This window comes from Pollachius pollachius (genome assembly GCF_949987615.1).
Source record: "Pollachius pollachius genome assembly, chromosome: 14".
Lineage (NCBI taxonomy): Eukaryota > Metazoa > Chordata > Actinopteri > Gadiformes > Gadidae > Pollachius > Pollachius pollachius.
Window position 1 is genome coordinate 3,148,290 of NC_136947.1, and position 51,678 is coordinate 3,199,967.

A 51,678-nucleotide genomic window follows, 5' to 3' on the forward strand; every position below is an offset into this window, starting at 1 on the left:
TGTGTGTGTGTGTGTGTGTGTGTGTGTGTGTGTGTGTGTGTGTGTGTGTGTGTGTGTGTGAGGGCAAGAGCACGTGCTGCATATATGAGTGTTGTGAACAGGCATGTTCACACACACATGTCAATGATTGTGTGTACTGATGAACCAGAGACCGGATTGGGGTTGAGATGAGACGGTGGGGGGGCGGGCGGTTCGGGCGGTGGTCATCGTTGCCATAGCAACAGCATCTTCAAATACCGGCCGCTGCTGCCGTGGTGTTCAACGGTGTCAGAGCTGTGGTGTTAATGGGTGGGTCGACGTTCTGATGAGATGGCCACGTTCATAAATACCACCAACTTTGTTGTGTGGCAATTAAGGTTTCCATTCTATTCTATTCATTCTCTCTCGAGGACTTTGGGTCCTGAGGAACCTTTGTGACCCTGATACAATGCATTTTTTTTTAACGAACAAGGAAAAAGATGACGCTAAGTGAGCCCACTGAATATTTGTTTGGACGACTCCAGATCCTCCAAGACTCTACAGATGAAGGTAAAAAGCTCACGATGCTCTCAGCCGGATCGCTCCATCCCCCCTCTTTAACCCTGCGCTTCTTAATTGCTGCACTCTGTTGAACCGATTCGATCATCAGGGACGTTTTACTGCTAGCTCTGAGGCATAAAAAAAATGCATGCGGCCTTTGAAACGAACTCAAACACTATAAGCAAGGCCAACTGCAGGGTTTTATTACTACCACAAGGGGGCGTTATTTCACTTCTGAATACGGCATATGTCTGCCAGTGGAGTCTCAGCTGCGTTCTAACAGGATTTGTAACGTTTCTCAGTTATTCTTCCCCCTCTGTTAATCTATCTACCATTTCTCTGCTCGTGAAATTTGAGAGACGATACATTTCTTAAATATTAAAACGTTTATTTGCAAGTCATAACAAAATAATCATCAGTAGTCATTAAAATATATATATTCCACAAAATTGAACAAAGCTGAATGCTGTCTGTCAGGCAGTTGCTTCGATGGAGAAAATAATTATTTTCTCCCCTCATGTTTAAAAGAAACACCTATCTCATTACTGGCATTTTATGATTACATTTTGAAAAGTGATATCAATATGAGGTCACTAAGTCAAGATTGAGAGAAATATTCGCCATAGCTTGTGTGTTTGTGTTTGCCTCTTTTAACCTTATCATTATCTCCATATATATTATAAGTATATTATATATTATATTACAAGATATTTTTGTTAAGTGCCTGTTAAGAAAAATTCAAACAAGGTAAAAAAAAAAAGACGTTCATTTAGAAAAGGGGACATGAAAAAGAGACACGGAGGGAATTAATCTGGGACACCGGTGAAAGTTATCAGCCCAACGTTGAAAACACAGTCTGAGGCTGAACTACAGAACAGAACTCCTGGAAGACCCTGCGAGGAGACGTCCCTCTGAAAGAACTACACTACAGATGTGTAGCGCGACCTGGGAAAGGACTGTTTCAGGCTAAGGCCTGGGATCTCTGGCTGAGTAGGACCTCCACCACCTTGGGGTCTGCCAGGGTGGAGAGGTCGCCCAGGTCACTCTCGCTGCGTGCGATCTTCCTCAGGATCCTCCGCATTATCTTCCCTATAGAGACAGACTGGGGTCAGCGGTACCACAACGACAAACACTACAACAACTCCATTATTGAGCTTCATCACGCGGCTCCTCTCAATGCTGTGGAGCGCTCCGTTCACTTGCATGGGCCTTCCCGACTTCCGGCGGTGAATTATTTTTTCGATAATTGCGATAACTTATCGACCCCAGCATATTCGGTTGCTAAGCGACGTCAACGTCTTTGGCTGACTATTTCACTGCTGATCAACACTACGAATGGTAATTGTAAAAAGACACACCGTGTGAAGTCATTTTCTTCATTTTAGCAAGTAGCCGTGTAATAAGCGGGATAATGTATAGAGCGACGCCGGTCATTATCGACAATAAGCGCCTTCAGGGCTTCTGCCTGGGCTTATTTTCCCGATAATGACCGGCGTTCTATACATTATCCCTTACGTAGTCAACAGGTAAAAACAAACAATACAGCTCGCACGCCAACACATAGGTGAACGCTGTATAGAACTATGCCAATAGGGGGCCCTCTAGGACTATAGAGATGGTGTACTACGCAATGGAAGCGCTAAAGAGCTTATGTTGTTCATTATGTTTGACAAGAAAAATCCCCATATCATTATAGATATTGTCTGAATCTCACACGCTAATTCTTGTTGTTAAATAAGTCTTCAATGCAAAATACACAAGGGTTTTACACATGTGAAAACCTACCTGAGCGAGTTTTTGGGAGTGCAGGGGCGTTCTGGATGAAGTCCGGTGTGGCGATCGGTCCAATTTTCTCTCTCACTGGAAAAAAAAACAACACACAAAGACGGTAAGTCACTCGAAACCTCCCACCACTCAAACCAGTACAACTCCCAAAGATCTGACCAGTGCGACCCAAAAGGTATCTGTCCTGTCCTCCCCAGCCGGTGCCCTCACCCAGCCTCTTCAGCTCATTCTCCAGGGGGGGGGTGAACTCCAGGTGGTCCTTGAGGCTCACGAAGCAGTACAGGCACTCCCCTTTCACCTTGTGGGGACGGCTGACCACCGCCGCCTCCGCCACCGACAGGTGGCCCATCAGGGCGGCCTCAACTTCCGCCGTGCTCATCAGGTGACCTGGGGGGCGGGGCCACAAGGGGAGGGGAACCGCTTAAAGGGGACATATTATATTACTTTATTTTTTATTATACCACGGTCTGGGGGAATACTCGATTCTGATTGGCTGAAGGGTGTGCATTAACTCCTGATATACGGACACCTGCTAAGCAGTTCCAGTCAAATTGTCTGTTCAGCCTTCAAAACGAGAGCTGGCTAATTGTGAAAAATGCATTAAACTGTAATCAGAAAACGCGGTTATATGCTATAGACCCTATAGTATCTGCGGTATAAAGGCTGGGACGAATTTCAAATTCTAAATATGTACAATGCATAATGTTAGCTCTCTGGCGCATAGCTGAGCGGACTAGAATACCTCCCGCTGCGAAGTCGTAGCTAAGGTCTGTCCTAATTACTGGAGTAGTGAACAACGATCCATTGCATAAGAACCTTACGGGATGGTAACGGTTGTTCCAGGAATTTGTCAACCCTCAGGCGTTACCAGGGAAACAAAGTTATGGCTTGTGAAAAACTTTATATTTGGATTGTAAAACGCATGAAAATATAAATGAATGGTCTTAATTTATTTTCTTTGGCAAGTGACCATGGTATAAGCGGAATAATGCCCTTCGAGGTGTCCATTATCAGGAATTAATGGACTTCCGCGTTGTCCATTAATTCCTGATAATGGACACCTCGTCGGGCATTATCCCTTACTTATATACCACCAGGTGTGAGTGTGATTAGCCGTTACAAGCGGTTTTGAAAACAATGTGCAGCTTCTGACATCCCAGGTGGGCGTGTCCACCCAGATGTATGACAGAGTGATGAGCACTGTTTACTTCATGACGGTGATTGGGCCGACCCAGGCCAGGTCTGCTTGAAATCTGTCTGATCAGAACGGCGGGCTGACACATATTCAGAACACATATAACATTAGCTTGCAGATTTGTCTGGTTCTCAGGTTAGCTGATACCCAATGGAAGAACGAGATTCCAAGTGACAAATCACACAAATGACGTCAATGATTGGACATGGCTTGGGCCAATCCTAACAGTAATCAAAGCAGGTTACTGTAAAACAATAACATTCATGATACAATCTAAGCTAGTGGCACAAATACTTTAGTGGACTATGTCAGTATTACCCGATACGTTCAACATGTCGTCTATTCTGCCTGTGATCCAGTAATAGCCGTCTTTATCTCGCCTGCAACCTGAGAAAGAGAGAGCAAGGGACAAAAATGCTTTTCCATCAATCCTCTTTCCACCAAGTTATCAGCCAATGAAAAACATATTCCATTTAAACTAGTCCGGTTGTTATATTAATACGTTTATTTTGGATCCAAGTGCAAAAACTATATGCATGGTTGTTTGGTCCCCAGATCATGGGAAGGTACCCATTTTGTCAGCATTACGTTAGAGTGTGTAAACATTTGAAGGTAGATTTCCTCACACAACAGATGGAGTAGTATTTAGTATGTGTGTGTTTGACGTACCGTCACCAGTCACATAGAAGCCAGGGAATTTCTTGAAGTAAATGTTCTCAAAGCGCTCGTGGTTCTTGTACACCGTGCGCATCATTCCTGGCCAAGGTCGCTTGAACACCTATAGAGAGAAGACAAAACAAATGTTCCTTCTACCGCATACATCATACATACATACAACATTTAGTCATGTTGTATCTTTGTGGCAGCCAACAGTTTATGACTTTGAGTCTATTGGGATGATGGGGGAAAAAATAAGTTATTGGTAGGAATTATTCCTATGTTTATTGGTCTTTATACGTATATTTTGTGAACTTACCAGATAACCCTCACCCTCTCCTTCCAGTTCCTCTCCGTGTTCGTTCAGGATGGCCGGCTCCACCCCGAAGAAAGGTAATGTCTGAAATGTGGCAACGGAATTATTACTATGACATCCCGTCAAGAATCCATTTTAACCTCCACAATGCAACGCTGGATGTCTCCTGACAATAACCCGCAGCTGAGTGCCGAGTCCTTATGTTCTGATACAGAACGAAATGAGAAGACCCCATCAAAACCATTTCAACTCCATGACCCACTAAAGAAAAACTACAAACATGGCGGCTAGTATAGTGGATGAAGCTAAGACTGGACTAAGTGGCCGTTGGTGTCACTCACAGCCGATCCAGGTTTCAGAGGCGTGGCAGCGGGCAGCGGGGTCAGAACGTGACCTCCCTGGAAAGACAGGGGAGTTAAATGACTGACAAGCAGCGACAAAGAGCTTTTCATGCTCATGACCAACACTGTATATTGTATACGTACTAAATGCAAATACATGTAGGAAGCCGTAATAACGCATGATTTATGATGGCCCTGGGTTTAGTAACTAATGAATATGTAATCCATAGATACAGGCCACAGATAAAGTGGTGAAACATGGGTCACTGCGATCGCTGCTGGTAATAGGCCGCCATTGGTGGCACCAAACATCCTGCACTTAAGGGCTGATTATCGTTCCACGTTCACGCTACGCAATGACCACGCAGACACTTTGACGCAGTCTTGAACCTTTACGGTTCTGCGCCGGATTTTAGCAAGCGGACCAATCACAGCCCTTGCAGCTGCGTCGCCTCGACGGAAGGTTACAATTTTCGGGAGGCGCACGTCAGGCCCTTGCGGTGGATGCGAAGAGGGTCCGCAAGGACGTAAGGGGGCCGTAACCCCCTTGCGTTGCATGAACGTGGGACCATAATCAGCCCTTCACGCCTCGCGCCCACTGCACCGTCCGTCAACGGACGTCGGAAGGCGTGGCTGACGGACGGGGGAGCTTTCCAGGGTCGTCAGAGCCCGAGTAGTGTCACAGTGCTTACATTCGCATAAGCGATCTGATTAGATGACGGATCCATCGCCGCCGAAAAAAGTAGAACATTTTTAAACTTTTCGACGGCGCCGACAGATCCAACGGAGCGGACGGATCCACGACGCATTGCGCGTCCGTCCCCCGTTCAAAGTCAACGGGGATCCGCCAATGGACGGTGCCGCGGGCGCGAGGCCTTACCGTCTCCGTCTGCCAGAAGGTGTCGACCACGGGGCAGCGGCTCCGCCCGACCACCTCGTAGTACCAGTGCCACGCCTCTGGGTTGATGGGCTCTCCCACAGTGCCCAGGATCCTCAGGCTGGAGAGGTCGTACCTGAAGGAAACAACTGGAATCACCTCACGCCTCCAGCCGCCCCAGTCTTGGAGTTTAAAGATGCCAGTTTAAATGAGAAATGGAAGCGTGGTTAAGGGGCTTAACCTGATCCAAACCTAACTCAGATTATTGGGCTGCTCAAATGGGGCACCGCTCCCGTTAGGAAGGAGAATGAATCCAAGTGGGCCCCTCCCCTTCGTGTGTGTGTGTGTTCGTGTGTGTCTGTGTGTTTTCGTGTGTGAGTGTGTATGTTTGTGTGTGTGTGTGTGTGTGTTTTTGTGTGCGAGTGTGTATGTTTGTTTGTGTGTGTGTGTTTTTGTGTGTGTGTGTTTTCGTGTGTGTGTGTGTGTTCGTGTTTGTGTGTGTGTTTGTTTGTTTGTGTGTTCGTGTGTGTCTGTGTGTGTGTTTTCCTGTGTGTGTGTATGTTTATGTGTGTGTGTGTGTGTGTGTGTGTGTGTGTGTGCGCGCGCGCGCGCGCGTGTGTGCGCGCGTGTGTGTGCGTGCACGCCTTACTTCTCCACAGGCTCGTGTCCGTACTTCATCAGCAGGCGGAGGGCGGTGGGTGCCGTGTAGAACTTGGTCACTTTGTATTTCTCAATGACCTCCCAGTAACGCCCTACGTGTGGGTGGACGGGGACGCCCCCAAACTACACACACACACACACGAAAACACACACACACACACGAAAATACACGCACACACACATGAAAACACACACACACAAAAACACACACACGCACACACACGAAAACACACACACGAAAACACACACACGCAACGACACAATGACACACCACAATCCACAAGCATGTGCATAATTCAACAAGAACCCCACAGCACACATACACCGCATGACCTATAAAAGGGCGCGGCGCCCCACGATCATCGCGGGGGGGGGGGGGGGGCTCCTCTCACCAGGACACTGGTGGCGCCGTTGGCCAGCGGGCCGTAGGTGATGTAGGAGTGGCCTGTGATCCAGCCAATGTCGGCGGTGCACCAGTACACGTCGTCATGGCGATGATCAAAGACACACCTGAAGGTCAGCGATGTGTAGAGCAGGTAGCCGGCCACCGTGTGGAGAACACCCTGTGTACGGTACACACACACGCACACACGTCACGCACACACGTCACGCACACACAAAATCACACGCACAGATGCAAAGAGGCACATACCCGTTCAAGGAAATGAATTGGCCGACTGACACAAAGAGCCCAGTGTGCAGCATTATGACTCACTCCTCAGAATGTGAATGCCTGCTCGTATAAAACAATATAGCTCTATTTCAATTTGACTGTGGACAGCAGTCACAGCTAACCAAAACTGTGACACCAAATTTTAACAAAGTTGTCACTGAAGACATGATGGCTTAAAATGTTTCAACACGGTATGTTCAGAATATTGATATGGTCAACTTAAATTGTCAGAGAATATCCATTCCGACTTCTGGCCATATGTAAGCCTGTCACCCTTAATATGAAACATGACACGAACCACAACACGCCCACTGTGGAAGTAAAAAGTCATGGAAAGGACATGCCCCCTGCTGGCAAAAACGACTCAGAGTTAGGCCCTGTCCACACGGAACCGATTTTTTGGTGAAACCGCATAAGCCTTGTGTGTTTCGGCCGACCGTCCGGTGCCCAAAACCGCACATTTCTGAAACCATGTCCGAGGGCGGTTTCAAATCTATCCGGACCTTATGCAGTTTCGTGTTAGGATTCGTGTGTGAAACTCAAACGATGACGTCATTAGCCCCCCACCAGCTGGGCGACGTCAGACGTCATTTTATTTTTCATTTGTATTCTTTTTGTAGCTTTAAATACAGCCCCTTGATAAATGTTGTCACTAACTGTACATTAAAAAGTATTTCTGCTCAATTTAAAAGGTTGAATCTCCTCGTGACTGAACGTTTGCGGACAGCGCGCAGGCTGTATGCACGCAGGCTTGATGCGCTCCACTTTCCTCTGGAGAACCAGCGCCTTGAGTATTTACTACAGCGTGTCTACAGCTCGATGCCGTTCCGCAATGAATCTGTTCTTTACGGAGATATTCCTGAACCGCATGAAACGAAACCGGATCGTTTTTTACGCCCACTTCGGCTCCGTGCGGACGGGGCCTAAATAGCTGGTGGAATCGATGGCACAATTCAACATGAAAAACCGGAAACCCCCACCATGGTTGGGTTGTTCGTGTTGCCATGGCACCGGGTCAGGACCCAACCCGGGTGGTCATAATCTCCACCCGTCCATTGAGGCCCCACCAGGGGGTGTTGGTGTAGCTACCTTGGGCTTTCCGGTGGAGCCGCTGGTGTAGAGGATGAAGAGGGGGTCCTCAGCGTCCATCCACTCGGGATCACACTCCTCCGACGCGCCCCGCATGGCCTCGTCCCACCACACGTCACACCCACTGTCCCAGGACGTCTGAGCAGCACACACACAGAGACCCAGCTATGCACCCCCAGAAATGCAGGCCTCTTTGTGTATGTGCGTGCGTGTGTGTTTGTGTGTGTGTGCGCGTGTGAAAATCACTTCATGTCATCACCGTATCCAACCATTCCAGCCTTGAATTTAAAGATGCCAATTAAATGAGAAAGGGAGTGCGATAGAGGGGCTTAACCTGTGTGTGTGTGCGTGTGTGTGTGTGTGTGTGTGTGTGTGTCTGTGTGTGTCTGTGTGTGTGTGTGTGTGGGGCGTATTATCTTTTGCAAAAAATATCGTAAACATTACCAAATGCTACACATCTGACACTGACCACCGGTACTTCCTCAGTGCTTTGTTCTCCAATTCCCCATCTGGGATCAATAAAAGTATGATCTTATCATATCCTAAATGCAGTGAAGCTCCTCCCCACAGACTCCTTCCTGGCTGTGACCTGGCCACTGGAGCCCAGGTGTGGACCGTTACAAGATCACCACTCACCTGCAGTCCGTGGCAGGCCCCCCCGTTTGGGGTCCTGAGCCCGTGGTGTTTGACCACCAGACATTTTGTGACACAGGGCGATGACCTGCAACAAGATGAATGTGTTTTGGTTCAACTCAAATGCGTCCAGACACCTATGCAGGCATCTATCTGTGCCAGCTAACTGTGCCAGGTAAGGGACCTGTACCATGTCATGGTATGGATCAAGAAATATCAAGGCCTCACTGTTCACAGCCATCCGTTTCTGGCAGGATAAAAGTGGTTGGGCAAGCAGGCGTCTTAGGAGAGCTGATGATGTTCACTGATGAGGTCAACAGCTCCACATGTGTGCGTGTGTTTGCGTGTGTGTGCTCATGCATGTGTGGGTTGTGTTTGTGCGCGCATTGAAACTGTGCACACAGTGTGACTCATCGCGCCCGGGTCAGGTCCGGTTGTTGCTGGCGGAAGTAAGCAAACAGAGAGCTCCTTGTGGACACTGACCTCTCCAGGCACTTCTCTAGAGCCTCGTCTGCTATCTGTTTCAGGTTGACCAGTTTCTCTCCTCGGTATACACCGTCTGAGACGCATCCCCGCAGCATCCATAGGAGAGAGAGGCAGCGGTGACCGGAAATGGAAATGTTTACATAGCAAATATGTAAGTTAAGCGATAATATCTGCATAACATCTCCATGTTTTGTAAATCATACAGTCAGCAAGCAATGCATCTTCGATTGTTTTTACACTTTTAAGCAACGCTGACAAAATGGGGTCAAGGGAACGAATTGTCCTATGAACAGTTCCTATGAACGACCCTTTGTACACAATGATCCAATATAATAAATACATACTGTTTACCCAACACCATCACAAACCTAACCCTCTAAAAGATTCTATCCGCTATCAAATTCCATTGACCGCAATTATTCGAACTGTGCCCACCCTATATGGCCGATGTTACCAAAACCCCTATGACCACAGCTAACCGCTTTGATCCTATTCAGTAGTTTTCTCCCTCCTCCTGCTTCACTGCAGGCCCAAAAACACCCCTTTGAGCAATGTGCCTGTGAAAAGGGCTTGTGTGATAGTCCCAAGGCTTTTGTGTGAGGTGAGGAATTGGGATTGTAAAGTGTACCTGCTGTCACCAGCACACAGCTTTGGGTGTCAACGATCCTCTCACACAAACTCTCAGAGGAGAAGCCTGCAAACTATGCACACACACACACACACACACACACACACACACACACACACACACACACACACACACACACACACACACACACACCAGAGAGGGAAGAAGAGAAGGGGAAGATATGACACAGAAGCAGAGTTACTTTGAGGAGTTTCTGAGGCGCTTGCCTAGTAGGCATGTGCGTTCTGCTTCAGGTTTATATATTAATATTAATACTAAGACTATAATGTATCAAAATGGAGAACAGCGTTAGGATTCGAGACTCAATGCCGGGAGTGGCACAGCCTGCAGAGCATTAGCTATTAATATATATACATAGATCTATGTTATACTTTATATAAGTCCAACTACATTTTCAGTTGGTGGAGTAATTCTATTCTAGGAGTTGATACACTTCAAAGAGAGTTAGCATCTGCATATTAACAAGTCCTTGGATTTGCATAATGACGCCCTTTAACAAATGATGCTTCTCACTATGGAAACTAACACTAGGACACACACACACACACACACACACACACACACACACACACACACACACACCAGCCCCCGCATTAGTGAATTTACGAGCACAATGATCAAGGACAACCGGGGGATGCTAACATTTTAGCCTGTGGAAAAATAGCCCAGCATGCATGATAAAAATAAACCATTCCAGAGTAGCCAGCACATGGTTTAAGTGTAATGCTAAGCTGTACTTGGCTGTGGGTGGTTGAATAGCTATAATACTTTTAGTTTGCTAGCAAGATTCTTTCTGAAGATTGGATAGAAATGGCAAGCGTCTGACCCATATAGCTAGCTTATATTAGGACACCAGTGAAAGCATGCAGGGTTCTGCGTAAATGGTCCTAAATGACCATCAAGCGGTGATTACGCTCTAGGTTATTATCACATTATCACAGTTGATAGCCTATTTCCAATGGGAAATCTGGGTCAGTGAAACAAACACCGCTAACCTACTTCTGTCTCTCCTTGCCGAAAGAAAGGGGACCTCCCAACTCATTTGGGATTAGACACAGAAGACACTGAATTTCCTGATCCCATTTGAGGGTGAACAATGAGATAAAAATATATAGGAATGTATGAGTGAATTCTTGCTTTCATTTGTATCATGATTTGATACAAATCATCTGATTTGGCAGGCATACATTTTAGGCCATTTGTTACCTAATTGTGCTATCCTAATAACAGGTGAAGGGCTGATTATGGTTCCACGTTCACGCAATGTAATGACCACGCAGACACTTGGACACAGTCGTGAACCTTTATGGTTCTGCGTCGGGATTTAGTGAGCGGACCAATCACAGCCCTCGCTGCTGCGTCGCCTCGACGCAAGGTTAACATTTTTGGGAGGCGCACGTCAGGCCCTTGCGGTGGACGCAAGGAGGGTCCGCAAGTCCGTAACCCCCTTGCGTTGCATGAACGTGGGACCATAATCAGCCCTCAAGGGTGCAGCAGGGCTGTTTGTTGGAAGAACTCACCACGATTGAGTGGACGGCTCCTATCCGGGCGCAGGCCAGCATGGTGTACACCAGCTCTGGGATCATAGGAAGGTAGATAGCCACTCGATCCCCCTTTTTTACACCTGGATCAAGGCAACAAAGACACATAAACACAACACTACATGTTGACTGAAAACCACTGGCGGAAATTGCCATTGAAATGAAATGGTTCTGTTGCGGTTTGCAAAATGATTGGGCTCCTGTGAATCTAACTTGAAGCAATCAGTGTATAAATAAGAACGCATCAGCTGCAATCAGTGGAACAATAGACAATAGAAATATGAAAAACAATAAACTGCATGTGCAAGGCAGAGAAAAGGGTAACTTACAAATCAGTAGTATTAAATTATCCTTGAAATGAACAGTCTAATATTGAAGAACGGGGAGTGTAGTCCATTCTCCTTACCCAACTTCTTCAGGACATTGGCACACCTGCACACCTGACCCAACAACTGGCCATAGGTGATGACCAAGGTCTGGTCGGGAGAGTTCCCCTCCCTGGGAGGACAAAGCCACAGAAATACAACCATAAACCAATAATAGTAGGACATGAAGTGACGTATTGTGTCTGTGTTACCTTATGTAAAGCAAGGTTCCCATTCATCCTTGCATTACATGCCACTGACCATGTCGACAGCAAATTGGTAATAACATAGCAAATATAAAAAGGCCTTTTGCTTCATCAATTGACATAGAAAGAGATATTGTGTTCCAACCAGCGGCTCTATGCCTATATTAGGTTTGGATACTTGACAGGAGTGTTTCTGCATCCACCCAGGCCTGTAGTCAACCTGGCAACCTGCCTGCTGCTAAACTTGACTCTGACATGTGTAACCCCGTTTGGCAACCATCTACAAGCTGGTACAACGAGCTGATAACAGCTGGGATATGATTTACTGCTAAATCCTCAATGCAGTGCCATAAGGAAGCACTACTACTGTAAAAAAAAAAAAGACACACACAGACAGCTTTATTCTATACATTTAAAAAGATGCTTCTTATTCAAAGCCCCCCTTTAATGCCCTTATCTTCATACCATCAATGCCAACAGATAGGATATGAATAACCTCTCTGACAAGGCTAAAACGTGAACAAATATTTTAGTACCAGCAATAGACACTACCACACATTCTCAAGTTAATGATTAATCCCCTAAAGTTTCTTGGAAGCAGTTGAAAGGGAACACATTTTATAGCCAGAATAGCTCAGTTCATTTGACACTTTAAGATGTTCAGAAACTTCCTAAGGTTAGAATACAGTGGACTTTATCCAACCAAAGGAACTCATCAGAGCCGCCTTTGTCTCCAGTTTCTACAGAGTAGATGTGGTTTGATGTTGAGGTCATTACATACAATTTCCCACCATGTTATTTTTTGAGGAGGGTGTAATCCTCGAAAAGTATTCTTGTACGGTCGCTCCACTATGTGCAGACAGTATACTGAAGCCCAATAAAAACCGATATCCTGTAAACATTAGGGCAACACTATAGGGTCATTTGTGTTAGAAATGGCAGACATTTTTCATGCAAAGGTGCTGGTTCAAAGGGTTTTATTAAAATGCTCATTCATTCTCAACACCATAATTGCATTGTCAAATTTGAAGGACTTATGCAAGTGAAGCAAGAACGACCAATGAAAGAATCAATAGGACTCAGTGGCGACACAGAAGAGTGACATAAGGGCTGCTATGGAGTGCAGCCAGTTACTACATAAGTCATGTGGGTTTATGTTGTCCGAGTTCCCCATTTAATCATCAGTCATTAACGTCATTGTGGCGGAACCATTTATTGATGCCTCGGATGTTAAATATTTACCCTTTTAAATAAAATTATGAACGTACTAAAAGAAGAGCCTATGATAACACAGGGTGTGTGGTCTTGGGTTGTTATACAGCAACCTTTGTTGAAGGGCAATCTAATATTTGTGGATGCAATGCAAGACCAGATATGAATCTATTTCAATGACAATTCAATCATTCAATTGTAATCATTAAAATGGGCTTCTTTATTGCTGGAAAATCCTGAGCAACATGTTTGTAAAAAGAGATGTCATGGAGGTTAACTGGGATGAATAGATTCATGCCACAGTGATGTGAGTCAGCGTACACTTAGGCCCATGTATTTCATGTATAGCATCAAATGCCTTTCGACAGCAATGATGACAGACAGTGGTTTCATCTTTCCCCCACCCATGATGCTTACCAGTAGTAGGCCACCTTTTCACCCAGGTTCTTGTCTTTCACGTTCCTGTCCAGGACGTTGTAGCAGATGTTGGTTTTTGCTCCCTCCATGAATTTGATGAAAATGTTGCCTTTAGTCACATCAAAGTTGTACTGCATTATTGGTCCTGTTGCTGGCTTCTTCCAAAAAAACTCATCCGCGATCCCTTTCCAGAAGGCTAGTGAGGAAAGACATTTTAAAGTAATAGTGGTGCTGGTGATCCTGGTTCCAAATAGTTCACTTTAATGCAAGTTAGAGATCCAAACAGACTTACACATGTTGACAGACAAAAACACACGAAAACATGCCCGAAAAAGACAGAGATGTATGCACACACATGTTGATGCACAAACAGATAGCCGGACAGCAGTGTTGATCCCAGAAACACATCCACACACCCACACCCACACACACACGCACACACGCACACACACACACACACACACACACTCACACACACACACACACACACACACACACACAGGCAACACCACTAATGTATGAGACATACCGTCTGGATTCTCCACAGACTTTCTGTAAAGTTCCAGATAAGAGTTGAAATCAGGCACATGAGCATCTTTCTGCAAGTCAAGCGGAGGATGATACATCTTTTCCTCGATATAGTGAGACCCAGGAATAACCATGTTGAGGAGACAAGACTGCTGGCTAATCTACAGATCATCTAATGATGCGCAGCAAGAGGGGTAAATCCAATGTCACTGTGGATTGGACCGTCCTCCTGGGCCAATGTAAGAACACTTCAGGGGCCCGCGTACTGAAAGTCAACTGTTCACTGTGGACACACCTTGAACCCGTCGGCCGAGCCTCTTCCAGTCTGCTCAGCTCCAATAGAACCAATGACTCTCGCAGCGTTCGGCACTCCTACTTTTTCATTGGTTGAACAGTCCCTGGTCTGTTTATCACATTATGTTTTCTATTCGGAGGAAGGATGTTTGTAGGCAGATGAATGGCTGGGATTCAAAGTGTTGAAACTCTGGGAATGGTCGTCCGAGTCAAATAAAAGATTAACGAAACAGAGCGCTGTAAGACAACTTCCTGACTAGGCTTCTGTTATTAACTCCCACTAAACATAGATACCATCTGTCAATACCAGACATACCCTGTTATAAATAAAAAGATCGCTGCAGCTTTTGTAATCTTGTAAAATAGATTTAGATTTTACATTGTCAATGTTGAACGATGAGGGTCACGTTCACATTAAAAGATGAATAATTCATTATAAGTATTATCTATCAACAAAGTAGACATGTATACACATACTTCTTGAATTTTGGTTATAATACTAGTTGTATCAGTAATGTTTTTATCTCAGTTTTTCTATCAGCGATCCATTGGTTGTGCCAGTGACGTTGCACACATTACCAGACCTGAATAATCGAGACCGATCGCAGTTTGTATGTTGTGGTCGGCCATCGAAGTCCCGTGTCAGCGTTAGCACGTCGGGACAAAAACTTATCAACATGTTTTTGTCTTCTGTTATTCGATCTGCGGTTTCGCAAACGGTACGGAATCTTTGCTCTACCTATATTACGATAATCACGTTAGATATTAAGACTTTAAACCTCGTCCTGTAAGATGTATAGGCTAGGACATGTCACAAGGGCAAGTTGTGCAGGCCGCTATCGTTAGCCAATGTTAGCAAGGAAGCTAGGTTACCTTGCAAGCTGACACACTATGGCAGAATAAAATATGGTCATACTTGGAAGCACTTTTGATAATTGTAATGACAATAACATGTTTAAAGTATTGCCATTTTGAGATTTCGATATCTTGTAAAGGTGCATATTTCATAGGAGGACAAACATTGTGATTGAATGCAGATTGATAAAAATAGCCTAACTATAATCAATGTTGATTATCTCTTCATTTTTGGCTTACGACTATACAAAATCAGGCAATGTGTGAGTCACCTATGTCAGATATTGTCTATGACTTGCACAGCACAGCCTTATGTGACCAAACACTACGTAATATACCATTCTACTGGTCACGTAACCATCACATTGAAAACATTGAAGTGTCACAACCTTCGAAGGATATACACGGTGCATCTAAACAAATTCATTCATATCCAAATTTCAAGTTACCATTACACATATGCATGACATCAATATTATACAGTATAATTTGGTACAATAATAACCAAAGGCATCGATCTAAAGGCATTCAGTGTTTCTCATTGTCACTGATGGAGACATTCAATTCAATGTAGCCAATGGTTAGTGTACCATGTTTTAGCCAAATAAGGTTGCCTAAATTGTAAAAAAAAATAAAATAAAATAATTAATTTTCTATAAATAAGTGTTAGCAAATTTCTCATCTGGTTATGTGTAAAGTGGATATAATTATCTGTTGGATACTGCCACCTGTACAGCAAGTTCCCCGCGATGTGATTAAACAAGACCTATTTTCCATGTTAACAGGCGAGGCAGGTAAGAAGTCTGCATCGGTCTGCTGCACGTGCAGGAGCAGGAGGCATCTTTGTGGTAAGTCACTGCCTCCCTGCTGAAATGGGCAGATTTATATATTTGTATTTAAATTGTCCTTCCATCTCTGTGAAATGTGGTCAAGTTCATTGGATGGTTGTACTGTTTACACTGAAAGGGGTTGCCTCTGATTTTTGTTGTACTAAAAATAGAATAGTCTATATATATTTCTGCAGTATTTTCTTAATATTTATTTATCCATTGATCTTGGAATGACATTGTACTGAAGAATAGTGTGCCTCTAAGCTTTCTATTGGTAAATTAATTTTAATGTATTTATTTTGGTCAGCTTCAAAGGTACTGCTTTCTTAAAGGTACACCAAGTAGCTCTACAGAGCTGCAACATTATGTCATGGAAAATTGCCATGAGAACAGTCCCTCGATGACCATCGTGTCAGGGACTGACACGATGTGTTTGAACCTGCCCAAAAGGAGACATGCCGATTGTTTTGTCTTTTCCTTCACATTTTTGAACGTGAGAGAAATCATGTTCACAAACGTGTTGGTGTTGAACTTCCTATCAAAGAAATGAAATGGGAATTGAGGTCGATAGGACTGTTCATCGATGAAAATGAGCTTTTCCCATTTACTCACAAGGGGGCAGTGTGCAGAGACAGGAATACTTAAAATACATACTGTACATTGCCTGTCATCTGTGGTGAGGGTTTTGTTCATGGTTGGAAACAGCACCTGGCCTGCTCAAGCCACACATATGACCCTACATATATTTAATAAAAGAACTCCAAACCCAACTGTCTACACCCAGCAATATCAAATTCAAAAGAAAAAATGGTTCATTCACTATTTACAACTAGAAATGTGTGTAACTAACAATTCTTAACCATTTCATTCCAGCACAGGGACACCGCAGACAACAACCCTGATACCCCTTTTGAATTCACTGCGGAGAACCTAAAGGTATGTTGGATGTAAAAAAAAAAGGGCTCTTTACTCAAGGGTCTTTAATCCAGTTAATTGTAACGGAAAAGATTGCCGTATAGTTAAAATTAATAAAGAAACAGTTCTCCTGATTATGTAATTCCACATTATTTATAATTCTTTCCAATGTATTTCTCCCCTAGAGAATTGATGCGATCATCTCTATGTACCCAGTGGGTCACAAGCAGGCAGCCACTATTCCAGTTCTGGATTTAGCCCAGAGGCAACATGGATGGCTACCCATCTCCGCCATGAACAAGGTACGGCTGTTCCTAATCAAGTTTCTTGGCTGTCCTGTACATGCTGTTCTTTGGTTCCCAGAATCCCATCCAATGTTCATTTCCGATTCAATGATGCTCTTATAATGTAGACAATCGCACAGAAAGATATGTGAACTAGCTGTCACCACAACAATGTGTTTTCTTAGGTGAGATTAAAACAGGAATAATTTGATTGGGCCTCAACGTGTTCAATAATACCATGGCAATAATCAAATCTCTGTTCAAAATGACTTTATTGAAAATGGTGGATTAAATATTCATAGTTTCTTTAGGATAGATGGACAAATGGAACTACCAATAGCAATTTCCTGGCCTGGGACGACCAAACAATTCCGACAAATGACATTTCTGCAATTGAACTGTTTGTCTGAAGCGAGACCCCTAGGTGCCCTCGTTCTTTTCAGAGCAGTAAAGTAATGATTTGAGTGCATGTTTTGGTGCAGGTTGCAGAGGTGCTGGAAGTCGCTCCGATGAGAGTGTATGAGGTGGCGACGTTCTACACCATGTTCCTGCGTCAGCCTGTGGGGAAGTACTTCATCCAGATCTGCACCACGACCCCCTGCATGCTCTGCAACTCCGACAGCATCCTGGAGGCCCTCAAAACCAAACTGGGTGAGAGCAGCAGCAGCGGTTCACGTTATCACGATAAGGACCCCGATAGAAAAGACCAACATACTTTCTTATAGGTTCTTTGAGATTGAGGACAGATGTGTACATTTACAGCTGCATCATCGTTCTACTTTTTGGAGCACTTGACGGTTGTTTTTAAGTAAAAAGGTATTACACGCCTGGTCTGAATCCAGAAACTAGCAATTATTGTTTCAGTGGTTAACAATGGAAGCTCATGTCAAATCCTATTAAGAGTAAAAAACAACCTACACATACAGATACTGTGGTGCTTTGTAATTTATTTCCCCGTGCCCCAGGTAATTGAATTCACTCAACAAAGGATGAAGTGGACTAGCTTTGCTGATGTGACATATTGTTATTCAGCCACAGTGGATGGTCTACTTCGGTTTCAAAACACTACAATGGATTTGCATAAAATGATGGAAGGGCTTTCATTGTGAAAACGGGGAGCTGATTCAGGGACCATAAGTGGAATGAGAGGGCCCTAAACATGGCCACAATAACAACGCTTAAAAAAGTACAAGTGACAAACCCTGCAAACATATCTCCGCACTCAGAATTTAATGTACCCTGTTCAGCTAGAATTAACTTTAAATCTGATACCTTGGTCCATTCCTCGGTCCTCATCCCACAACCCCCCCCTGTATTGCCACATGTATCCAATAACTATGGCATAAATGTACATCCTATGTCTTTAGGAATTCAATATACACATCCTATTGAATTTGGTATGTTTTTAGATCATTAGCACGATTGGCTTAATGGTAGTCCCTCATTTGCAGTGTGATTGGGGACTAAACACGGGGCCTGTGTTTTCAATGTCTTCTTCAGGTATCAAGGTGGGGGAGACTACACCCGACAAGATGTTCACCCTCATTGAGGTTGAATGTCTGGGTGCTTGTGTGAACGCTCCCATGGTTCAAATCAATGACAACTACTATGTGAGTATTCCCTGCCTGTACCACTCTGTGCACCGAGTCGAGGACAAATGAACCAAATAAGGTTCTGCTGAGAAAGGGTCGCCATTTAGATTAATTTAAACAGTTTTGGTTGCTATCATTTTGCCAAGCAAGTAATGGCTAGAAGCATGTCATATAAAATGGTTCCTATATCATGTTTGATATTTTTAGAAGATCCAACGGGTAGCAACAACCATTCATTGTATCTGGGTTATGTAGGCGCCCTTTTGTCCGATTGAAGGATTATGGTCTGGCTTTCTCTATATGCTAAAAGCGATCCAATATAACTAATGGGAAGTCTCAATGAGATCCCCATGTTCAGATTAACAAAGCTCAGGAGCAATGAAAAAAAGGCAAACCGCTAGTAAAAACAGTCTGATGTGTTTCCTTTTCGAGGATTTGATTACACTATGGTGTAGTACCTTAAGTACTCCTGTATCCTGTATGTGTTCACCATCTACCCTTGGATGCCATCTCTATTTAACGGTAGTGGACGGCTGGGCGATAAGTGGCAAACTTTATGGTTAACTAACCTCCTTACCACTGTGTGTTAGACAATGTCTTGTGGTCCCAATACCCCCTTGATAAAACCCTGGGGAGGGCATAAACGGTGCCCCGTGGCCTCTTTAATTCCCCATTGGACGGAAAATATCCCGTATCCCGTCTAGGGGGGACATTTTGAGGCAATAACAAATCTACCCGCATCTATATTTAAACACTCAGAAGAGAGCGCGCACATTAGCCCTAACTTGTTGTGTGTTGCCTTGATTGCAATGTTTTCCTTGCGGCGGTGTATTTGCCCCCTTTGCCCCGTTGTTCGTATCATCAACGATCTATCTTTTCTCTTTGCATCCAGGAGGACCTCACTGCTGAGGACATGGATCACATTATTGACGAACTTAAGGCTGGGAGGGTGCCGCCACCTGGGCCAAGGTAATTCCCAACATCAATTTTATGTTCCAATCAAATAATGTCTTGCTACAGCACGAGTTCTCAGAGGAAAAGCTTTTTATTTTTTTTTCTTATTCACATTTATATTTTTGGCTTTGCCTCTTAGGAATGGTCGTTTCTCCTGTGAGCCAGCCGGGGGTCTAACTTCTCTGACTGAACCCCCACCCGGGCCGGGGATCGGTGTGAGAGCAGACCTCTAAACGCGGATGGCCGCGTCAACCAATCCCTAGACTGATATGTTTTATGATTGCATATGTAAATAAAATATTAATGTATCTGTACTTGTCTCTCTGTGTCACTCAATGATTCAGCATATTGCAATAACATAAAGAGGTCTGCGCTTTAAATGTTCGAAACGCTACTTGTGATGCAGTATTGCATTACAATGCAATGCACATGTATTTAGTATTTGCATTCTCAACGCCAGGCCGAAGCAGCCAGCTTATTTTCATCCCACCACTGAGGTGTATGCGTGTCTAGTCGATGCCCCTCCCCCACCCCGATTTCCTCTTGTGATTTCAAGCTTGTTCTGCAACAAAATATAATGCAGCGCATGCGCAAACTAACCGCCGCTGGTGAAAATGTCACTGCGCCACCAACACAGAAATACCCGGCTGAATGTAGGCTACGTTTCAGGCTGCGTTTCAGAGGTCGGCACTGTATTGAAGATACTAGCCGTGTTTAATAATGGCTTCAGGTGCCAAAAACATATTTTATATTGCTTACACGGGTGATAACGTTGCTACTGGCCGGAGCAGAGGAAAAAATGACGTCAAGCGCTCATTTACAACCACGTTACAACGAGGTATTTAACCAACAGCTACTCGGAAGCTACATTCTACAAGTTATGGTTAAACAAAAAGCACAAACGATGTCACCTTAACAGTTTGACATGTAACAACCACAATTGGAGTTAAATTGTGAGACATACCCATCTACATCCCGCAGACGAGGTCCTTATAAGCTAGATGAGGCTCAAACTACCACGTGACTCCTGTCGACCAATCAGAGCGTCGGTTGCATGTTTTGCTAGGCTTTTCTTGGAGACGACGGTCGACGAACGACTGGGATGTTTTCAAACCAGCAATGAACGTCATACAGCCGTAGGGTACGGTTAACGTCCAGTATTTAGAACATATCAGTTTGTATTGCGTACTATACGTTTACAATCGAATCCGAATGAGTTGGCGGAAGCGCATGAATCATTTTAAAGGTAAGAATGAAATCAAGACTTGTTACTCGCGGGGCTAGGATCATAGGAGGAATCCCAGTTAGCCATCTGGCTAGTTTTACGGCGAGCGGGCTAACGCTAGCGAGCTAACTTTGACGTAAACTGCGTGCAAAAATGCAATGTTGTGTGTTTGCGTGGGTTCGGTTTAGTTTTGGTGCCACGTGCGTTATACACATCGGGTGATCTTCCCTTCAATGCGACCCATCGGTCTTAACTCATGGACGTCTACCCGCTGGGTTTAAAAACGCGAGGGTGTAGGGACACTTTGAAACGTGCGCCGCCAAATGTCGACAGCGGAGTGCCCTCGGTAGCCTCAGTCAGCGGGCTGTGTAGGCTTGAAAACACTACATGAGAACCCGCTAGCTAGCTGCGTTAGCCGCTGGGGAGGGGGGTCCTTTGCGAGGGGCTGCGGTGGGCTTTTGTTTCGGGCTGTTTTGTTCTCTTGTGAAACATGCCAAATGAACGTTTCACATGATGTGGACCGTTGGGTCATTGAACGCCGCCCGCCGATCCACGGAGAAATGCGCGTTGAACGTTATTCCACGACGCAACGTTAACGCAGGCGCCTTGTGTTTGCGTATGCAAGCGATAGCTCACGTTTACAGAGCATTTTAGCGCTCAGTAATTCACACCGCTGGTTGTAGACATGACAAGCTGGCACGGAGGAAATCCAGTCCTAGTTATCGTTGATCGTTTTATTTGTGATGGACGTAGAAAGCATAACACGATGAACTGCGGATCAAGGAATGCTATGGTTAACTTTGGGTTTTGGCTTTCATGTAGGAGAGTAATGCTTTAGCGCGACCTTCTTGGGGGTGTGTTACTGATACAAAAGCTGTCTGTTTTACATGGCCGTCTGTTCGGTAACCACTCCGAACGTAACCTGACCGGTTTAACGTGGGATATAACGATTATGCAGGCGTTTATTTTCAAAGGGGAATAATTCAACCAAACCATATAAAATATAGTGAACCCATATCAAATCTATGATGAAAGCAGCAATCCTTAATTATAAATCGACATTTAACGTCATTCATGAAACAAGTGGAATATTTATGGCCAGGACCAACTGAACATGTGAACTGAATTGCATCATTTAACAATTTACTAACATTAACGTTGATAATATATTGGTGTTACATAAAAGCGCAGCACGCTCGACTCAATTCAAATGAAAAGTAGAGGTAACGTTGTCGGAGAAGGGAATTGTATTGTCAGTAGGATTGGCCAAATACCAAAAAACATCTGCATAACAACTTTCAAGTGGAAGCATGACCGTTCCCTATTCGGTTTATATTCTAGGCTGAATTTATATCAAGTATTTGAATGAGGCATACATTGGGTTCATTATTTTGGAGCTCGTCATATATCAACGTTTCTTTTGTTTGAGCTATGATGTTTACGTTTTTGCATTTGATATCTCATTGAAGAGATGCTTATTTCCCCTTGAATTTGTGGCAAGGGAGGGACAATTTACTTCTGACGTGTTTGTTTACATATCACATTTGCTAGCATCAATTAGTACTTTGATGGTGAAAGCCCTCTTCTTAGAGATCAGTGGCATTCCCCCCCCCCCCATCACATAATATTGACATAGTCCATAAGGAAATTAATATCGAGGTCTAACTGGCTTATGTCCATCTTTTTTTGGTATCTGTAGGATTTATTCGCTGGGATTGCACCATTTCTATCAGTGTGTTGTCCAGAATAATCAATGAGAAACCAGACTAGTATAATCTGTCTATTAAGGGAGAAATGGACATATGGTCATTTATATATGTGGTAAATGAAAGTGGTTATTATTATGCTTTCTTTTGTATTGGGTGCAGTGGATATCCGTAGTCAAAATATTGCAACCAAATAAACCTTGTTACTTATACCAACAGTCTATTCATCTTTCTACAGCTTGGTTTGGCAATAGCAAATCCGGGGTTGTAAACATGCCCTGCTTACCCTGGTAGTCTCCCAAACTGAAATCTGCCTCGCAACGGCTTAACACGGATGATCTGGAAAATATATTTTTGATGACCAAAGCAACCGGACGACTCTAACCTGCTTTGCTCTCTCTTTGGACCACTATTGAAGTCTGCCACACAGAAATTGTTGATTTAGTGCTTTATATTTTATAATTTGCGATGATGCAAGCATAAAAGGATATGCCTAAAATAGTGGCTAGTATGACTAGTTATACTCTAAACTAGCACAAATCACGTTGGATCTTTCTTTCTGAAAACGACGACGCTATTAACAGGTTTATTGAATTGTTAAATCAGAGACCAAGCTCAACGCTAAAATCCTTTCCTCCATGACTGTGCATCCCTTCTTATGCAGAACAATACGATGGCCATGGTGTTCCTCCGTACAGCATCTTTTGTACTTGACAAGAGGAGCAGCCTTTAATGTGTTCTGTGCAGGCATGTTACCCATCTCAGGCCGTGTTTGTATTTGACAGAGAGGGACCATGTTTTGCGGGTCTAAATAAAATGAGCAGCAACACTACATCTCACACACCCTGAATTCTGATTGCTGCTAATGAGGTTCTACTACAGTTTACCAGACTGCATCATGCTGCATGTTCCTCTTTTTCACGCTCCCAAGACGCATGACCACATTAGATATTTTTATGTTCCGGGGAAACCCCTCCAAACCGTTACCGTTAGGTATTCTTCACACAGCCTTATTGACATGCTCTACCAGTACCTAATTGTGTGGGTGATGACACCTCACCCACATTGTGAGTACATTGTTTTGGCATTGAAGCCATACAGTAGTCCATCCAATTTAAGTCTGTTATTTGTCTACATCAATTTATTGGTAGGAAAGCTTTTATTTAATTGAGTAGCACCAATGGTAATTTGATTATATTTGAGCTTGCAGCACATTATGATTTAAAAAAAAAAAAAAAATTCTAACCATCTAAAGGTTTGCACATTAGTAGTAACCAATACCACACTCTACACGCCTCAAAACCAGCAGTAAGAACGTAATATCCTCTATCAGGGAATTGTAAATACAGTTTGTTGCTACTTGAGATAAGTGTTCATTCTAAAAATTATGAGTCGGTTACGATAAATTGTACTGTCAAATATTCCCTCTTAATAAACAATTCCCCTTCAGAGCTGCTAAACCAATCCGTAAACCATTTAATTCAATTTGTAATGCCTGGCAATATGAATAGAAGCATCCTTTATTTATTTTTTAATGGTTTAAAAAAATTGTAATGGCTTTAATGTTACCGGTTAAGAAGCCATGCTGTTTGAGAGGAAATCTATATTGTTTACTTTGTACGTGTAAATATGTAATATATATTTAATTCTTCATCATTATTGTGAGTTCAAAGTAAAAATGCATAGAGCATGACTTAATATGTAAAGCATCCTTGTATGTGTAAATGTTACTAACAATCAAAAAGATTTTGCAATTATTTTTCATATGGCCTGGACAAAGGCATCATGCATTTTCTAACTGCTCCCGTTTGTATGCATGATGACCTTCCATCTGCATGGTATTATTTTGACTGGCAGTTGTCTGACCCCCCCCCCCCCTTATTGCTGAAGGTTAAAACGAGCAGCGCAAGAGGGTTCAAGCCCCGTGCTAGGGGAGTGATAATTAATGAGGACTTTAAGTCACCTTTTGTGAATGAACAGCTTGGAGAAATGCGGGTTACTTGATGAAAAAGGAAAAATTTGTGAACAATGGGCTTCACTACTGCAATCTTTTTCGCCCCAAGTTTACTGATGGCAAAGACAAGCCATTTCCTGTTTAGTTTGGATTTGTTTCTTCTTGAATGAGCATACTCGACAACCTCCTCCAACACAACTTGAGGGGTTTACAGCAGTAGTGTTCATAGGTCCCGAGTCCTTTTTGCAAGTGTTGCTTTGTGTGATTTACTCTTGACCTCGATAGGCTCCAATCATAGGGTTGCATTTATCTTTTGTTGTTGTTTGCATTTTCCATCGTGGTGCCACTCGATGTGTGCTTGACGCTGAGCGTTGCAGCAGCAGCAGCATCATCGCAGGGCCCTCTGGCTCAGCACGCAGTGCCCCACGCGGTGTGTATGTGTATCTGATACTATCTCCATGTCACCACCCTCGATAAGCTGTGACAGGTGTAGAGGGAGCAAGTCGAATGCCACAACCCGGGTCCACAAAAACAGTCTCCAGTTATACGCATGAACGTCACATTCGACTGCAGACGGTTGGTCGTACAGACACCCAATATGTTTGGGGACACCCTGTAGTAGTAATAACACTCTGGTAGTAAACAGAACAACAACCTTGTGCCGGTACTCATCTTGATTGCTTGACTCCCTTTGTCCTGGGTTTTTATTTTAGTTGGGTGACCTTGTGCTTTTAAGTTTGGCAAGGAGTATAAATGTAGCTCAGTAATTATTTTAAGTTTGTTTGCTCCCTGTTTCACATGTACCAAGCAGGCTGTTGTTCTTTGGGGTGCTCTCGCTACACCATCCGTTTGCGGCCGTCTGCTGTTTGAAGGGGACAGCGTTTTGCCAGTCATGCTGTTCACATGAGGGCTGGGGTTGTAATCTGAGGCCCGTCGTGTGCAGAAGAAGACCAACGCCTAGGTCCCAACCTTTGCCCCAATCCCCACCCCCTCCCCCGGTCTCCCACTCCCTCCCCGCCTTTTGTAGCCCATAATCGCAAGTAAAGGCTTCATTGTTCTAGTCCGGTGCTTGGGTATCTGATCGTTAACCTACATTTAAAGCGTTTGCGGTACACTTCTTAAGGTTCACACAGCCTCTCTCTCGTCTTATGGGCTGGCTCAACGGTTGCTGCAGTGTCACAGCCTGGACAGCGCCAGAGCCAGAGGATTGGGCTGCTGTTGTAGTTAACCCTATCTGCGGCTCCTTGCACGAATACTAAGGGCTTTGATGTTTGTGTGGGGCCCCTGGCCAAAGGACTAGGGCTTGTAGTTTTTATTTATTTTTTACAGGGTATTTCAGTTTTATGGGAAGCTTTTAAGTGATTGCTGAGACTGGGCCAGCACTCTCTTATGTAAGGATACACATTTAGGCCACATTAAAGTGCATTATGTCTGACTCTTAAAAGGGCTTAATGCTTGGGATTATTATAAATAATACTGGAGAATGTGGTGTGTTTGGATCGACTTAACTTTCAGCCATTAATAAATAAGCTGTCCGGTTAAAAACAAGTTTAGCATTTTTAGTTTTTTTACAAACGTTTTTAACCTATATTTTTCTCATTGACACTTGGCTCATTAAGAGGGTACCTCTTCCTGTCTGGAATGACGCTTGCATGTGAAAATGCTTTGTGGGGGCAACCAGCATGTCCTGCTGACTGCTGTCTGGCCCTGAAGGGGGGTGGGGGGGGGGCAGTCGAGCCGCTTGTGTGTCTGGGGACTAATGTAGGAGCCTGGGTTCGGAGAAGTGGTGCTTATGACCGCCATGTATACCACTCTAGCCAAAATGGCGTGGTTTGTTTATGCATCCTGGCGACCGACTGCCACACTGGCCAGACAAGCTGGTGGACGGGGCTGTGCTCCGGTCCGTCTGGAGGTCACTCTGGCAAGAGGGGAACAGATGCCTCCGGGACAATGCTGTCACTCTGTTATGTTTTTGGCGTCTGCGAATTAAGGCTCTATTGCATCATGGCCTGACATTTGTACGACGGGCAGGGAGACGGCGAGGAGGAGTGTGTTTTGGTCTGTGTTACGGAGGGCAGATGGTGATTAAACCGGACAAGGCGGACAGTCATTTTATGTTTCTCCCCTGCTGCATTGTCTCGCTAAATAATGGATTCTTTTTTATGACTATTTTGATCTTTAAAATCGGCATTAAACAGACTTGTAGCGCCATCTTGTTGATTTGCATTTCACGACCCTTCATTGCCATTATATTATTTTTTTCTAATGCGTCTGTTAAGTAGTGGGGCCAGAGGAAGTAAACAAAGGCCTGTGCATGCACCCTGCCTTCGTTACACACACATTAGCCACACTGTCGCTTTACACGGATGGCTAAACAAATGAATATGATCTCCGAGTTGCGTTTCTTTCTTCACACCCCTTCACCTGCAAAGGCTCTGCGTTGTTCAGATGTGCTTTTTGACGACCATCAAAGTCCACTGCATAAAAGGTGATTGTTTATCTGCCGCTTGCTAGACAGCCTTGCTTGTAAGCATTTGAAAGCATTTCCTTTTGGGAGTACACTTTGAAATGTGGCAAGAAGTCCTCGTTTTTAATTCTCCATAATGCCACAAAGGACCGCTAGCCCAGCTGTGTTCTCCTTTGCTATTACCGGCACCTAGTCCACACTAATACTTAAGGGATATTGTCCACATGCTCAAGCATACGACCCCCCTCCCCACCATTTGCCCACCGGAAAATAACCGGAGCAGACAGTCCCTGGCACACTACATGAACGTGACATGCATGCTCTTGCAGCCGTGTGTGGGAGAATGCAGAGAGATCCAGAGATGGCTCGGCTTCTCCGCTGGGTATTATTGTCTGTGTGCCCCCGTCTCATGCTGTCTCAGGAATCAGGCCCTGGCTCCTGGCTTTGTCCTGCTCCTCATTACGGGGGTTGTGCTGGAGGCGTGGTGATGTCTGAGGAGGAGGAGGAGGAGACAGAGGCTGGGAGTGAGAGCGCAGCTGAAAGCAACCCCCCCCTCCACCCGTCTCTCGCCTCCCTTCCCCTCCCCGTCATTTAGCCTGACAGGGCGCAGGGCTGTGCACACGTGATCTGCTGTTTAGTGTCGCAGCCAGTGCAGCCACTCTCTGTGAGCGCATTACACGATCTGCTCGCCTTCCCCCTTTGTAAAGTGCGGCGAGGCTCTCTGGACGAACCCTGCCGGTTCACACCAATGATTCTCAGTGATGACAGTTTTAAGTTCATGTCTACCATTTTAAGATCGCATGGGATGCATCTCATGACATAAGAGTAGCAATGTTTAAGATTTCCTTCGGTCCACTCTATCTGACTGTGCAGCGGCGTGATGCAAAAATAGCGTAGCGTAGCATGGCTGAGCTTGGGTGACGTGAGTGGGAGGTGATTTGGGAGTGTCTATAGTAAGAATCTTGTAAACAAAGAGGTACGTGCTGGCCAGCGTTTGTGTTTGTAGATTTTATGTTGTATGTGATTTTATTTATAACATTGAAATCACTGTGGATTAGCGTTTACTGCCGATATTTCCAGGTTGTTTTAAGCCTAAAGCTAGGTAAAATGTTAATGATTTAACTTTAATAAACCTGTTGCATAATTGTAATTAAGTGATTTATTACATTATAGCCCTGGGGATGTGTGTGTTTTGGGATAGTATCCGTATGAGCCACAGTCTGTGGTTTTGTGTGTTGTAGTAGGTTTCCAAATTTCCTGTAGCCCAATACCTTCTGATACTTGGACAGGATTCATTGCATCCTGTGACATTCTCTGCTAGTCTAGTTCTCAGCTCTTCTTTTCAGATGCCTTGTGGCCCTTAATGTCTTTAGAGTATGTTTTGCTAAGACCCCTGTTTTAACTGTTTATATTTCAATATATAAATCGGACCTCATATCTGTTAAACTCAACCCCATCTTGTGGTCAGTGGGCAGGCCGTTGAAATCCATTCTATTCCAAACGGGTGTTTACTAGCTCCCATTGCCTTCTTTGTTTTGTCCAACACGAGTAAGCACATCCGAAACGACCTGGCTATGTAGGTTCTCCAAGAACGTGACCACAGAGTGAGAATAGGCACCTTGACACAAGTCATAGTGCTATCCATTGCCGTTATATCAAACACAGAACCAGACCTAACCTCCGACGGGTTTTGTCCTCTGTCCTGCGCTTCGCGGAACTATGTGGCTCTTGAGGTCAGTTGAAGCTCTGACATAACAAGTCCAAGAGATGGTTTGACACCTACTGACTTCCGCAAGAAACCACTTGTGTGTTATTAAGGGTGCCAGGTAGAATAACTGTGGCTAAGTTCATATAACGGGCGGTTTTAGTTTTACCCCATATTGACAAATCGATTGGTCGAGGGCAGGGGAAATTTGAAGCCCTACAGAAAGAAGAGGAATATATATACTGTCATCGCCCAACCTGGGGATTCCTTTTAATCTGTGGTATAAAGATACTATACATTTCTTGGCACAATTTTTACGCTTGAAATGCAATAGTTGTGGTGTCTTGAAGGATCCTCCATTGGTTCTATTCAAGTTTAAGCTGCAGGTAACGGGTAAGATTGCCCTAAACTGCAATGTCATGAGACAATGAAACGTGCTGTAGCTTGCTAGCGGTCTGCGCACATTACAAGATGACTCAAACAAAAAAGCCTTCCAACCTGTACACTAATGCTCATTTTGGCACTATAACATTGGGACTAGGTGTATTTGTCCCATTTTAATTTGCAGTATTTTTTTTAGAGCCATTAAGGTCAAAGTATTACAATCATTTGGCTTGCATCTGATTTCAATGTGAACAAAAAGTAAACGCATCACACATAAGACAGTATTTAATAAGGCCTATGGTTAAAGTTGTAATCAATCAATTTAACTTTGAGGCTATGGCCAAACAATGAAAGCCCTTGCATCTACAGGATTGTGTATGTTGCCAACTAAGTGGCTGTGGGGACAATGTATGGATCTTTGGGAAAAATACTTCTAATCACAAAAGGCGTTACCAAAGGTAAATAAGATAACAAAAAAGATTGGGACTTTATAATTCTATTTAATGTAAGGGCATCTATTGTGCCTTGAGCCATGGCGGTCTACAGTTCCTGGACTGTCTTCTGGGATGTGTGTCAGGCTGGCTGCTATTCTTAGCACCTCTTCCTCCTCGTCCTGCACTCTCTGGCTCAGCTTACCGGCCTGTTTATGTGCCTATATTTTGTGTATGTGTGCGTGGCTGCTTGCATGCTTCCATCCACTAAAGTGTACACACCCCCTTACATAAGCCACGCCACCACCATAACCGGTTCCTGGCCCCAGCGGCCACATGTGGTACATTGCGCTCTTCTCAGTGGCTATGTTCCAGCACTGATGACTGGGGCTGGCACTGTATGTAAGTGCGGACGCCCTACTAAAGGCGGAGTATCGAAACACATTTGTTGTGTAGTCATCCCCTTAATTTTGACACAGCCATGACTTGGCTGTGTGAGACAAAATAAAAGGGAGATGGATGCAATTGACTTTACTTGACTTGTGGTCATCCTCAATAGCATTATGCCTTCTTCGTGGGGTAGGTTCAGCCGTGAACTTTAATTCAAACTCAAGTCATGCTGTTTGTCAACCATTGTCTCCTCCACAGCCTCTTCTAAAGGTATTTTTCAAACTACAGAGGGGGACATCCAAGCAAAGGGTTCCCTCCTGTGACCTGGGAGATAGAGAAGAGTCGCACCCCCCCCCCCCCAATTGAATTATTTACACTGTTGTGGATGTGCAGACGGAGACGCCATTGTTAATCTGGCCGTTCTGATGTTTCTGTGTGTCCTGTCAAATCTCCTGCTGCTCGACATTCCTAAATCTCCCCGCTACTGCCAGTTCACATCATTTGGCTGGAGATTCCTTTGCCGTTCCTTGTGGCTGTGTTTTTGGAGGTGTCTAAACTCCTTTTCATAGCAGAGCCCATAACTTTTAAGTTGCTTCTGGAATTGGGAATCGTACTGTGATGTTGCAATGATGGAGTCTATATAATATAAATATGAAAATTATCATGTCATCGGAATAAATATCTGCACAATGCATTGCTGAATGTATAAGCATGTGTGGCAACTGGCCGATCCCCTCATTGTCAATTGTGCGGCAAATTCTGGGAGAAGATGGCTTGATGTGGACAAGGTTAGCTGTAGTGCAGAGGCACCGCCCTAGTGGCCGAAACCCAAATACTTCTGTAATTACAGTCTCCCTGTTTTCCACACTGATTTGGAGTTGCATCAGCATATTCTTCTTTTCAGTTCAATACACCACCCTTCACTGCACTTTTGCTTATTGTTAACGTGGACACCAAAGGCTACCCATAGCCCTGCCTAATGCTTGCCGAGGATTAAGGCCAGCTGCTTATTTAAATTGTTAACGGAAATACCGCGGACATATTTGCCCCACGTTTACACTTTGATTGAAATGGTGACTCGCTCTCTCTGATCCCTGGCTTTACTGCTGACTGGCGTCTCACTGTGGCCTTCACCCTGAAGCATTGAGGGCTTCTCCTGTCACTTTTCCTGGGCAGATTAACTGTGAACACTACTCCACAGCCGGCATACAAGCTGGCTAGTGAGCAGGAAATGTTATATTTCTGAAGTTCTGTGAAGAAGTATTAAAGACTACTGTTAGATAGCCTATAGATTGTTTAAAATTCAGCATGCATTTACTGCAATGTGACTCGACGTCCCAATGTTGTCCTTTACCCATCTTCCATTGGATGCGTGGTGTAGGTAGTCAATGATTAATTGGCTGCACACTGTTGTAGTGGACATTCTATAATGTTGTATCGCAGCTCTGTAGAAAGTTTGTTTCTGTGACTGATGGAAGTCATAGCTAAGAGGAAGGCATGTTGCTTTAAAGGACCCTCGGGGGCTCTGGTTACTGCCGTTTACATGAACAGCCCTTTACTCTCATGATCCCCAACTGCCAAATAGCGTGGGTCTACATTGTGCACAGCAACAATACCCCCCCCCCCCCCCCCCCCCCCCCATTGACGGCATTGTGTTAACCATTACCTTAATTTAACTGCGTCGCCCGCATCACAGAGGCGCTGTGTCACACCGACGGCAAGCTGTTCCAGGAGGGGGGGGGTGGGGGGAGTCCTTTACTCTGTGGTTGACTCAGTGCTGTCTCTTTGACATTTTTGCTTCCATTCTGATGTGTCGTCATACTCCTATGGATGGGGGGGGGGGGGGAATTACAACAATTGCATTACACAAAATCAACAAAAAAAGTACCTTTGTGACGATGTGAGGGGAACTGATGTACTTTGCTAGTTCAGCCTTGCGGTAGCCCAGCACTTGACGGGTACGGATGTCTATGCTTAGCTTTTGGTTTCCACTCCGCAGGTGCAGTACTGTCTAACGCTCCGAAGGGCTTCTGATTTCAAAACCGAGAGGGGAAGGAGTCTGTGCTCCGGTAGTGTGACTCAGCAGTCTTGTGTGTGTGCGTGCGTGCGTGTGCGTGCGTGTGCGTGCGTGCGTGTGTGTGTGTGTGTGTGTGTCTAGGTGCACGATGAGCCCGCTGTGCTGTAGCCCTCACAGCTAGTCAGCAGCTGCACCATGGCCAAACCTGGCAGCGACCGAGATGGCGCCATGGTGGACAAGCAGGCGGGAAAGAAGGTACAGCCGAGCATGCATACATTCACACGCCTCGCCGACACACACGCCCTCGCTGCTGGCTCCCTGGCTGGCTGGCTACTGGCTGGCTGGCTGGCTGGACAGTAGATGGTTACGGAAGTGAGAAGTAACAAGGCAGGATGATTCGTTTTTAAATGGCAGCCGGCCTTTGCATTACGTAAATGTGTTTACATTGACGTGCAGCAAAGCGTGTGGTGGGGAAACAAAAATTCCCTTAAGAATGCATCACACATGCACACACACTTTCCATTCTTTTGATTCATTAAACCACACACGGCGTTGGCTGGGCGCAGCCCACTGGCGTGTGATGTTCCCATTCCCATTCGCCCGATCTGCCAGTTATATTTATCTGCCATTATAAAGAAATTGAGTGTCGAAACGATTTTGCCATGCAGTCTGCTGGCAGCACGGAGATGACCTCCTCGACATGGCGAGCAGGTCAACAGAAGTGCCAAATCAAGATGTGGTTGAGGGGTCAAGGGGATTCTTTGTTCTATTCTCCTACATTTAGTAGTCATTTATGCAATTTCCACTGACATTTTATATTCTCTAAATGCTGTCTGAGCAGCCTTTTTTTTTTTTTTTTTTTTTTTTGTTCTTTTTGGATAAAGAACAAAAACACATCTTGGTGATGGACTTCTACTGTTGCTCAAAGACAATTAAAAGGTCCACTTAGACCACCAAGTGGTCTTTTTTGTGTTGTCATTGGGCAAATGACGAAGCCGGTCACTTTTATTAATAGTCAATTTAGTCCATTTCCCTTTACTTCTGAGTCACTGGCTGGATAATGGAAGATGCATTGTCCGACCGTGTTCTTGTTTGTCATGTTTTAGCACGCCCATACCTCGACATGGGTACCCCAGTGTCAAACCCAAGCCTGCTGCTGTCAGTCAGTCAGTCAGGCCGGCCTATACAGTCCAAATGGGGCCCATCTTCAAGAGCATCTTTCCGTGTGGCCGCCTTTGTTTCTTTTGTGCTTACAAAACGCTTACACACTGCTTCTTGGAATTGACTGCCGTTTTTTATCATTCTGCATCCTACCCTTGTTTTGGCAGAGCAAGGACAAGCTGTCCTCGTTCACCAAAACGCCAAAGCTGGACCGGAGTGAACTCCTGGGAAAGGAGGCGAAGGCCAAGTCTTCCATGAAGCGCAAGCTGTCCTTCACCGCCAGCCCGGCCCGCACGGACGAGCGTGACTCGGACACAGGTACGACTGGAGCTGCTGCTGCTACATGCTGATAAATACCCTATGCTCCTCTCCACACCTAGTCTGAAATTTCCTGGCTCCCTGCCATGTCTCTATACTACCCCCCTGTGGCCCATTGTAGACCTATTCCGCAGGTCTGGTGGAAAATGTCTGAAGTGGAGCGTCTTTCTTCTTTGCTTCTTCTACTAGAATATGACTCCATTGGGATAAGCACTGACGTATCAACCGGAATGCTCTTGACCAAACCAGCCCGTTCTATTGGTCAGACGATCCACGTCTGTTGCTTAGTTTTCCTGTTTACAAATGGCTGTGAAATTGCATATAGTTTGTTCAGATACGGTCTCCATTATGTGCTTTTTTTTAGCGGTGCCTTGTCTTGAGAACAAACAAGACTAACTCTGTTCATTGCTGTTGCCTACACTGTCATACAGTGTCTCTCTCCTGGTAGATTATGTGCTGGTATTGTTTCAAGCAGAGCTTGGGGTTATCAAATAATAATTTTCAATCTTTTGTCCAACCTAACAGTACGTTTATATCTTCGGCTCTGTTGGACATTTAAATGTGTGGGTGTGGTTTTCTTCACCACTGGGCCTCGCTCAAGCCTAGAAACCAGTTGGCTGCTCCGGATTTTCTCCAGAACCTCCTTTGCTGAGCAAACGGGATTACTGTATCATTCATATTGTCACATCGCTCTGTGGTTCACCCTGCCTGCTGCACTGAAACCCAAAACCTGTACTGACCAGATCAGTCATTATGAGCCAAATCCTATAGACTTGAAATGGGTATCTACAAGTGAAATAAGGAGAGCCTTGAACTGTCTGTGGAGCCTGCTCAGGGTGTTGCCCGTCTCCGCTAGGAGCTGATGTGTATCTCTGAACAGCTCCAGGAAGAACAGACGCACTGCTGCAACCATCACCCCACTTCTCTCATACCCTGTATGCCGCCGTTGCCATGACACCATCAGAAAGTGTGTGTGTGTTTGTGTGTGTTGCACTCTGTGTGTGTGTGTGTGTGTTGTGTGTCACTGTGTGTGCGTGTGACGTGTGTGCGTTGGTGACCACTGGAAGAAGGGAGAGAGGGCTTGCGTTAACGCATTGCTTTCCCACCTCTCCCTCCACCCCTCATGTTTGTGCACTGTAGATGACTCAGACCCAGGGCAGTCGAGTGAGGCCTGGGCAGAGAGATTAGTGCCTCCCTGCAGGATATACGCAGGTAACCCCCCCCCCCCCCCCCCCTGCCTGTTTGGAGCCTGACACTTGACCCCACCTTCCTGAACACCACCTTTTTAAGCACCAGCTCCTCTTCCTTCACACCCGACCCATTCTCCCTGGCGCCCGTCATGTTTTGCACTGCAACACGCACACACCTGCACGCGTGTGTGATTTCTTCCTTTTTGTTTTATGTTGTCCTGCATGCGCCCCTGTAGGCGCACATGCATGTGTAGTTGGTGAACACAGACTGACGCAGAGAGGTGGGATGGGGTGGGTGGGGGGTCTTTCCACGGTCCTAGTACCTCCTAATGCACCGAGCTGCATTCGTTTCCATTTCTCCTTTATTTCCCTTTTTATGTTCCGGTTCCTTCCTCTCCTACCTCATGCTTGTCATCTGTCTCTCTAACGCAGATACAAGGAGAGGCTCAATAGATGGTTTCGCTGTGATTAACCCCTACCCCCCCCCTCCTCTCTTTACAACACCTCCCTCACACGCTCTAACCCCCGTGTCTCCGGCTGTGTCCCGCAGATAAAGATGGCGGCCCCGACAAGAAGAAGGTTAAGAAGGAGGCCGGGGGCAAGAAGTCCCAGTCGTCCACTCTGCTGTTCGGGTACCCTCTCTCCGAACGGAAGCAGATGGCTCTCCTCATGCAGATGACTGCCAACAGCCCAGGTCTGGACCGCTGCCTGGGCACCGCCCCACCCCACGCCACTTTCACCGCAACCTCTCAAGATGGCTGTGGCTAAATTTACCTTTCTGTTGAGTCACCGTGATTGAGACGTCAGTCGGGGGAATAAGGCCCAGGATAGGTCAAGGTTGATCTGAGGACGGGCACTTTTTGTTTTGGGTCCTAATATTAGCTGATGGCTGTGTACAACAGAATGCATCATGGGATACTTTTTTTTTTGCGATACTGATTTGATTGAGAGGACTCAAGAGAGTTGCAGCACTGTAGTTTTAAACCAAAGTAAATGGGCCACAACTTAGGCTAGGGGAAACTTTGTTATCTTGCATGATGAACACTGAGGCACGTTCGAATACAACAGTGTGTTCCCATAATGAAATATCTTTCATGATTAATGACTTGATGACGATGACAGAAAACCATTTCTACCAACCCAAATAACATGCCTATGCGCCTATGCTCCCAAAGGATGTCAGTCATTGCGATGCACGAGCCAAGTACAGCGACGCATACGTTGAACTTGAAAAATATTAAAGCGTCAGCTAGGGCTGGGCTATTAATCAGATTTTGATTTTAGCATCCAACGATCACAAAACTAATAATTTATTTTTATTTTTTTAATTTTAAATGTTTTTATAGAAAGTGTAGAAGAACAGCTCGATACATATCTGTACATTATTTTACATTTGAAAATGTCCTTTTTGACCATTTTGTGTATTTCTTTAAGGCGAAATTTCAAAGACAGACATGCTGAATAAATACATCATGTTTTCAAACTCAAAAATAATCGTAATTTCAATATTGACCCAAATAATCGTGACTATGATTATTTATTTTAATAATCGAGCAGCCCTAGCATCAGCAGACGCGGCAAACAGCGTTGGGGTAAAACAAGACTTTGCCATGTTGCTCCACTCCAGCGCCGCTGACTCTCATGACCTCCCTGCCCCTCCAGACTCCACCCCGAGCCACCCGTCGCAGGTCACCCCCGTGCCAAAGAGGGTGGCCAGCAGCAGCGCGTCCAAGCAGAAGGACAAGGTCAACAAGAGGAACGAGCGCGGGGAGACAACGCTGCACCTCGCCGCCATCCGCGGGGACTCCAAGCTGGTCAAGGAGCTCATCAGCCTTGGCGCCGACGTCAACGTCAAGGACTTTGCCGGTACGCTTTTATTTTGACATCGGGGTGGTTTGTCGTGCTCCGTGTTAGGAGTGGGGTTGATACCAGCTGTTGAACGTAGCGGCACCGTTATGCTGTTGTTTGTGCGGGGGCTCTTGTTGCTATGAACATATCAACGGTAACGACAGCGATGTATATTGTCGTCGTTTCTCTTTCTTCTGACTATTGTGGCGGTTGTAAGTCGCTTTGGATCAAGGCATCTGCTGTATGCGATTGTTTGTCATTCAATCGAATGTTATTCGTTCTGTAGTGCTTGAAACGAGGCATATTTCCCCTCAGAATTAATTCATGAGTGGGTTACTCATTAGGAGGAAAAAAGCAAATGTTAACCCGTGCTCATGGCGTCCCAAGGCTGGACGCCTCTTCACGAGGCCTGTAACCTGGGTTACTACGACGTGGCCAAGGTTCTGATCGCCGCCGGGGCCGAGGTCAACACCCAGGGGCTAGACGATGACACTCCCCTCCACGACGCCTCCAGCAGCGGACACAAAGACGTAAGGACCCGCCCTTTGATTTATCATTCACTAGTGATCGGCCGATATTTGAGTTATCTTACGTATATCGGCATCCACAGGTTTTTTTTATTATTATTTTTTTTAGCTTTTATTTATTTTTTATATATATTGATTCCCGGCATGATTTAGGAGGACTTTATTAATCATCTGTCATCTGGTTGATGACAGATGATCTGTCATGATTTAGGCAGTTCAAGAAATTTAATTTTTTTTTTTTTAATTGAGACTTTTGTCATTTGTTATCATCATTGTGTAATTTTTATGATGTAAATCGAGGGAGCAAAAGCAGCATCGGCTCCAAATATCGGCTCAAAAATCAGCGGAGGAGCTGGACCAGTTGGAAGTACACAGATGTTTTGGGAAGGAAATGTGTTATGACAACACGTGTGTGTGTGTGTGTGTGTGTGTGTGTGTGTGAAGGGTGTTGAAGAGCAGATAGTGTCTGACATGAGTCATTTTGACTGGAAATTAAACATGACCCGAGGAAGGATTGTGGGGCTGTGGATGATTCAAAAAGATTTGATTAATAAAGTCCTCCTTGTTAGGAGGACTTTATTAATCATCTGGTTCCTGATTTTCCAACAGCAGTGTTTCTCCTCCCTGTCACTGGACCGTAAAAGCCACCACATTTCTCCTAAACGCGTGCGTGTGTGTGTGTGTGTGTGTGTGTCTCCTGCCGCAGATTGTGAAGCTACTCCTACGCCACGGCGGTAATGCTTTCCAGGCCAACAAGCGCGGGGAGCGGCCCGTCGACGTGGCAGACTCCCAGGAGCTGGAGCAGCTGCTGAAGAGAGAGCTGCCCCTGTCCGACCCAGACGACAGCTCCTCAGGTACAGCCCGCGCCTCTCCAGTCCCTCTCCAATGCTGGACCCATAGGACTGTTGGTTTATCAGGAGTACCTGGGACCTAACCACAAAGCTCATCAATGGCACCGGTGTAACAATATATCAAATTAGTATTAGTTCTGGATTCATCTTTTCCTTTACACATCGATGGGTAGGATGGAGAAAGGTTGTTTTCGTGGCTAGACAATCAATTAATTGCTGTGTATCACTGGTATGTCTTTGCTGGTCCCGTTGTAGTATGTTCAGCTTTTGCAGATGGTTGGTTGTATATATGGTTAAATCATATCGGATGATAATATTAATAATAATAATTGATCCGTTTTTTATAGCGCTTTTCTAAATAGTCAAAGACGCTTTACAAAGAAGAAAGGAATACGTACAGACACTCAAACAAAAGGTAAAAATATAAACAACAATAGGCTACACATTAAGAGACTGGAAGATGGCGGAGGATGATTTGTCAAATGTTGTAGGTGGTCCTGAGGGAGAGTAGACTTTTGAATGAACAGAGTGTGTCATGAGTTTGGGATGGCCAGAGGGAGGGAGTTCAAGAGGGTAGGGGCGGCAATGGCGAAGGCTCTGGTGGAGTGTGCTACAAATGTCAAAACAAGTTTACATTAGAATATGCAACCTGATCACGGATATGCTAACTGAAACTGGCAACACGCACGAGTGTTGACCAGCAGTTGGAGCCGCTCCTGGGAGACGCGCTAACGCCGTTCTCCTGTCATCTGATCCCGCAGACTCTGAGGACCCGCCGTCCGTCAACCCGTCCAGCGTGGACGACGACCAGATGGAGGAGTCGGACGGGGAGAAGGACTCCGAGGGCAAGCCGTCCGCCCTGAAGGCCTCGCCCTCCGTCTCCGGCCTGGACGAGTACGAGTTTAAGGACGAAGAGGAGGAGGAGGAGGAGGAGGAGGAAGAGGACGAGGACGAGGAGGAGGAAGAGGAGGAGCCGGCGGCGCTGAACGACCGACACCACTACAGGAGAGATCTGCGTCAGCGGGAGAAGGAGGAGCGGAACCACGTGACGGCCAAGCCCAGCGCCAAGGCGGATCCCCCGCCCTCCTCCTCCTCCTCAAAGTCCAAGAAGCCGAAGGCGACGGTGCGAGTCCTGCCCTGCAGCACGGACTCCTCCAGCGACGAGCTGGAGGGTCTCGCCCCCCTGGAGAGGAGGGGCTCCCCCTCGTGCTCCCAGAGCACCGCCGACGCATTCAAGGCGGAGCCGGGGCGCGTCAAGAAGGACGGCGAGCAGAAGGACAAGGGCAAGGTGAAGAGGAAGAGCAAAGGGCAGAGCAAGAACAAGGAGAACCAGGAGGACGGCGGCGGCGGCGGCAAGGGGCCGGTGTTCTCGGCGGCAGCGGCGGCAGCGGCGGAGAGCGCCGAGAAGGGGCGCGGCGACGAAGACTCCTTCAAGATGTCCTTCAGCCCCAAGGACGACCTGTCGGTGCACCTCTTCCACCTGTCCTCGGTCAAGTCGCCCAAGCTCAACCACGGCCTGCTGTCGGACAAGGCGCCCACGCCGCTGAAGCAGGAGAACGCTAAGACCAGCGCGCCGGCGGCCGACGGCCCCGCCGACGCGGTCAAGTACATCCACTACACGGACGCCGTGGACTACTGCACGACGGAGGGCTCCAGCGCCAAGGGCTGCAAGCACAAGGAGAAGAGCAAGCACCAGCAGAGAGAGCCCCCCCCCCCGGCTGCAGCGGCGGACGGCGACGAAGGCAGCCGCAGCCCCTCCAAGGACGGCAGCCTGGGGACCGGCGCCGAGGGTCCCGACGCGGCGGCGGCGGCGAGGAAGACGGACGCCGACGGCAAGGTGGTGAAGAAGCACAAGCTGAAACACAAGGAGAAGGAGAAGCACCGGCGGGACTACGAGGTGGACCGGAGCCGCCACCGGCAGAAGGAGGCCCGGAAGGACGGCCACAGGAATCTGGAGTTCGACCGCGAGTTCTGGAAAGAGAACTTTTTCAAGAGCGACGAGGCGGACGAGCCGCCGGTGGCTCCGGGGAAGCGTGAGGGCGAGGGCGGCGACGGCTGCCCGCCGCCGAAAGCCCGAGATGGCTCCCCCGCCAAGGAGGAGCGCCCGGCGAAGGACAAGCACACCGGCCGGCAGGAGAAGCGCTCCCGGGACGAGAGGGAAAAGGAGAAGTCGGTGAAGAAGGAGCGCAAGGAGGACAAGGGGAAGGAGGGGAAGTGGAGCGAGCGCGAGGAGCGGGCCGACGGCCACGGCTCGGGGCGCTTCCCGGCCGAGCCCCCTCAGCAGAGCTCCGCCGCCGCCACCGCCAAGGAGGAGGCGGAGGAGCGCGCAGTGAGCCTCACTCCGGCGGAGCTGGAGCCGCCGCAGGAGCAGCCCGCCGAGAAAGGCGCCAGGGACCGGGGCGACAAGAGGCCGCCGGCGAAGGAGCGCGAGGCGGAGCGGACGGAGAAAAGGCACCCGGAGAAGAAGGTCAAGGCGGAGCCGGCGGACCGGCCCGAGCCACAGGCCTCGATGGAGCGCTGGAAGGAAAAGGAGAAGGCCAGCGCCTCCTCCCACTGCCCCGGGGATAAAAGCCACAAGGAGAGGGAAAACGAGAAGCTGAGGTCGGCGTCGACGTCCGCCACCAAGAAGCACCAAGAGGAGAGCAGGAAAAACAAGGAGAGGAACTCGGAGAAGCGCAGCGACCGGGAAAGGCCGGAGAGGGACTACAATGGCGGGGAGCACCGGGAGAAGGACCGGCCCGGCACGGAGAAGAAGAGCAAGCCGACGGAAAAGCCCTCGGAAAACAGTAAACCCGACCGCTCCAAGGAGAAGGACGGCGACAGGAAAAAGAAAGACAAGATGAAGGACGGCGCCCCCGGCTCGGGCTCCAACCTCAAGTCCCTCCTGGAGGAGAAGAGGAACTACAGCTCCGAGAGCTCCAAGTCCGCCTCCCTCAAACCCAAGGAGGAGGTGGCGAGGACGCCGGAGAAGGAGAGGGACCGCCGCGAGCGCGACCCGGACAGACACCGGGACAAGGACCGGCACCGCGAGCGCTCCCAGTCGACCAAGCTCAGCCGGGCCAAGCCCGGCGAGGGAGACGCCGAGCGGGTCAAGTCCAAGGCCAGCGACGCCGCCGCCATCGACGCCGAGCGGACCAAGTCCAAGGCCTCGCCGGCGTCCCGCGACGCCCGGCCCAAGGAGAAGAGGCTGGTGAACGACGACCTGATGCAGACCAGCTTCGAGCGCATGCTCAGCCTCAAGGACCAGGAGATCGAGCAGTGGCACCGCAAGCACCTGGAGAAGATCAAGCAGAAGGAGCGCGAGAGGCTGAGGCAGCGGCCGTCAGGGGACCCCTCCAAGCCCAAGAGCAAGGACAAGGCCGCCAAGACGGCGGACACCTGCCTGAGCAAGGAGCTGCTGCGCTCCAAGAGCTCCGAGGCCGGGGACAGCCAGAGCCGGGACCGGGCCCCCAAGGACGGCGGCGGCCCACGGACGCTGTCCCTCGACGGGAAGAGCCTGTGCTCCCTCAGCGCGAAGGCCACGGCGAGCATGGACGGCGGGCCGAGCCGGTCCCCGCGGCCCGACGGCGAGCGCTCCGGCGTCATGTCCCGCTCCGTCTCCCTGGCCTCTGTGGCGAGCTCGGAGGACTCCTGCCAGGCCGCCGTGCTGACGCCCAGGCCCGCCGAGTACGACTCGGACGCCAACCCCGAGGCGTCCGACTCCCAGCCCCCCCTGCCGCAGTCGTCCCTGGCGTCGCTGCGGGCGGCCCAGTCGCCGTCGGCCCACGACAAGGACTGCGGCGGTCTGCCGGAGGTGCCCCACAGCAGCTGGTCACCGCCGTCCAACAGACACGACACCCCTTATCTGAGGGCCATCCTCGACGAGGACGCCGGCGCGGCGGCGGACGGGAAGGACGGCGCCGACGCGCCGGAGGACAACCCTGCCCCTCCGCCCGTTCAGCCCGGAGCGCCGGAGCCCCCGGCGGACCCAGAGGAGGGCTCGGTCGATGGCCGCGCCCCGCTGCAGCACACCGGGGAGAAGGCGGAGGGCGACGCCCACACGCAGCGGGAGGAGCCCCGACCCGAGTATCTCCCGGTGTCGCCGGCCTCCTACAGGGACGCCTCGTACAGAGACGCCCCGGACAAGGAGCCGCTCAACTCCGGGTCCAACGTCTCATCGGCTTGCGGCACCCCACCGAGGGCCACGGAGCCGAGGGTCTCGTCCGCCTCCGAGGCGCCGGCCCCGAGAGAGCTGTACTGGCCCCTGCTGAACACGCGCGCCGAGGAGGAGGGCGCCGCCGGGGACAGCGGCGTGCCGCTCGACCCGACGGCGCCGTCATTCCCCTCCGCGCCCTCTGCGGACACGTCGGGGCCAACCAACGCCCTGGAGCAGCCCCCCTGGCCCTGCCCTCAGAGGGACCCCTTCACCGCCGCGGAGAGCTCACAGCCCCGGTCCGAGCCCCTCGAGGCCATGGACGTCGACCGCGAAGAGAAAGCGTCTGAAACCTCCACGGACGCCGCCGCCGCTGAAAGAGCCGGACGGGACGGCGAGGGGAGCGGGTGGGACGGCTGTGAACGGGAGCGGTCGGCCAGCCCCCCCGCCTTCACACACGTTCCAACCTTCGAGGCGGAAGAGCCGGCGGCGGCCCCCCCCAGCACGGCCAACACGGAGGCCGGGCGGGCTCCGGAGGAGTCCGACGCGCGCGAGCAGCTCTGCAAGAAGTCCAAACCGTCCACCGACGCCGGCCCGTCGGACGCGGCGCCGCCGGAGAAGGCGGAGCACAGCGCGGCCGGGCCCTCGTCCCCCGGGTTCTACTGCAGGACCCCCGAACACAAGGCCGAGGAGACCGCCCCCACCACCACCAACGACGACGTCAACAACAACAACAACGGCGGCGCGGAGGCCGGGCATGCGTACGTGGAGGGCCCCTCCCCCGACGAAGGCCCCGCCCCGGATGCGGCCCCCGAGCCGAGCGCGGAGCCGGGCCCCGAGCCGACGGAGGCCCCCCCGCCCGAGGAGACGCAGGAGTCCTCCTCCACCTCCTCTTCCTCGTCGTCGTCGTCGTCGTCGTCGTCGTCCGCCGCAGGAGAGCCGGGCGCCTTCCGGCCCCCCCCCCCGGCGGACCACAGCGGCAGCACCTCGGGGTGCTCCTCCCCTCAGTCGGGCGACTCGGACAGCTCCGGAGCCAAGTCCAAGGCGCGCTGCCGGGACCCCGACGACCCCGACGCCCCGCCCGTGGCCCACCCCCGCAAGAGGAAGATGCCCCGGGCGTCGCCCGCGCAGAGCGGGGCCCCGCCCCCGGCCCGGGAGAGCGGCCAGCAGCAGCAGTCGCTGGCGGCCATCGTGGACTCGGTGAAGCTGGAGGTGATTGAGCCCTACCAGACGGAGCGGGCCAACCCCTACTACGAGTACCTGCACATCCGCCGCAAGATCGAGGAGAAGCGCAAGGTGCTGTGCAGCGTCACGCCGCAGCCGCCGCAGTACTACGACGAGTACGTCACCTTCAACGGCTCCTACCTGCTGGACGGGAACCCGCTCAGCAAGCTGTGCATCCCCATGGTGAGTGCGGGGCCCCGACGGGGCCCCAGAAGGGACCCGCGCGGCTTCAGAAGGCCCCGTGAAGGAAATCTAAAACCGCGCGTTCGCTTGGATAAAGACGGTGGCGGTAATGGCCGGCGTTTCTGTCTCTCCTTTCTGCAGATCACTCCCCCGCCGTCGTTACCCGAGCCGCTGAAGGAGATGTTTAAACAGCAGGAAGTAATGCGGATGAAGCTCCGCCTGCAGCACAGCATCGAGAGGGTAAGGTTCCACTCCTGGGCGCATGCCACCGGCTTCTTCTGCAGGCAGTCTGCTGCTTACGTGGTAATCTTCCAGTGGGTTCCAGTTTCACAGCGCTCTGGAGCTTGACTCCTCCTTTTCTTTTCATGGTGGTTCATTTTTTTTCCCAAAATTTGTGTACTGGAATGTTCATCGGAAAATGACACAACCCAAGTATTGAACCAATTTACCCTTTTATAGATATTGACCAAACTTCTGCCTCTTCCATGTTGTCCCACAGGAAAAACTCATAGTTTCCAACGAACAGGAAGTTTTAAGGGTCCATTACCGGGCCGCAAGAACACTAGCCAACCAGACGCTCCCGTTCAGTGCCTGCACCGTCCTACTGGATGCAGAAGTGTACAATATGCCTCAAGACGTCCAGGCAAGTAACAGCGCGTCACCACCAACCTCAAGGGCTGGTTATGGCTCCACGTTCACGCAACGCAACGACCACGCAGACGCTTCGACGCGGTCCTGAACCTTTATGGTTCTGCGTCGGGTTTTAGTGAGCGGACCAGTCACAGCCCTCGCTGACCTTCCGTCGCCTCGACGGAAGGTTACAATTTTTGGGAGGCGTACGTCAGGCCCTTGCGGTGGACGCAAGGAGGGTCCGCAAGGACGTAAGGGGTCCGTAACCCCCGTGCGTTTTGTGAACGTGGGACCATAATCAGCCCTTCAGCAGCTGTAGATGAAGGATTTCCTGAGTTGTTCTATGGAACGGGGCAGATTATTATTATCAAGCACAATGCATGCGTCAGAAGACCCAGCCCTCGATTCACACCACCCACCAACCCAGATGATGTGCTGCTGTAAAGAGAGCAGCATGTTAACCATTAGAAACACCACCTCCTTCAAAAGCCCTACATAAATACATCTTCATCGCTACGTCTGGACACGCCATCACAGCTTTTGATGTTGGATCAAAGCCGTTATTTCTAATCAAGTCTTTTGGTACTTGTTTATATAACATCGGCTCATATAAACTGTGTTTCATGTCTTCTCTGATGTCTGTGTTTTTAGACTGACGACGGCAAAACCTCGGTGAGAGATCGATTCAACGCCCGTCAGTTCATGTCCTGGCTGCAAGATGTGGACGATAAGTTCGACAAACTGAAGGTGAGGCGGTCACTGTTCTGTGTTGCCACCTCGGGCTCCGGCTGTTCATTTTTCCTTACCCATGTGGACTTTTGACCCTATAATTGTGATGAAGGGACCCACACACTCCCTCCATTGTGTATGGACGTTTGCAGGGACTATAAACGCATAAAACTTAAAAGATAAGGAAGTGGGAGTCGTTTGTGTCAGCAGTTGGGTCACAAAGGACAGTTTTCGGGTGCACAGTTAAAACGTTCAAGCAGCACCGTAAACAACCCATAATTAGCACATTCAGGGCACGATAAAATACAGTGGTCCTTAAAATAAAAAAGAAACATGAAGTACAGCTACCCAACGGGTCCTCTAAAATAATAACATGGACTTCAGCCACTGACATCCCAATCAAGTGAAGGAAAGCAGTCCTGGCTTTGATTTTCAAAAACGATCACGACCACCTCCAGGCCGACAGAGGAACTGCATGTTAGTCAAACCGGCATGGCTGCTGCTTCTCCTAGCAGACGACCCCGACGCATATCCTCCACGTCGTGGTGCTAGCGTACGCCCTGACTCACGTCCTCCACGTCGCGGTGCTAGCGTACGCCCTGACTCACGTCCTCCCTGTCGTGGTGCTAGCGTACGCCCTGACTCACGTCCTCCGCGACGTGGTGCTAGCGTACGCCCTGACTCACGTCCTCCACGCCGTGGTGCTAGCGTACGCCCTGACTCACGTCCTCCACGCCGTGGTGCTAGCGTACGCCCTGACTCACGTCCTCCACGCCGTGGTGCTAGCGTACGCCCTGACTCACGTCCTCCACGCCGTGGTGCTAGCGTACGCCCTGACTCACGTACTCCACGTCGCGGTGCTAGCGTACGCCCTGACTCACGTCCTCCACGCCGCGGTGCTAGCGTACGCCCTGACTCACGTCCTCCACGTCGTGGTGCTAGCGTACGCCCTGACTCACGTCCTCCACGTCGCGGTGCTAGCGTACGCCCTGACTCACGTCCTCCCTGTTGTGGTGCTAGCGTACGCCCTGACTCACGTCCTCCCTGTCGTGGTGCTAGTGTACGCCCTGACTCACGTCCTCCACGTCGTGGTGCTAGCGTACGCCCTGACTCACGCCCTCCCTGTTGTGGTTCCCCCCCCCAGACGTGCCTGCTGATGCGGCAGCAGCACGAGGCGGCGGCGCTGAACGCGGTGCAGCGGCTGGAGTGGCAGCTGAAGCTGCAGGAGCTCGACCTCGCCACCTACAAGTCCACCAGCATCTTCGAGATCCCCGAGTTCTACATCCCCCTGGTGGAGGTCAACGACGACTTCGACCTCACGCCCATATGAGAGTGGGAAGGGGGGGGGCTCTCTCTCTCTCTCTCTCTCTCTCTCTCTCTCTAACGGCAGACGCAGTGTTGTTTTCCGTCTCCTGTTCCCCCACCATTCCCCCCCCCCCCCCCCACCCATCACAGGAAGGTCAACGCTGACGTATCCAGAGGACGGGGTCACATGGGGAGAACGTGGACCCCATGGGGGAGGCTGGGATCACATGGGTGAGGACGGATGGGATCCAATGGGGGGCGGACCGGTCAGACTGGGGACGGATGGGATCCGGTGGGTGAGGACGGATGGGATGTGTCTAGCGGGGGCGGGGCAGGGGGCGGGCAGAAGAGCAACCTGGACGAGCCGAGCACTTAACGGCCACGGGTATGGACGCCAGAGAGCACTTAAACGATTTGCATCCATTGAAAAAAAAAGAAAAAAAAAGGAGATAATAACAAGCATGCTCTGTCAGAGTGTGGGGGGGCGGGGGGGGTCTATTTGTACAGGATGCAGGACTGACTAACCTGAGAAGCCCTCCCCCTACCGACCAGGCCTTCGATGGAAGTCCATGCCTCTAAATGTAGCCCACTACGGTCCAAAGGCTGGCCCATGACGCTAGCTTTGCTCCGCCAGGCCGAGCCGGCCGAGCGACGCCGGATCGTGCCATGCTATGCTACGCTATGCTTGGTTTGGCCACGCTATGCTAGGCTGGCCTGGGCCGGGCCGGGCCATGCTATATTATGATAGGTGTCTGCTTTTCTCGACACAGAAGCGTGGTGTACACCGATGTCCCCGCCCGCTACCGCTCTCCGCCGCGCTGGCTCTCACGCGACTTAAAGATTTCCAATCTTCTTTTGGTTCGGCTTCGCCTCATTTCACAAACTCTGTGTTCATACATTTGTGTACAGACTGTGTGCTCTTATTGTTTTTTTTAACTTATTTTATACATACAGATTGTGCATTTTGTAAATAGCCATGTAATTATCGTTTTAAACGTGTTTTAAAAAAAGAAACGCGCAAAAAACAAAAAAGGTAATGGATATTTTGATTGTAAAACTTTGTTCCGTCTCATGTTTCAATGGACCAAAGTTGGCTTTTTCTATGGAGTGTCCTTGTTGCTGTTGTCTGAACCCATTACGCATGTGTTGTCGGGTTTTCTGTTTTCCGCCGCTTCCTTTATCCCTGGAGTTCTGGACCACCGAGACCCTTGGGTTATTTTATTTTGTTGACCTCTGCTTATTACAGTGCTGTGCATGCGTTACGTTGTTAAATCTCTTCCTGAAGAGCTGTACTGTAGACTAAATAGTGAGGTTATACTGAAGTGTTGCAGCTTCCCTTTTGTGCTGTTGTGTTTTATGTCACTCTCTGCAGCCTCGATTCCTTGTGTGTTGTCCCTTGTGTCTTGCGCACATTAAAAAAAAAGAACGAAAAGAAAGTTTGTTGTGGCTTCCGCGGAATAGAAACATACTTTTACAGTTTCAATGTGAGATCACAACAAATCCTATTTTTTCAACATAATGCCTTTTTGAACGATAGTTCTAAAAATGTCTATTTTAATATTTACTTGTTACAAGACATGTACATATTTGTAATATATAATTGAATAAATTTTATTGGTTGTGAAATCAAAGTTTGACTCTTTTATTTTATTTAATAAGGCGCACCGAGTGGATATAGTTATTTATTTTACCTTAAAGTAGTACTGATTTCAGCCAGAAGATGTCGCCGTGCAGTCGGAACATAAGAGTCGAATTCTTGCACCCGATGGAAGCTGATGAAATGAATGAACTTGCGTGGTACGCTTGATTTGATGTCAACCGCCCTAGGTAGAACCAAGGGACCATTTAAATAAGAGGCCTTTAATTAAATAAACCCTGTTTGCATTATCGATGATTTGAGGGATAATGCCTGCATAATCATCCATAATTTAAGGTCTAGCCTTTACAAATATAGCAATTGTAATTCTTAAACTTTGAAGTGAATGAAGATTCGACCTTTGCCTATTTAAAAATGTGTCATTTGTTTTTGGCGTCGAATAAGTTTCGGATGGGGGAAGGCAGTAATGAGGGTTAAATAGCCATACATCAACACTTGAGCGCGCCTCTCAGCAGGGAACTGTGTTCATCTTCACAGCTTCCGAGTCCGCCTTTCACACCTAATAGGGTGCTACCGCCCCCCATTCATGGGACCCTTTATACGACCGGCGTCAAGGGGCTGCTAATTGGAGGTTTACATTTCCAAAAGAAGGAATTTGCGTGTAAAAAGCGAATCATCGTAGCCAGTTGTTTTTTGTTTAAACCATTGGTCAATCCCCCTTCCAAAAAAAAAGTCTACCTACATTGGGCGATTGACTAGAAGCGAGAAGCAGGGTAACATTTATGCGGAGACGTTTACTCGGTGGAAGCGACAGCCTCTCAGTGTGTGCTGGAATTTATGGTGTCAGAGTGGAAATCTTTCATCTTCCGCTATCGCTACTCACTAGTTACCTCGAAGCGAGACGCGTCTGTGTCGGTGTTGGAAGGAGCGCCAGTGTCCGTCTCGTGCATAGTTGTTGGAAGTGAAAATGGACCGTTCGCCTTTAAGGCGCCCGACTGCCTGTTGCTTTGTGCTGCGGAGAGACTGACGCCCTCTGGACAGCGGACACTGCAGCGGCATCACTCCATACTGGAAAGTGGAGAAGTTCACAGGGGGGGTAAAGGAGAGATCGTTTCCCGAGGATTTTTTTTTCCCAAGCCCATCATCGCTTTGTTGTGGTAAGTGTTTTATGTACGTTGTGTTTTTTTTTTTTTGCATATCTGCTCGCGAGACTGTCGTGCGTGCGAGAGAAGTCCGATAAGAGCCCAGTTTGGAAGAAGTAGTCCTGAGAGGGGACTGAGTCCAACAACTGCGTCTCCTGGTCGGGGAGCTAATGTTGCTCACATGGTTTCTCTCCGTGATGTTTAGCAATGTGCAACAAGTGGGCGAGCGTGATGGGTACAGATCGCTCTCTGTTAACCAAGATGCCAGGTTTTTATGATCAGCGTTAGATAGGCTATATCTGTCAAATACAACGTCTTTAGTCCATGTGCGAACAAAAACAAATAGGTAAAGGTGAATATACCGTGCGGTGAAAGCAAGACGACCACACTTAAAAAGGTTGCCTTATAAAAATAATAATTGGTTCGTAATTAAATTAAACCACTCCTATAAAGTAGTACTCCAATAAAAAACAACAATCAAAATACGGGAAAGGCAATTATATATAGCAAGACGAGAACGCAACGTAAATCGCATGACAAGCTCTGCCTCGAGAAGATGCTGCAGATAACTTCAGGAAGAATGCAACTTCCTACAGCTAGGACGGGACTGGGAAACGCATGACTGCATGAGAGCTCGTCGGCTATTTACAACATTTCCATCAACTCGGATGATGTTAGCCTATGTGTCATGCCCCCCCCCCCCCCCCCCCCCCCCCCATGTGTGCAAGTTTTAACCTCTCCACGTCAGACAATATATCATTCAGCGAAGATTTACTCAACAAACCCGTGTCTGGAATTCCACTGATGACGGATTTTGTTTATTTAAATCCAAACGACGAAACAGCCCTCTGACCTTCACACCACACACCACCGCCACCGCCTCAACCACCACCACCTCCCCCCACCACCACCACCACCACCTACGCCACCCTTTACTCACCCAATACCGCAATCTTTGCTTCGTCTCTCTCCCTCTCCCTTTAGGTGTAAGAAGCCCCTGTGCTGTGTCCCAGTAGCCTTGGAGATGAGGCCCAGCACGCAGCTCCTGCTCCCGGCCTCGCTGGCAGTGCTCCTGTGCCTGCTGGCCTCCATGCCCGCCCCGGCCAGCGGCTGCAACAAGGCTCTGTGTGCCAGCGACGTCAGCAAGTGCTTGATCCAGGTGAGGGTCTTGAGTGTGTGTGTGTTGGTGGGTGGTACACCACAGCGGTCTTATTTTTATATGTTGTTGCGGTTGTGTATGGGTTAGGGTCTAGTATAATGTAGTGTTACTGGCTTTGTGTTAGCAATCGTTGGATTGTGTTGAGTGCCGGATTAGCACAACACACAAACGCACGCACATGCTCATGCACACGCACGCATATAGCCTACACATGCACAAGAGTGAGGTTTAAAAGTACAATTTTTGTTCAGAACATTGGTTTCCATTCATGGAGTAAATTCCGTCTACAGAACCGAGTACAGCTGCCCATAAATGTTAAATGTTGGTGCACTTTCATTGTCAGGTTATGTGTCAATTCCTTGACAAGCAACACATTAACAAATTATAATGTATAACTTCAATTTATAATGACGAGTAAACCAATCAAAACGGATACCGCTGTTATTTCTTTGGTATACCGACCAGGGCTTGCCTTGACTCGTCAGTTTTGATCGACCTTTTCATGCAAATGGGTAGTGATGCAATTTCACAGCAGTAGTATTTAAAGCTATACTTAGCACTACTCAATCCCTCCTTTCCATTGACATGAGAGGCAAGGGTGGGATTTTTTGAACAGCATTTCCTTCATTACATCACTGAGCATTACTGTGTGTTGAAGAGAGCGGGGGTCACTTTCTCTTTCAGCTCTCAGTTTTCTACTCTCATAGTATTTAACTTGGCCAAGCCGGCACTCTCCGTTATCATACTTCCTTCCTCCTGCCAGCGTTATTTGTAGGTCTTGGGACACTCAGTCAATCGTCTGATGCTCATGGTTTCATCTCTCAGAGTAGTATATCTTTAATTTCTCCAGGGTTTGGATTGCAATAGACAGTATTACATTTTCTAAATCAGCCAATAAGATGATTTAGATGACAAGATAATTTTGACATTAGGATGATTTAAACGTCAAAACGATTCCGACTTAAACACTCTGGAGCTGGACCCTGAGAATGAGTCCTGTTCCTGTCAGAACCACCACGCCTGGTCTCTGTGTACAAATCAGGAACCAAACACTTTGTGGTACCCCTGGCACATTAATCTGTGGGTCGTATTCTTATCTGTAAAATCCTGACCTTCTCCAGGAACGTCGTCTATAATCTACTAATCCAACACGTCTAGGCTCCTGTGTTTTCCTCTACTGTGTTGTTTTCCGCGTGAGGGACACGATCAAAGGGAATCGGCAGCTCAGCAGTAGTTGGTAGGGGGGGGGGAGCCAGGGAGCAATGAGGCCAGAGACCAAGTTTGAGGCGATCTAGACATGGGAACGTTTAATTCCCAATTATTGTTATTTTTGGTTGAAGAATGCAGATGCTTTCTTTTGATGAGAAGGAAAGTGTGTGTGTGTGTGTGTGTGTGTGTGTGTGTGTGAGTGTGTGTGTGTGTGTGTGTGTATAAAAGCTCATGCCTACTGAAAGATTTTTTTCTTTTTCAAGAGAGCTGCAGTGCGGTAAATTCTTAAATCAACGTAAATATACCATAACCTAGGCTAAT

The 51,678-nt window shown here is 47.9% G+C and overlaps 4 protein-coding genes and 1 long non-coding RNA gene across 6 annotated transcripts in view; 3 read left to right on the forward strand and 2 right to left on the reverse strand.

Annotated features, from left to right (window-relative positions):
• Positions 1-896: 896 nt before the first annotated feature.
• Positions 897-14,448, reverse strand: acss2l (acyl-CoA synthetase short chain family member 2 like). The gene is made up of 18 exons (XM_079750234.1): positions 14,151-14,448; positions 13,622-13,817; positions 11,828-11,919; positions 11,401-11,504; positions 9,860-9,932; positions 9,229-9,304; positions 8,749-8,833; positions 8,113-8,250; positions 6,743-6,913; positions 6,340-6,473; positions 5,694-5,826; positions 4,814-4,870; positions 4,476-4,556; positions 4,169-4,277; positions 3,818-3,886; positions 2,515-2,691; positions 2,305-2,379; positions 897-1,608 (listed from the first exon to the last, which is right to left on the reverse strand). Exons 1-18 carry the CDS (start codon positions 14,281-14,283, stop codon positions 1,481-1,483), a joined length of 2,031 nt encoding a protein of 676 aa, XP_079606360.1. The 5' UTR covers positions 14,284-14,448; the 3' UTR covers positions 897-1,480.
• Positions 14,449-15,035: 587 nt separating this feature from the next.
• Positions 15,036-20,187, forward strand: ndufv2 (NADH:ubiquinone oxidoreductase core subunit V2). The gene is made up of 8 exons (XM_079750346.1): positions 15,036-15,162; positions 16,084-16,146; positions 17,002-17,064; positions 17,229-17,345; positions 17,810-17,978; positions 18,828-18,937; positions 19,812-19,888; positions 20,013-20,187. The coding sequence occupies exons 1-8, from the start codon at positions 15,121-15,123 to the stop codon at positions 20,104-20,106; spliced, it is 735 nt and encodes a 244-aa protein (XP_079606472.1). The 5' UTR covers positions 15,036-15,120; the 3' UTR covers positions 20,107-20,187.
• Positions 17,581-20,887, reverse strand: LOC307085529. The gene is made up of 2 exons (XR_013812376.1): positions 20,838-20,887; positions 17,581-17,974 (listed from the first exon to the last, which is right to left on the reverse strand). It is a non-coding gene; the product is annotated as an uncharacterized lncRNA (long non-coding RNA).
• A 96-nt stretch (positions 20,888-20,983) lies between these two features.
• ankrd12 (ankyrin repeat domain 12) lies at positions 20,984-46,555 on the forward strand. 2 transcript variants are annotated; one of them, XM_079751329.1, is made up of 13 exons: positions 20,984-21,119; positions 32,294-32,407; positions 33,481-33,631; positions 34,772-34,843; positions 35,372-35,515; positions 36,484-36,687; positions 37,057-37,199; positions 37,903-38,050; positions 38,809-43,586; positions 43,728-43,826; positions 44,086-44,229; positions 44,868-44,963; positions 46,090-46,555. In XM_079751329.1, exons 2-13 carry the CDS (start codon positions 32,348-32,350, stop codon positions 46,273-46,275), a joined length of 6,225 nt encoding a protein of 2,074 aa, XP_079607455.1. In that variant the 5' UTR covers positions 20,984-21,119; positions 32,294-32,347; the 3' UTR covers positions 46,276-46,555. The 2 variants fall into 2 exon arrangements, with proteins under 2 accessions (XP_079607455.1, XP_079607456.1); XM_079751330.1 differs by lacking the exon at positions 34,772-34,843.
• A 2,120-nt stretch (positions 46,556-48,675) lies between these two features.
• The window catches only part of twsg1a (twisted gastrulation BMP signaling modulator 1a), an 11,188-nt gene continuing 8,185 nt past the window's right edge, over positions 48,676-51,678 (forward strand). Inside the window, exons 1-2 of the mRNA XM_079751116.1 lie at positions 48,676-49,004; positions 49,974-50,148. Of these exons, the coding sequence (XP_079607242.1) occupies positions 48,685-49,004; positions 49,974-50,148 (495 nt within the window). The 5' untranslated portion in view covers positions 48,676-48,684. The remainder of the gene's footprint in view (positions 49,005-49,973; positions 50,149-51,678) is intronic.

Excerpts from the sequence above, each read along its gene's own strand:
- acss2l (XM_079750234.1), bottom strand. The coding sequence starts at position 14,283 with ATGGTTATTCCTGGGTCTCACTATATCGAGGAAAAGATGTATCATCCT. Across the intron at positions 9,305-9,859 it reads CTGTGTGCTGGTGACAGCAG|ACGGTGTATACCGAGGAGAG; the intron begins GTACACTTTACA and ends GATGCGTCTCAG. Across the intron at positions 8,251-8,748 it reads GGGCCTGCCACGGACTGCAG|ACGTCCTGGGACAGTGGGTG; the intron begins GTGAGTGGTGAT and ends TGTGCTGCTCAG.
- ndufv2 (XM_079750346.1), top strand. The coding sequence starts at position 15,121 with ATGTTTTTGTCTTCTGTTATTCGATCTGCGGTTTCGCAAACG. Across the intron at positions 15,163-16,083 it reads GATCTGCGGTTTCGCAAACG|GCGAGGCAGGTAAGAAGTCT; the intron begins GTACGGAATCTT and ends CCATGTTAACAG. Across the intron at positions 19,889-20,012 it reads GTGCCGCCACCTGGGCCAAG|GAATGGTCGTTTCTCCTGTG; the intron begins GTAATTCCCAAC and ends TTTGCCTCTTAG.
- ankrd12 (XM_079751329.1), top strand. The coding sequence starts at position 32,348 with ATGGCCAAACCTGGCAGCGACCGAGATGGCGCCATGGTGGACAAGCAG. Across the intron at positions 34,844-35,371 it reads TCCCTGCAGGATATACGCAG|ATAAAGATGGCGGCCCCGAC; the intron begins GTAACCCCCCCC and ends TGTGTCCCGCAG. Across the intron at positions 37,200-37,902 it reads CCAGCAGCGGACACAAAGAC|ATTGTGAAGCTACTCCTACG; the intron begins GTAAGGACCCGC and ends CTCCTGCCGCAG.